The sequence below is a fragment of the Xenopus laevis genome, chromosome 7S, assembly GCF_017654675.1.
Source record: "Xenopus laevis strain J_2021 chromosome 7S, Xenopus_laevis_v10.1, whole genome shotgun sequence".
In the NCBI taxonomy this organism is placed as follows: domain Eukaryota; kingdom Metazoa; phylum Chordata; class Amphibia; order Anura; family Pipidae; genus Xenopus; species Xenopus laevis.
This window is the reverse complement of record NC_054384.1, coordinates 112,959,528-113,011,893: the sequence shown is the minus strand read 5'-3', so window position 1 is coordinate 113,011,893 and position 52,366 is coordinate 112,959,528. Positions and strand designations below refer to the sequence as shown.

The window sequence follows — 52,366 nt, the reverse complement described above, 5'->3', positions numbered from 1 at the left end:
CACACTTCACCACCTGACCTTAAATGGCCTCCTGGTGTCATTACATGTCTAAAACAATATAATTAAAGATCCACATGTATCCATATAGCTGCCTGAGATACTTATCTTTAAATGTATCCATCAAGTATCACAACACAAAGTGACTCAAAATTATTGTAGTTACAACCTGCTCCCAGGAGAGGAATAACCTATAAAAAAAATATAAGATCAATTTAAATTAAAAACTATTTTAATAAAAATGGGTTCAGATCATACTCAAGATTCAGTCGATGTGGGGACAAAGTACCTAATCTACTAATCCAGGGCTGTCCAACTGGTGGCCCGTGGCCCCCCTTTATGTGGCCCTCCATTTTAAAGTCTGCCTGTTGTGTCTGTTTACCATCTGTAAAATTTAAAAGGTATCACTACAGAGATTAACTGACCCCTGTATTGTTTAATCAAATTCAGACTAATCCCCTGTATTGTTCACAACTGAGACCCAGACTGAAACTGCCACATTGTTCTCCTGTTCACACTTTATACAAAATACTAATGGGGCCCCAGCACTGTGTCACTGTATGTAGTACATATTAGACTGAGAGCTTTCCCTGTCTCCTGCTCTCTTCTCTCTTCCCTCCCTGTGTGTCTCATACTTTGCCTGCTCTTTGCACCCTGTGTGTGCCATACTCTGTCTGACCTATGATCCCTATGGAACATAAGTCTGGTATTTGTTCTGGGGGTTTGTTTGCAATTGAAAATTATTGTTAGGGGCCCCTAAGGTGTTTATCATACACTGGGGTACTGTATTATACACAGGGGAGGAGGAGGCATATGGATTTATGTCTTAAATGACTTAACTGTTTTCTCATATGAGTGACATCCCTGCAGGACAGACACAAGGTAGTTTGGCCCCTAGACAAGAGCTTCACTCAGTGCCCCCCTGTCCTGCATTACCATTTCCCTCCTTACCATGATGGTTGTTAAATAAAGAGAGCAAGAAATGTACAACACTTTCATTTATATTACTGCCCCCTGTACCTGTACCAGCAAGCTCAGCAGCCCTCCATCATACAGCCCTCCTGCAGCCATCATATTGCCCCCAATCTTTACCTGTGTCAGCAGCAGCCAAAAATAAATCTGATCCACCGACTGAGTGACCATGATTACTGAAACAAATGATTAAATAAACGCTTGGGAAAAAAAAAAAAAAAACACCATTAAAAGTGTGCCCCTCAATGATGGTGCCCTAGACAGCCGCCTACTCTGCCTACCCCTAGTTCCAGCCCTGATCCCTGTTTCATCATTTATGCTCTCATGTTAGCTCAGTTGGTTTTCTATAGACATTTTTACACAATTATATCTTGTCTAGTACTTTACACGGCATAATCTTACCAAGATGTTATTCAGTATAATAATGAGAATTTTTTAAAACCTTCAGATAAAGAATGTTAATTATTATACTGAATAACATCTTGGTAAGATTATGCCGTGTAAAGAACTAGACAAAAGGTTAAAGTTCCTTTAACTAGCTCATCTACCCGTTTCTTTAGGAAAGGTTCATCATCCATGCTACTAATCAGGAGCATCACAATACTTAAGTATTTCGGTTACAGAGTGGTGAGTATGTATTCAACCACAAAAATCGATGGACTGGTTGTTTTCAATAGGCAATGGTGTTGTCATGTACTGTAGGTTCTACTATCCTTTTTCTACAGTAAAAGAGACCCAAAGATTACTGCAAGTACCAGCTGGTCTTATTTTAATTATGCTATTGATATTATGGTACAGTATAATTATTACTGTGGGGTGTTATAGCCATGTTAGTATCTCAGTGGTTGTATAATTTAACTTCTATAGAGAATGGTGTTGCAGGTATTTCCCTCCCTAATTTATATACTGCTTGGTTACATCCCATTAGTACCCACTGCCATGTGAAGTACAGGAAAATGGAAAATCAAATCCTACTTATCAAGGTTTTCGTTTCCTGTACTAAATCATGGCAACGGGTACAAGTTTCCCGGCCCTAGTGGTAGTAAAGTGAAATATTATCATTGAAATCAGTGATTGAGTCAGAAAAGTACTAGAGAACAAGAAATGCAATGGTGCCTGGAATCCCAGCCTCAATGACACATTTGCTCCTCAAGCTTCATTGCACATGTAACAGATTAGAGATGAGCCAGCATTGACCTTGTGTTCATATTAATTCACAATTATTTATCTCATTTTGAGTCAATTCATAAAGCAAACGTTGCTGCACTAAAGGAACAGAATTCTCCGCCACATTCTTACCTTCAATTAATAATTCCAAAGTCACATAAAAGCATGTCATGTTTCTGACATATAAGAATATAACAAACAGTTAGAAAATGTTGGATAATTTGAAGATGTACATCCGCTAGTTTCAGATGTGTAACAGGGCAAGAGCCACATACTACTGCTTACAGTCTATTAGACTATGTAGAGTGCAATTATGGGATAGGTAAGCATGAACACCTTAACAATTCTACAAATATCTACATAAATAAAACACACAGAAAACATCAATTATGTGTAGGGAGGCCACAGGCGAGTTTAATAATATATTGAATATACTGTATAGAACAATCCATTTATTTACTACATGTAACATATATCTTATAGCCAACTTACTCATAGTCGAGCTCTGTTTATTCACAGAGTTCACCATTCATGAGGCGCAAGTTCCGCCATGTACCGGCCAGAACTCCCATTAACCTTTAAACTCTACCACGTCAAGACCAGTTAACACCGTAACTTGGGACTTGGGGCTTTGCGTCCCCCATGAAATGTTCCGATTGCCAGCACAGCCTTGGGATCACCTTGGAGCAAACCGGAACTACATCCGGCATTAGTAAAGAAATCTTACATAAATCCTGTTTAACAGCCTTAATTAAATCAATTGTCTTATGGAAACCTATATCATTACCACCCAAGTGGGGTGATTTCAACATCAAAGTTAACGTCTGGATGAGTCTGTTCCATCTTATGCCCCTATTACTTCCCAAATCACTTTCTACTTCTTATCGCAGAGATACAAATTCAATTGCCAATGCCCAATGAACATAAGAGCAAATTAACTTTTACCAATGAAGGTCTGACATACAGTTTGCAATGGTTTGAATTCCACTTTTTTATAAATTGTTTGACTATTCAAGCCCCAAAATGCTGCGTGTGCTGCTGCTCCTCTGCAAAATGAATGAGAGCAATATTGTCCTTTTTCGAGGCCAAGCTTCTCCAAACATAAGCTGAGCACCCTATTGAATTGGAATTTTGACATAAACTCTGGATTTTCATGAAATAAAAGAGAGCCTTTCTTTGGAATCCTTCTCTCAAGAAAACGTAATAGTTATTAACTGGACAAAGAAATGTGTATATATATATATATATATATATATATATATATATATATATATATATATATATATTTATTCACCAATCCAAATCAAACATCCCCTGGCTTCCCTGTCTGTTTTAGAAGCCTGAAAATTGATACAGAGTTTACTATCTATGAAATGTATGTCATCCAAAAAGATCCTCCTGGGTCTCGTTTTTGTTGGGGACAATCATTCACTTAAGCGCAATGCTGCAAAATAGGTAATCGAGAATGCGGCTCTAGCAATGTTTTGTATTCATATGAACAGATCTGTGGCAACACTGTCATCAGTTTATACAATACAGTTATTGTAATGGGCCTTCTAGCATCTGGCTTGACATGTGTCCAAACCTTTAATAATTTGTTGCACTAACTGGTTTTTAATTACATTTGTTGTCAAAATCAACTTTGCCCAAAATAAAATTCCAGCTAAATTCTTTTTGATTATATTTACTGTTTGGCCTGACCGAAAGAATTTCAAAATAAATATTACTAAGAGGTCTTCATCCTCTAAATCAAAGGAATTGTGCCTTTTAAATATCTGCCATTCCATCCTTGCTGGTTTATAAATGACCCATGTTTTACAAGCCACGGAGCCTTGCACAATAGCCATTACTCTGGTTATATCAAGTCCCATAGGTAATTTGGGCAAGGGATCCCCATTGTGCTTGCTCCTCTATTTTCCAGAGAACATCGAACTGCAGACAAGATAAAGAATCAGCAGTTCAATTAGCTGTAACTGGGATATGATTTGCTAAATTATATTTCAGGGTTTTCAAAACAAATTGTTCACTACAGGGGGTGATGATGTGAAATTGTTTATTACTTGAACCACTCCTAAATTATCACAATTCAAAATGATCTTCTTGTTCTATAATGTGGGTACCCAAATATCTAATGATAATATCTAATAATTCCAGCAGAATCATATTTTTAGTGAGACCTGTTTCCTTCCAGTGATCAAGCCAAGGAAAAAGGTTTCAAAACCAGCCGAGGCCGCAGCATCCATATATATCCACAAAATCCTCCTGCCAACAATATCTGTCATTGTAATGTTCTAAAAATCCCTGCCAGATTAGTAAATCCTCCTTAACTGCTGCTGTCATATGAATATGCCAATTTAGTTTTGATACACCAGCTGTTATGAGAACAGATGTCTCAAGAAAACTCATCCTATCGGCATAATTCTTGTGGCAAATGTTGTGTCCCAAGAGACTCTGCAATTGTCTGAGTTTTAATTTTGAAGCTGACAACCCATTTATTAACAAAAGGTGCAATGCTACTTTATCTGGGGGTATTCTGAATTCCATAAGAACTGAATTTAATTATATTCCCAGAAAATGAATTACAGGAGTAGGCTCTACAGACGCAAAGATCTGATCGTACGAATCAAAGTACGATCAGACTTCCCCATCTCCCGACTTCCACTAACCATTCAGATGAAATAAAGTAGTAAAAGAAGAGATCAGCCGATGTTCTGCCCCTGACAGCAAACGTATGAAAGTTATGTCTGACAAAGCTGGTGACAGTCTCCCACTGAAGATCCTACGATCGGCAATACATGCAGAGATATTATCGGCAGCCGACAGAAATGTTTTGACCTGTCCAATCGAGCAAACGACCGATCTCTGCCGGATGAAAAATGTCGGGACTCTCCAGACACGGTCCGAAAATCGTACGAATCCTCCATTCATACGATCAGATCTTTGCGTCTATGGTCAGCTTTAAAGGTATTAAGAAGCCCTTTGCAGGTGTCAGTACCTTGAGGCCCCAGAAATAAAAAATCATTGAGATAATGAATGACAAAATGGGAATCAGACACAAATCTCAATGCCAATTCAATAAAAGTAGAACAAGCTTTGAAATAAAATCATGAAAGTGAGCAACCCATAGGCAGATACCTGTCAAAATAGAAAATACCATCAAAATGAAAGCCTAACAAATGAAAACAGTCAGGGTGTATAAGAAGAAGACAAAAAATAACTGGATGTCTCATTTGGACAATAAAACTCCTTGACCACCAATTCAAAGTAACTTTATTGCCTCATCTAGTGAAGAATAAATTTCTGTACAGAGTTCAACATCAAGACTCTCATTCACCGAGTTCCCAGCTGGAAATGACAAGTAATGTATCAAATGAAATGAATCAGGTTCCTTTTCTGGAACTACATCTAATGGTGAGACCTTGAAGTTTTCGAATGGGAACTCAGGGAAAGGGCCTATAATTCTACCTATTGATAATTCTTTGGCAATTTTGTCTCTAGCAACCTGCGGGTCTTCATAAAATGAAATGAGTTATCAGGTACTGTTACTGATGGTCTCATTCTATCTGTAGGAATCCAAAATCCAAACTGAAACCCAGACCTAATTAGGTCTGCCTTCAGTCTGTTTGGATATATGTTTAGCTAAGGCAACATTCTTTTCGTTATTGCTTTTTTGCCATTTGTTCCTTGGCATTGGGTTTAAGTCCTGTGGTGAATTTGCGGACGCAACAAAGGGTAATTCTCCGCACAGTGGGAGTTCACTGGGAGTATCTACATGAGTCCTGCCGGACCATCTCATTGTATGCCCAGCATGTATTGGGCTTTGTAGGTACAGGGTGTGTAGTGGATGGAAATGCTGACTTGGGTGCCAACATTCCCATCCACAAATCAACATCTTTTTGTCCCCATGACAAACTTGAATGTACCGATAGCTTCTGATGAAAGCGATCATCATAGGTAAACCATGATAATGCTCCATATGTGCGATAGGCCTCCAGTATAATATCTAAGTATTTAAACAATTGGGGGGATAGGTATGGCTTACTTCCACACAATACATTGGCAAATATGCAGAATGCCTGTAACCAGTTGGTGAATGTTCACGGCACCGGCCAGCTCCTGTTTTTTTCACTATCCCCTTTTTTATCAGATCTGAGAAACTCCTTGTATACAGGTAGTAATGACAGCATGTCTATATATTCCCCTTTGGTTATCTTATCTTTAACAGCTGATGATAAGTGTAAGCCTAAGGGTTCAAGCACATGTAATTACATCCTTTAAACTGCTTTCAGATATTACTTTTGACAATACCCTTTCCATTACTGTTTCCTTATCTTGTAGCTTATTAAACATTCCTGATAATGATGCCAAAACACCTTTAATTGTGTCAGATTCCCTCATTACACCTCATTGCTTGCTGATTGGGTGTTTCATGCTGTTGGTGCCATCCCAGAATCCAGGTCCCTACTCACCTTCTCATAAAAGGAAATTAGATTAGCCTGGCAAGATCTATTACATGTAAAACCATGCTGGCACAAACTCATAGTATTATGATTTGCTATGAAGTCCAGTATCTTATGCTCTATTAACCCTTTGAAAAACTTCAATTCGCCAGTCTCTTGGCAGAATGACAGACTTTAATGAATCCTGAAAAATTAAGTAAAGAGGTTTGGCAATCACAGAGCTTAACTCTCTTAAGTACCCTGGGATGAATACCATCTGTCCCCGGACCTTTGTTCTAGTCTCTTTTGAATTTCCTCATGGGTGAATCATGTATCAGTAGTTGTATTACTTGGAGTGGGACTATTGAGAAGGTAACCTTCACTTACTGGTTCCTCATTTGTGTAGAAAGACAAAAAGAATAACAGTTCAGAATCTGTGCTTTTTCTCTGTTCTCATCAACCAGCTGACCCCCTCTGATATTAAAGGTCCCACCCCTTCTTGCTCCATTTTTTTACCATTAACATATTTAAATAATAATTTTGGATTTGTTTTACTTCTTGCATCAATATCCTTTTGTATATCAATTTTAGCCTGCCTTATAAATGATTCGGCTGTCCCAGCAAACTTTAAAGCCATAAAAGCAGGTCTTTTCTTACCCACCTCAACATAGGCACAATGCTATTCATCCCGTTTCAGACCAGTAAAATCACATGACTACTTCTGACCAATCATATCTGCATACAATATTATCCAAGAAAACAGATATATATATATATATATATATATATATATATATATATATATATATATATATATATATATTTACTGTATATAGAAAGCAAGCATAGTATCATAAATTAGTATCAAATGTCTGTATAAATGATCAGTAACAGATTCTATAGATCACATCCACTTTGATTTATTTATCATTTCACTGTTAACCCTGTATAATGCAATTTATGTCCCATATTTTATTGAGTCCCCCAGGGTTCCTAGTCTCCAGTTGTCAGTGGATCACCTTGTCTAATTGGAAGTACAAAAATAGACCAATATTGCTCCCTCTATAATAGATTTTAAGTGAAATTGCTGCTATGGCCGCCCTACACCTTTCTCTCAGGCAACAGCAGCCCCAGAGACGGCCCTACATGCAGGTCCTTATTAAAGTTCCACACTGCAAAGTTCTTTTCATAAGCCTTCCCCTTTAAACAGGGTCACAGGGAACTTGATGTGGATTTACAACATTGTCAATGAGGATTGTGATCTATTAACTTGTAACCTCTTTTCTTAGGCAGCTGTAATTAGATCATATTATTTTCTATGGGGAAACATTAGTGTAGACGTCTGTCCCTGCAGCAAATCAGACAGACATACAAACACAGAGGGATTCTGGAGACTGTTTAGCAATTGTTCAGGTTACACATTCAGAACTTTATCCACATACAGGGGCATCACTATAGAGGAAAGAGACCCCCCCCGTCACATACTGTACATATACTGTATATATACTAAATAAAGAGACAATATTGTACTTAAGTCTATGGCTACAAAGGGAAACTCATCCTTTTAAATCAGGATGCACACACTTAAATGCTATAGGAATGCTTAGATATGATGTTCAGTACAGATCTGCTAAATGGTTTTTATTTATTCCTGTGAATTGACGTGTTTGAGGTCCAAAAGCCTTTCATTTACACGGGAATTTGGACTCCTATAGCAGCACATTTACATTTTACATTTATTTAGCAGGTCTCTGCTAAAACAAATAGAATTCTATCTGTATCTGATAATTCAGCAGTGTCCCTTTGGCAGTGGTCAAAAAGAAAATCATAATTTTCCATCTTGGCCGATCAACAAGCCGAGTGATATCCAAGTCTGTTGCTGAAATCGGTTGCCTCATCTCCCACCAAATATCATAGTGTTAAGGACTTACCCAGGGGACGGCAGGGACGCCTGCCGCCCTCTCGACGGGGACGCCCGTCTCTCATCTCCGCCGCCGATGCGGCTAGGCCCCAGGTGCCGGCTCCTATGGAGTGCGCTAGAATTAAAGGGACAGGTGCGCTGACGTATTTGCGCAGGCGCTGGCGCTGATTCGCCAGCGTCCAATGGCGCCAAATTCAAATGTTTAAATGGCCATCAGTCCTTTTGTGCCTTGCCCAACGTAGGTTCTGTATATTGTTCCTGGGTGCGATTTTCCTGTGATTCTTGTTGTGACCTTTGGCTTTCCTTGATTCCTGTTTGATTTCCGCCTGCCCTGACCCTTTGGCTCGTCCCTGACTACTCTTTGGATTCTGCTCTGTACTTCGACCCTGTTTGTTGCTGACCTGGCCTGTGACCTCGATTACTCTCCTGCTTTCCGATTTTGTACTGCATTCCCGATTGGTTTCGACCCGGCCCGTTCCTGGACTTTTATAACCTTTACGTTAAGTTCCCTTGCTCGCCCACAGTTCTTCCCTCAGTCTCCTCACTATTAAGTCCTAGCGGCATCCGAGTAGCGGAGGGCCCCACCCGACGTGAAAGGCGGCGGTTATAGGCCGAAGCGTGAGCCGAGCCCGGGACATTGGGGTTTACTCTGGGTTGTAGGAAATGTGGAGGCGGAGCTAAGATGGCGGAGGCGGAGCTAAGATGGCGGCTTGAATGCACGCATAGTGAAGGAGCTCCCTGCACAGTGTCCCATCCGACAGTAATCCTGTGCTTGCAAGGAAACACATTATCAATAACTTGATGCTACACTTCGGCTGCACCTCTGTGGCGATGGGAAAATATTGACCGAAGCTGCCAACTATTAAGCTGGATCGCTTCTTGCATTCCTCGCAGCAGGCGCCAGACTCGGGCCCTGACTCGGACTAGGCTGCAACTTCACCACCGGATGGCTCAGGTAAAGAACCGAGCGCAAGACGCGACCCCTCATACAAAGAGATCCTTGGGGCAATATAGGCGGCACATGCATCTACCGCCGCGCAGCTGGACACCATCACTGTCCTTATCTTCCATATACGTCAAGATTTACAGAAACTGCAGGAGCGCACAACTGAAGTGGAACTCCGTGTTTCCCGGCTGGAGGATGTCACAGCCCCATTCCCGCTGGTCTGACCCAGGCCCAAAAGCAGATCTCTGACATGGTTGACAAAGCCGACGACCTGTAGAATTGATTGCGTCGTAATAATGTGCGGCTGATTAGACTGCCGGAGGGGACAGAAGGCAAAACACCGGAGAGATTCCTAGAGGAGTGGCTGGAAACCATGGCCCTGGGCCCAGACTCCTTCTCATTGCTCCTAACTATTGAACGTGCCCACAGAGTCCCTACCAGACTGCTGCCACCTGGGGCACCCCCTAGGCCGCTTATAATGCGGTTCCTGAACTACAGGGATCGAGCTACTGCGAGAGGTAAAGATCAGCTAACCTACAACCGATCTCCATTCTCTCTCTTCCTGGATTACTCCATCGAAGTACAATGACAAAGAGCTACGTTTCTCGGAGTTAAGAGGCGCCTCTGCACAATGTCGTACTCTATGATGTTCCCAGAGAAACTCCGTGTGGTTGCAGACAGCTCTACTTATTTTTTTGTCACCCCTGCAGAGGCTGAGGCTTGATGGCAGGGTCAGAGACCCCCCCGAGACATGTCTTGACAGGGTAAGCACCATGGGCCCCCCCTGAATCTTGATTCCTGGGTCAGTATCTGTCCAGTCCAGTCTGTAGAGACACTTACTCTCCAATGTGGCAGTGGTTCTCCCATCCCTTGCAACACTAACCGATACTGCAATGGCCACTGCAAACGCTGATACAGGACTGGGACAGATTGGAGCCGTACAGGATTGGCCTCCGCACAGCATCTCACTTCAGTGGGGGCCTGTCATACCAGGTCTGGCCCAGTTTCGTCTTTACTAATTTGGCCTACCCTTAATTCCTCGGCCTTCAAAGTGGAGCAGGGGGGACTGCCTTCACGGTTGCCAGAACTATCTCAAGCCGGCACTACCTCACCCTGATAAAAGTTTAACGGTTTTGTTTTTCTTCATGTTCGGGGTCTGCCCCCACCGGTCCACTCTGGGGCGCCTCTAAGGCGTTTGCCTGGGGAGCGCTTATTAACAGCCTCTCGCTATCTAGGCGCACGGCCAAAAAGGAGGTGGAGGAGGCAGCCAAGATCTTTACCCAGGCTGAGGCTCATCATGTAGTTAACCCCACGACTGAGAGCTGTCCAGCAGAGCCAACAGGCCCTTGAACTGGCACAAATCTGCCTGACATGCAAAAAGCTACTCTACTCCTCCCAACGGGTGTTTGAGCAAATATAAATATGATGATAAAGCAGGGAAATTGCTAGCTTTTCTATTCCGGCCTACCCACCCCCCCCACGGTAATCCCCTGGCTTCTGGGCCCCATGGGAGAGATAATTACCAACCCGAGTACCATTAGAGATACTATGGGCAACTACTACTCTGCCCTTTACACCTCCCGCACTACAGCAACTCCCCAGCAGTTGGATCAGTTCCTTTCACTGATTGATTTCCCGGCAGGAAGCAACATTTTTATACAGTCCCATCACTAAATTAGAGGTGCAAGAAGCACTCACGGGGTTAACCTCTGGGAAAACCCCGGGCCCTGAAGGACTGCCCCCCGCCTGGTACAAAGCCCAAGGAAACACCCTCTTAGGCAATTTGGGTACCACCATAGTGGATGCAATGGAATTGGGTACCTTGCCCCCTTCTTTCTACTCCGCTCTAATAATACTAATACACAAGGAACATAAAGATCCCGAAAAATGGGACTCCACCCTATTTCGTTAATAAACACTGACCCCAAAATACTTGCTAAGCTCCTGGCCACCCGGCTAGCAAAGGTGATCGCTGCTATAATTCACCCTAACCACAAGTCCACTGCTATAAATCTTAGACGGCTCCATACCCACCTCCAACTTGAGCATGATAACAGAGTAGTGGTGTCCATTGACTCAGCAAAGGTGTTCGACTCGGTAGAGTGGCAATATCTATGAGCTGTAATGCTCAAATTTTGTCAAATGGGTTCAGCTGCTCTACAAGGCCCCCTCTGACCAAATTAGAGTCAATAACATAAATTCCAAGTCCTTCACTCTGTCAAGGGGTACTCGGCAGGGATGCCCACTTTCGCCCCTGCTCTTCGCTTTAGCTATAGAGCCCCTTGCCCTTAAACTGCGTCAAATGGCGATGGTACAGGGCTTCCGATTGGGCGCCCTGGAGGACAAGTTGGCCCTGTACGCTGACTAAATTGTATGTATATGTATTTACGTTTTTTTCCCCTTTTTTCCTTCTGTTCCCCCCCACACCTTTTGAGAATTCAAATAAAAAGATCCTTAAAAAAAAATATCATAGGAAATGTAATATCTGTGCTTGTATATCTGTGCTTGAATGCTCATCGTAATAGGGACTTGGGTTATGTGTATTCCCTGATCCAATGTGTGGGCATCCAGGTTATTGTCCAGAGATCCCGAGACATTTAGAAACTAGTAAGATGTCCCTATAGGGATGTCACACGGTGCTCCGAGTTATTGTGCTGTTTCATATGTATTTAATTCTGCCTCAAATCATGTATGTGACCCTATGGATGCTAAATAAACTTCTCTTTGTTTTGTTGCAAGAACCTCTGGTGCCCTCTATTAACTGGTCATTCCAGGCAGGAAGTGTTGCCCTGTTATAACTCTATTGGCTATTGATTTCTATAAGAACTTCTGAACAATTCTCTGCAGATGCCCATGTTTGCTACAGAGTAACAATTCAGCAGCAGCTGGGGGCCACCATGGCTTGGACATCCGTGTTTATAGGGAACCTCTGGTGTCTCAGGACAAGCTGTGACATTTCAGTCCCCATGAGGAGCTTGACTGTGTTTATACAGCAGTGTATCATACATGTCTTAGAATAGCTTGTGCATCAGGACAGGAGCCCAACCACAAATTCAATACTCTTCTAAGTTTTCGGGGGCAGCCTCTTGCCATTTAGATTCATTTCATTAGTTGTGTCAGTTGTACAGATATTGAAGCAGGGCCAGAACTAGGGGTAAGCAAAGTAGGCACACGTCTAGGGCTCAAAGCTGGGGGTACACTAGGCACATACCGTCTCTGCCTCCTACCCCCAAACCATTGCCCTCTTTGCGCTTTGTCCAGAGTCTATTGGCGCATGCGCGTCCATTCGGGAATTTGCGTACGTTGCATTGTGGTCAGGCTCCCTAGGTAACTTGGCCGGTCGCAGCACTCAATAGACACTTGCATCTTTACTTGCACCCACACATGTTTATAGAAGAAGCTGCTCATTGATATTTAGCATGTTCCCATTACGTTTGGTGAAAACCCCGACTTTGAGGTTATTTTTAGTTTTTTGTTAGGAAACCATGGAATTCTATAAAGAACTGCACTGGCAGCCTAAATTGCTGAATGGCTGTACTTTCACGAAATATAAAGTTTGTGTGGTATTTCCCTGGTAAATGGGTGATAAGATGGGAAAAACTCTAACTCCCATATGTAATATAAGACACTGAGTTTACCCAGGAGCAGTAACCAATAAGATGTTTACATTTAAACAGGTGATCAGTAAATGCTACTTGCTGATTGGTTGCTATAGGTTACTTCTCCTGGGCAAATTTAGTGCCTTTTATTACATAACCCCATTAAAGTTTAGATGTGATTGGCCGTATTCATTGTTGCAGATTTGCGGGGGTTGGCATCTTTATGTGCACCTATATATGTGGGGTAATAATAATAATTTTATTCAGGGCACTTGGTCTATCCGATCTGGCTTGCTAAATACTTGATCAGAAATATTGACATTTAATGATATTAAACATGCTGCATTGTATATTGTACAAATGGTAAATCAATGTTAACAGATGTAAACTCTTCCACCGTGACCTTTGCAAACTGAAAGAACAATAAAGAGAAGTTATTACTGAGTCCAATAATAAATGTTTCACAGGAAAGTAAACGTTACATTCATAACAAAAGAATGTGTCCGTGGTGCTGCCATACTGCAATATTTCATGGCATGGGTGTTTCAGGTCTTCAGTGTATCTTGACTGATCAGACATCAGTTTTTATAAATTACCAATTGTTTTCATCTTTCGTATGTCTCAAATGTACATAACCCTTTAGGGTAGAGCCCCCAGTCCTATTTTTTACCCATTTCTTAAATTATTGTGAAAACCCATGTTTGTTATATATCAATGCAAAGCTCTGTGTAACTTCTGACTTTATATAAATAAATGAGGATGAAACTGTAATCATCTTGCTTTTCAGTCTCCATCCATTTCCATCTTTTCCTAATGTCTCCATTTTGTCCTACTGTCTCTAGCTTGTCCTACTGTCTCTCCATATTATCCTACTGTCTCTTTCTTGATATACTGTCTCCATTTCATCCTGCTATCTCAATCATTTCCTAATATCTCAATCTTTTGCTAATGTCTCCATCTTTTCCTAATGTCTCCATCTTGTACCTACTGTCTCTATCTTGTCCTACTGTCACCATTTTGTCTTACTGTCTCCATCTTCTAAATTCTCCATCTTGCCCTACTGTCTCCTTATTGCCCTAATGTCTCCATCTTGTCCTACTGTCTCTATCTTGTTCTACTGTCTTCATCTTGTCCTGCTGTTTCCATCTTATCCTACTGTCTCCATCTTGCCCTACTGTCTCCATCTTGTCCTACTGTCTCCATCATTTCCTGATATCTCAATATTTTCCTAATGTCTCCATCTTGTCCTACTGTCTTTATCTTGTCCTACTGTCTTTATCTTGTCCTACTGTTTCCATCTTTTCCTAATGTGTTTCCATCTTGTACCTACTCTCTCTTTCTTGTCCTGCTGTTTCCATCTTTTCTAATGTCTCCATCTTGTACCTACTGTCTCTATCTTGTCCTACGGTCTCCATTTTGTGTTCCTGTCTCCATCTTCTCCTAAATTCTCCATCTTGCCCTACTGTTTCCATCTTTTTCTACTGTCTCCATCTTGCCCTACTGTATCAATCTTGTCCTACTGTCTCAAACTGTCTCCATCTTGTCCTACAATCTTCATCTTGTCCTACAGTCTCCATCTTGTCCTACAGTCTCCATCTTGTCCTACTGTCTCCATCTTGCCCTATTGTCTCCATCAATTTCCATGTTTTCCTAATGTCTCCATCTTGTCCTACAGTCTCCATCTTGTCCTACAGTCTCCATCTTGTCCTACTGTCTCCATCTTGTCCTACTGTCTCCATCTTGCCCTATTGTCTCCATCAATTTCCATGTTTTCCTAATGTCTCCATCTTGCCCTACTGTCTCCATCTTGTCCTACTGTTTCCATCTTGCCCTATTGTCTTCATCCATTTCCATGTTTTCATAATGTCTCTCTCTTGCCATCTTGTCCTAACACTCATATTTAGGGCCCTTAACAATGAAGCCCTCCATTTATCTCTGATCTCTATCTCAGCTCTTGTACTCTGATTCTGACCTTCTCTCTCTAATCACTACATCCTATTCCAGACTTCTCTGGGGCTTCTCTTCCTTGCCCTATAAGACTCTCCCCTTCCTTCCAAACTCTACCTTAAAGCTTATTCACTGCATCTTGACTGATCAGACATCATTTTATCATAAATCACCAATTGTTTTCATATTCCTTATATTTCAAATATACCCATGCCTTTGAATTGTCAGCTCTTGGAAGCAAAGCTCTCTGATCCCATTTTTACTCTGTAACACTTTGCTATATAAATAATTACAAGGTTTAACTATGGGTTAAAAAAAATATTTTTTTATATTTTTTTAAAGTGTGGATATTTTATTTTTATAATAATCTTGCAGTGGCCTGGGCTCATTCATGTTTTATTATTTATTTATTTTGGCAGCAACATCAGTCAGTCAGCAGCTACAAGGGCATAATGGGTTTTGAGCTGTATTTAGGAACAGAAATTTGCAGTGGAAGAGGGTCATTCTTCCACTTTACAGAGCACTGGTAATGCTCCATCTAAAATAGGCCGGCGGTTTTGGACCCAGCTCAAACGGGATGATAATGAAATAGAGAAAGTACAGAGAAGAGCAACTAAGCTGATAAAGGGAATGGAAGGGATCAGTTATGGGGAAAGACAAGTTGGGATTGGTTACACTGGAGAAGAGACAGTTAAGGGGGATATGATCACTATATATAAATATATAAGGAGATATGATCACTATATATAAATATATAAGGGGATGTGATCACTATATATAAATATATAAGGGGATGTGATCACTATATATAAATATATAAGGGATATGATCACTATATATAAATATATAAGGGGATATGATCACTATATATAAATATATAAGGGGATATAATCACTATATATAAATATATAAGGGGATATGATCACTATATATAAATATATAAGGGGGGATATGATCACTATATATAAATATATAAGGGGGGATATGATCACTATATATAAATATATAAGGGGATATGATCACTATATATATGACTTCCTGAAGACGGCGCCAGTAGAGGAGCCGAAACGTTGAAATAAAAGTTTTTTGATTTTTTCCACAAGAAATTCCTTGGAGTGCGGTTTGTTACCACTATACATAAATATATAAGGGGATATGATCACTATATATAACTATATAAGGGGGATATGATCACTTTATATAAATATATAAGGGGATATGATCACTATATATAAATATATAAGGGGGGATATGATCACTATATATAAATATATAAGGGGGGATATGATCACTATATATAAATATATAAGGGGGATATGATCACTATATATAAATATATAAGGGGATATGATCACTATATATAAATATATAAGGGGATATGATCACTATATATAAATATATAAGGGGATATGATCACTATATATAAATATATAAGGGGGATATGATCACTATATATAAATATATAAGGGGGATATGATCACTATATATAAATATATAAGGGGGGATATGATCACTATATATAAATATATAAGGGGGATATGATCACTATATATAAATATATAAGGGGATATGATCACTATATATAAATATATAAGGGGGATATGATCACTATATATAAATATATAAAGGGATATGATCCCTATTTATGAATATACTGAATAAGGGAATTTTATAATATATTTACCAGTATCTCCTTCCATCACAGGAGGTAGCCAATGAGATTAGAAGAAGGGAGATTCCATGTTAAGGAGGGAAGGGGTGTTACAGTGAGAGCTGTGAAGATGTGGAATTCTCTCCCTGAATCAGTGGTACAGGCTGATACATTGACAGATATAGATAGATACAGTAGATAGATAGATAGATAGATAGATAGATAGATAGATTCCTCTTGATCCACTGACACTCAGGTAGGTTTCTCTTAGACATAAAAGGCAGAACTTGATGGACGTGTGTTATTTTTCAATCTAACTTACTAAGTTATCATTTTCCTCCATGTATCATTAATGAAGCGCATGTGGATAATGAGGGAAAATGAACTTGCTTTGTAATTGGTCAGCCTGAGGGGAATCACTACCTGCGGGGGGTGCTGTGATATTTCCCTTATATTGTTCTGACCTCATATTAGAATTTGAGACTTTTCCCTTCTAACCTGCAGAACTCAACTCAAATATTTTGTGACCCGGCTTGAATTCCATTACTTGCCTATAGACACTGTCAGTTGTACCCGTGCCAATGAAGGGCATGTCCATGTGTCATTTCCACTATATATTGGCGACACCTTAGCAATGCTTGTGAGATATTGTGAGTCTTTGTTTAGAAGAAATGTATTGAGTGAAAGAAATACCTAGAAGGCTGCTCCAGAATGAGGTGAAGGTGGCACTGCCCGTGACAGAAGATGGCATGGCAGGATTTTGTCTCTTTGTTTTAACACTGAACACTTGGCCTGTTTTCTCTATGGTTGATCCGGTGACCTCGATGTCCACAAAATGCCAATCTGGAATGCTGCAACCAACCCTCATATTAATTCTGCTTTTAGTCACAAACAGGAACAACTCACAACTTTGTTATACAATTGTATACACTGAGACCATTACAAAGGCAACGTGTTTCCCTCCAACATGGCAGTTATGTCACTAGTCATAAGAGCTGAGCCAAGCCCACGGCACCCTATGTAACTCTGCTGGGCACCTCGTGGGAGGGAGGTAAGTGTCTCGCAGTGGTTGGCAGGGGTGCTCCACCAATGAGGCGAGTTGAGCTACTCGCCTCAGGCAGCAGCACCCCCCTGGTTGCCAGGGGAGGCAAAAATGGCACTTCTGGTAACTAAGAGCCGAATTTCCGGTTTTCAACCCGGAAATTCAGCTCTTCTAGTGCAGAGAGCGCAATTACACTCTCTGCACTAAGCAACATGGACCGCTCCTGCCCTCTCCAGCGCTCTAAAAGTGAGTGCATGGGGAGGGGTGGGGCAACATAATGGCTAGAATCGCCCCTGGTGGTTGGGGTAAAAGATTCAGTATGAGGGCAGAAAGAAGAGATCGTGCTTAACACCCCACCCCCATCATTGCACCCAAGTCTTGTGTCTATTCCACCTGCCACTACTTCCAGCCCAGATGGTCACATGCTCACACAGCTCTGACTACAGAGCTGACTCTCTATAATAATAACTACTGTACTGGCACAAAGTTCCCTGCCAGGGGTCCGTGGGCATCTGTAGGAAATTTTCCAGGGGAGGCAAAATCATCAACTAAAAGCAACGGGATTTTGTAAGTGAAGTCTGTATAGAGGGATAAGGTAGTCTCAGATTTGTAGAAAATTAATTTATTGGCAAAGCCCAAAAAGTCCCTGGCATAATTTTGGGGCGCTGTTTGAGTAGAGAGTATGATGCAGGTCGTGTTGAACTTTATATATACATATATCATTTATTATATCATTTGGAAAGAAAAACTACACCGTGGTTTTCCTTTCCTGGCCATCCTCTGTGCATGGGTAAGCTCCGCCCCTTTGATCCCAAACAGAAGCCCCTCCCCTACCCCACTCCCTTACCCAGGTGTCTGTGAGAAAAATAACTGGCAGGGATTGGTTTGAACATATTCACATTAAACAACTCTTTTTGGGTTTCAGTTGTGACTGTGCCATTAGGTTTGACTCAATGAACTGCAGTAATTAATAACTTAATTAATAACTTGGGCAACTGGTGTCAGACTTAATTATGAGGGTTGGAAGAAAACTGAATGTGGAGAGGCTCCAGGGAAAGGTGGGATTTTATAGGGTCAATATAAGAAGGATTCCAGTACTTGGCCATGGACCCTTGTGTTCAGACATTTGTATTAGGTTTAGGGTTAGAGGTTGTATCCTATATGTGAGTGTTTCTTACCTTGGATCAGACACCAGAACTCCAATCACACCATCGAACCCGAGTGTATGAGCAGCCATGCAAGCGGCGGCCATTGTATTGACATTATTGGGAGCCAAGGAGCACAGTGTGCGCACCGGACCCTCGTACAGAACTGTCCGTTTACTCATCGCTTCTCGGTTCCTCTCAGCTAAAGGCTCTTCTAGACGGAAACTCTTTGGGTGCTTTGTCATAGTAATTTTAAGACCCTACAAATATAGAGGGACTTATCACAAAACGTTTCCATCAATAAATATATACCAGGCAAACCCCGATGTTACGTTTTACAAGGGGGTCAAAAAAATAAAAAATTCGGGAAAATGTAAAACGGGGTTCATAAAATCAGGGTTTGACTGTATTAGATCTGATTATTTTCTCTTGGGGAGATTGGGTGTTACTGCCCCTGCAGCAGAATTAATTTGCTCACATCCAGGAATAAACTGGTCAATACAAATGTCAACTACCTCACTACCTTTTTATCCACCCTCGGGAGGAATTTCTGGGGATTTCTGGGGTACAGTACAACTGAGTTGCTTGTGCTTCTCACAAAGCTGTGGGGCGATTTAGGTCACAGATTCTGCATTAATATTGGACGGACCCTTGGAATAAAGCTTGTTGGGGGGCACTTGATAGACTTCATGTAGTAAAGTAAGTTTGGGGGTACACCATGGAAAGTGAAATGCTGAATTTGTGATGGAACTAAATGGAGGAGACTAATAAAGAGCAGCTGTATCTGTGGTGCATAGGCTATATATATATATATATATATATATATATATATATATATATATATATATATATATATATATATGTATATGTATATGTATATGTATATACACACACACACACACAGACAAGGTTTATTTAATGTCATTGAGGATATAATGACACACACATATCAGCTCATCCCTCACAGTAACAAGCCCGTCACCCAAACCAGTAATTTCCAATAAACACTGCTAGTTGGAATGGAATGGATTGGGGGTGGTTTGGGGCACCCGGACCACATTACAAATGACTAATCACAAACATATCGCAGTATAAACCAGATGGGGCACAAAAGGAACAATATGGGACGGCTGGATCTCTGTGTGGTCACATCTTTGCTCTACGTGAGATTTTAGGATTCAGTTTGGGCGGGTGCAGAAGTTGTGGGAGGAGTTTATGGGGCAGAGTAACATCCCGGTGGGGGTTGAACAACAGGAGACATTTACCAATGACAAGTGCTTTGGTTTTGGTTTGTTACCCCACAATGCAGTGTTTTCACATAATATTTGAATAGAAGCTGATTGTGGCTCTTACTTTCAGACTACCTCTTTGTGCCATTTTAAAGATGTCTTCTGCCCCCCACAATGCACCGCAAGGGACATACAGAGTGTACCCCGAGAGCCTGGCGCATTCTCTCAGCTTCACTTCAGTGGCTTCATCTGCGAGTGCAGTGGGAGATCCAACCTACAGACAGATATTATAGTTTATATGTTCCATTATATGCCGGGGAACTAGAACAACCCCAAACACATCCATGATCTCAAACTGGGACCTCCTCATAGTATTCCAGTCATCTCCTCCCAAACACAATCCTATCCCAATCACATGTATTTGCTACAACATTTTATGTGTATGCCAGTGATATGGGGATAAGATTTATTTAGAGATCACATGTCAATAGTTTCAGTGAATAAATAGTAAATAATGTCAGTAACATTAACATTTTGCTCCTTAAATATCCCCCCCCCCGGCAGCAGCAGCAGCTGTAGGTACAATGTCTTTTAGGGGCCACAGGGGATCCTGGTTCCATTCTCACTTTCATTCTACAGTTTGGGAATGTGAATCCTGCACCCATTGCTGCTGAATCAATAGAGTGCAAGCCCTGGGTTACTATAGAATGACAAACATTCTGCTTTACCCTCTGCCCCCAACTGGCAGAAAAAGAAAAGGGCAGTTTTATGTCAGAGCTGGATCACCAGAGGGACCTCAATCTTCAATATGAATTAATACAATGTGTTAATGGTACATATTCTGCCCGAAGACTCAGCACACAGGGTTTTGGGCGTGAAAATGTGACTCCTGAAACCCAATGACCCAAAGGCATTAGAGTTTAGGGTTAGTGGAAATAATTACCAGAAAATGTGCTGTAGAAAGAAATTTGTCCCCATATTCCAGCGTTACGCAGGGGTGGGCCACCTCCACAATCAGATCCGCTTTCCTGAAACCATAAACATTGGGTGAATTCTCCAAAAAGGAAATGCAAAATCATATTACTTCTAAATATTTCATTCCACTTCTCCAAATCAGGGGCAGTTCTTGGGTTGGTTCCATAAACGGCACATGATTAGGACTGCCCATAGTCTGAGGCTCATGTTAGTTTAGGGTTACACACCAACACACAACTGTATCACAATAAACACTCACACCACAGATAATCCCATCAAATGAACCCAAATACACTGGCACCAGAACAGAAAGTCAGAAAATCCATTCAAATAATGGTTCAAATAGTTCAAATAGTTAAAGAGTTTGATGCATTGTTTTATTTTCACTAGAAACATAGTTATTGTGATTGTGGATAAAACTATATCGTCCAGTCGGTTAGGTAAACCCTTAGTGGACGTAGGAGATAATGTACTCTCTATATATAATAATAATAATAATAATAATAATTGTAATAAATACTCTAGCCATTGCCATTAGAGTTTGATATCCATTTCCTATGAAGGGATTCAATGCTCTGATCTAGTGCTTTTAATATATATATATATATATTCAAGCTTGACTTTCAAATTAATATAGATCATTATTTAACAATTCATTCAGGCTAGAAATGTTAAACATGATGTTTTGTGCTTCTGTACCAGCCCAAGGCAACCACAGCCCTTTAGCAGTAAAGATCTGTGTCTCCAAAGATGCCCCAGTAGCTCCGCATCTTCTTTTCTGCTGATTCACTGATTCACATGCTCTGTGCTGCTGTCACTTACTGAGCTTAGGGAGCCACTCACAATATACAGTACACATAGAATAGAAATGTCACAATATAAGGCTGATTAGTAATTAATACACATAATTACTACATGGCAGCACAGAAACCAGTGCAATTAGCATCAGAATTGAATAATCAGCAAACCTGTAGCATCAGCTTATATTACAGCCAGGGAAGCTCATTTTCTGCTGGATAATTAGTGACGAGCCCTAAGCTTAGCTTCTCAACAGCCAATCAGAGCCCACTGAGCATGTGAGTGTCACAGACACTTTCCAAGATGGTGACCCCCTGTGACAAGTTTGAAGTCCTGGATCATTGCTGCTATTGACAAGCTCAAACTTTAGCCTCGTGCAATAAGTTCACTATAGAGAATAGGACATTTTTAGGGTTTAGTTCTCCTTTAAGGAAAGAACCAGCAAGCAGTTACAAGATAAAGGTGATACATTGCTTGAAACAACTTAAAAAGAAGGAAGCCATCAATCGAGCTTTGTATCATCACCTGTACCCCAGAGAAGCCACCCCAAGCTTATACAGACTCTCCAAGATACACAAGGAATTAACCCCCACTCAGGCCAATTGTCAGCAGCATCAACTCAGTGACTTAGACGGGGGGTAACTTGAAAACAGAAGTATACAGAAAACCCACTCATAGGGATCAATATCTGTTATTCGATTCACATCTCCATTCATGTAAATCTCACAAGTAACTCCTAGTCTCTTTGAAATTTCCCTTTCTTAATCTTTGCTCAAAAATCCCTGAACTCACTCTTTAAGGTCTTTTCCTTCTACTATTCATTTTTATTGTTTTATTTTATTCGTTTTGAAAATTGCATGAAAACATTTTTATTAAGAATTGTTCTCTCTTACTCTCTATACGCAAATTGATTGAAATATCATGTTTTCTTTTTAAAAAGAAAACATGATATTAGTGATTCAAAATAAAGCTAAAAATATCTATCTATCTATCTATCTATCTATCTATCTATATATATATATATATATATATATATATATATATATATATATATGAAAATTCTTAAAGGGGACCTGTCCCCCACATGTAAAAAGCTGTGCAATAAAAGTAGTTTAAGTAGTAATTATGCATGAAACCCAAATTATTATTGTTTTTTTTTAACATCAATAAAAGTTTTTAAAAATCTGAGTTGTCAAATGATACATTGCCTGTCCCACCTGTTTGCCTTAGTCATAGAGACAGTGCAGTCACTTATTGTCACTTTCTATATATCATTCCCCCCCTCACTGTATAATTGTGTAAATAAAGTTTATTTTGCTCAACTAACATGAAAGAAAATGATTTGCAGTTATTTCTTAGGGTGACAGGTCCCATTTAAGGTACAAATATGTGCTGTGGATAAAGTGAGTATGTCTAGAACTGATTATACACATATATATTTACCATTGATGAAAGTCCGAGAGATCATGAAGTTGCAGATGGGGCTCCACCTTCCCTTCTAGGTTTTCCTTCCTCCTGTTCCAGACAAATGCAAGTTCCATGGAATGATTTGCACCTTCTCTTAATATTTTGTCTACCAAATACTTTCCTGTCAAATACATTGCAAAGCAGGTTAGAAAGACGTTATTTTACCCCTCAGAATCAAACTGTCAACTCCCTACTTCTCTACTTTTCTGTATCCTACGTCCTTAAAGAACAGGCCAGTTGGCAGGTAGGGAGCTCTGTTTGTAAGAGGAAGGTTAACCTCAAAAATTAGGAAGAGGAAAAGACTGGAAAGACAGGAAAATCAGGATCAGGAAAGTTCTTGCTATTTTCCAATTGGGAAAATACAGAGTGAAATATTTTGTTATTTATAGAAGTCGATTGGCCAAATTCTATGTTGTCCCCATGCATGTACAGATTTCCCCTCACATGGCTAATGCATTTAAGAAACAGTAACTATAGTAGTACTTATCTGTTATCTACTGTGTATCCTGTGCTTGAATGGCTGCCCCCATGGCTACACAGCAGCTTGTTTATATAAACTATAGTAGTACTTATCTGTTATCTACTGTGTATCCTGTACTTGTGAATTATGAACAACTTGGGTGAAGCTCTAAGTAATTATGGGCCTTATAGAAAATACAGGATGATAATAATGAACATGAAATCTATATTTACAATAGAGAGGTGCAGGTGCAGAGTCAGCAGTTTTTTCGTTCTTAATGTGGGTCAGTGATGCCGGTGATCACAAGGAATGAATTAACTTGATAGAGACTAATAATAACAGAAATGCTGTGATATTAATCCATCAGTATTGATGGAATGATAGAGATTTACTTGAACACAACACCTTTTAATGTTGCCAAATGCTGTGACTTCCATATTTACATAGTTACATTGCTTTGTCCAGCAACTCAACCCTGTTCTAATTATCCTCAGCACATATATATATATATATATATATATATATATATATATATATATATATATATATATATATATATATATATATTCCTTTAGTTTAGTTGCACTTAGTCTCTGCACTCTCTCCAGCTCATTTATATCCCTCTTAAGGACTGGAGTCCAAAACTGCCCCCATACTCCAGATGAGGCCTCACCAGGGACCTATAAAGAGACACAATTATGTTTCATCCCTTGAGTTAATGCCCTTTTTTATACAAGAACTTTATTTGCTTTAGTAGCCACAGAATGACACTGCCCAGAATTAGACAACGTGTTATCTACAAAGACCCCAAGATCCTTCTCATTTAAGGAAACTCCCAACACACTGCCATTTAGTGTATAACTTGCATTTATATTATTTTTGCCAAAGTGCATAACCTGCATTTATCAACATTGAACCTCATTTTCCAGTTTGCTGCCCAGTTTCCAGTTTAGACAAATCACTGTGCAAAGTGGCAGCATCCTGCATGGAACCTATAGTTCTGCACAATTTAGTCTCATCTGCACAAATAGAAACAGTACTTTCAATGGCCACCTCCAGGTCATTAATAAACAAGTTGAAAAGCAAGGGACCTAGTACAGAGCCCTGCGGTACTCCACTAACAACACTGGTCCAATTAGAAAATGTTCCATTTACCACCACTCTTTGTAGTCTATCTTTTAGCCAGTTCTCTATCCAGGTACAAATACCTTGGGGCAAATTCATTAAAGGACGAAGCGGCTAACGCTAGCGTGAATGCGCCAGCGTAGCGCATTTTCGTTAATTTGCCGATTCACTAACGGACGCTGGTGTAAATTCGCTAGTGTTACTTTGCACCCTTACGCCTGGCAAATTTGCGCAATGGACGTAACTACGCAAATTCACTGACGCGCAAATTATTCTGAACGCTACCTTATACGCCAGACTTCCTTCGCCACCTCAGAGCAGGCGAAGTGCAATAGAGTAGATAGGAATTGCTTCAAAAAAAGTAAAAAAAAATTCTAAGTCCCAAAAAGCGCTGGCGTTTTTTCATTTTTTATGGGTGATAGGCTGAAAAAGATCGAAAATTTTTTTGGGGCTCCCCTCCTTCCCCCCTACATTTCCTAACTCATGGCACCTTAACCTTTTAAATGCCACAGATCGTAGAATCTACGTTCTGTGGCAAAGGTACTTGAAATGCCACAGAACGTAGATTCTACGTTCTGCAGCATTTCCTGGTTCAGGAGCGGAGGAGCGGCTGTTAGAGCCGTTCGCTCCGTTCCTGCTCGATCCCCTGCCCCTAGGCAACGAGCAGAGCAGGGGATCGAGTGGCCCCTGGGGCGCGATCGCCCAGGGGCCCAAAAACAGCAGCAGGCACGTGTTACTTACGTGTCCTGCTGCTGCAGCCTGCACCGGATCGACGATCTCCGCCCCCACAGCACACAGACAGGAACCACGAGGCAGATATCTTCCAGAGGCTCTTCCTGATCGCCTGCAACAGTCTCCAGCGACTTTTTCAGGTTAGTGCAACAATTACACACACAAACACACCAACACACACTTATTACAGTAATACACACTTAGATTCACACTTACACACACTTACACATACATTTTTGGGGATTGGGGGGGTCACTTACACTCACTGCACTTACACACATGTGCACACGCACACACGCGCACATAACATGTAATTTACCATTTGTACACACGCACACGCACATACATGGCATTGTGGCTGTTTTTTTTTTTTTTCTTATCGCATCGTTTCTTTTTTTGGCTGAAAAAAATGTTTTATTGCCATTACGCATAGCGTATTCGCTAACCGTACTGTGCAATACCTTTTGTATGTTATTTCGGTGATTATATTGCAATTTTGGGTATTTTGGTGCATTTTTAGCCATTTTATTGAATTTTTAGCCATTTTATTGCATTTTCAGCTCTGCATATGTTGTGTTCACTTGTTTCTAGCCGTAGAACCTGTTTGGCCCATCTAAAATATTCAAACTGTGATTCTGACGGCCGATAACACTAGTCTGGAAAAAAAACATTGATTTTTGTGGTTTTATTGGATTTTTTTGCATTTCACCCTTTACTGCCTTATTTTGTTTTGCCTTGTAAATTTTATCTACTATATATCCATTTGGGGGTCTCTGTGCGCCACATAGTTTGGTATATCTATGCATATTGGGCATCAAAGTGTTCAGTAGACCTCTGGCGTTCATATTTAGGATGTTTTATGCTGATACGTTACGAAATGTGGGGCATATAATGGGGTAAAATTCAAGCTTTCTGACAATTTTCAGAAATTTGATAAAAACCGTTATGTTCAGCATTGCTTTGCAGTTTGGCAGTTTGCAGTAGAAACACTTATTTACCCATATTGGATTCGTCAGAATGTGTACTTTCTGAAAATATATGGTTTTCTGGGGTCTCTGTACTGTTAGGGGGGTCTAATGTCGCATAATACACACACCAGGTGCTTATATTGCAGCAGCCAGCGCGTCAGCTGTGAAAATGTATATACACTATTGTCATTTGGGGGTCTCTGTGCGCCACATAGTTTGGTATATCTATGCATATTGGGCATCAAAGTGTTCAGTAGACCTCTGGCGTTCATATTTAGGATGTTTTATGCTGATACGTTACGAAATGTGGGGCATATAATGGGGTAAAATTCAATCTTTCTGACAATTTTCAGAAATTTGATAAAAACCGTTATGTTCAGCATTGCTTTGCAGTTTGGCAGTTTGCAGTAGAAACACATATTTACCCATATTGGATTCGTCAGAATGTGTACTTTCATGAAAATATATGGCTTTCTGGGGTCTCTGTACTGTTAGGTGGTCTAATGTCGCATATTACACACACCAGGTGCTTATATTGCAGCAGCCAGCGCGTCAGCCGTGAAAATGTATATACACTATTGTCATTTGGTGGTCTCTGTGCGCCGCATAGTTTGGTATATCTATGCATATTGGGCATCAAAGTGTTCAGTAGACCCCTGGCGTTCATATTTAGGATGTTTTATGCTGAAACGTTACGAAATGTGGGGCATATAATGGGGTAAAATTCAATCTTTCTGACGATTTTCAAAAATTTGATAAAAACCGTTATGTTCAGCATTGCTTTGCAGTTTGGCAGTTTGCAGTAGAAACACACATTTACCCATATTGGATTCGTCAGAATGTGTACTTTCTGAAAATATATGGTTTTCTGGGGTCTCTGTACTGTTAGGGGGGTCTAATGTCGCATAATACACACACCAGGTGCTTATATTGCAGCAGCCAGCGCGTCAGCCGTGAAAATGTATATACACTATTGTCATTTGGGGGTCTCTGTGCGCCACATAGTTTGGTATATCTATGCATATTGGGCATCAAAGTGTTCAGTAGACCCCTGGCGTTCATATTTAGGATGTTTTATGCTGATAAGTTACGAAATGTGGGGCATATAATGGGGTAAAATTCAAGCTTTGTGACGATTTTCAGAAATTTGATAAAAACGGTTACGTTCAGCATTGATTTGCAGTCTGGCAGTTTGCAGTAGAAACACTTATTTAACCATATTGGATTCGTCAGAATGTGTACTTTCTGAAAATATATGGTTTTCTGGGGTCTCTGTACTTTTAGGGGGGTCTAATGTCGCATAATACACACACCAGGTGCTTATATTGCAGCAGCCAGCGCGTCAGCCGTGAAAATGTATATACACTATTGTCATTTGGGGGTCTCTGTGCGCCACATAGTTTAGTATATCTATGCATATTGGGCATCAAAGTGTTCAGTAGACCCCTGGCGTTCATATTTAGGATGTTTTATGCTGATACGTTACGAAATGTGTGGCATATAATGGAGTAAAATTCAAGCTTTCTGACAATTTTCAGAAATTTGATAAAAACCGTTATGTTCAGCATTGCTTTGCAGTTTGGCAGTTTGCAGTAGAAACACTTATTTACCCATATTGGATTCGTCAGAATGTGTACTTTCTGAAAATATATGGTTTTCTGGGGTCTCTGTACTGTTAGGGGGGTCTAATGTTGCATAATACACACACCAGGTGCTTATATTGCAGCTGCCAGTGCGTCAGCCGTGAAAATGTATATACACTATTGTCATTTGGGGGTCTCTGTGCGCCACATAGTTTGGTATATCTATGCATATTGGGCATCAAAGTGTTTAGTAGACCCCTGGCGTTCATATTTAGGATGTTTTATGCTGATAAGTTACGAAATGTGGGGCATATAATGGGGTAAAATTCAAGCTTTGTGACGATTTTCAGAAATTTGATAAAAACCGTTATGTTCAGCATTGCTTTGCAGTTTGGCAGTTTGCAGTAGAAACACATATTTACCCATATTGGATTCGTCAGAATGTGTACTTTCTGAAAATATATGGTTTTCTGGGGTCTCTGTACTGTTAGGGGGGTCTAATGTCGCATATTACACACACCAGGTGCTCATATTGCAGCAGCCAGCGCGCGTCAGCCGTGAAAATGTATATACACTATTGTCATTTGGGGGTCTCTGTGCGCCACATAGTTTGGTTTATCTATGCATATTGGGCATCAAAGTGTTTAGTAGACCCCTGGCGTTCATATTTAGGATGTTTTATGCTGATAAGTTAGGAAATGTGGGGCATATAATGGGGTAAAATTCAAGCTTTGTGACAATTTTCAGAAATTTGATAAAAACCGTTATGTTCAGCATTGCTTTGCAGTTTGGCAGTTTGCAGTAGAAACACTTATTTACCCATATTGGATTCGTCAGAATGTGTACTTTCTGAAAATATATGGTTTTCTGGGGTCTCTGTACTGTTAGGTGGTCTAATGTCGCATAATACACACACCGAGTGGTTATATTGCAGCAGCCAGCGCGTCAGCCGTGAAAATGTCTATACACTATTGTCATTTGGGGGTCTCTGTGCGCCACATAGTTTGGTATATCTATGCATATTGGGCATCAAAGTGTTTAGTAGACCCCTGGCGTTCATATTTAGGATGTTTTATGCTGATAAGTTACGAAATGTGGGGCATATAATGGGGTAAAATTCAAGCTTTGTGACGATTTTCAGAAATTTGATAAAAACCGTTATGTTCAGCATTGCTTTGCAGTTTGGCAGTTTGCAGTAGAAACACATATTTACCCATATTGGATTCGTCAGAATGTGTACTTTCTGAAAATATATGGTTTTCTGGGGTCTCTGTACTGTTAGGGGGGTCTAATGTCGCATATTACACACACCAGGTGCTCATATTGCAGCAGCCAGCGCGCGTCAGCCGTGAAAATGTATATACTCTATTGTCATTTGGGGGTCTCTGTGCGCCACATAGTTTGGTTTATCTATGCATATTGGGCATCAAAGTGTTTAGTAGACCCCTGGCGTTCATATTTAGGATGTTTTATGCTGATAAGTTACGAAATGTGGGGCATATAATGGGGTAAAATTCAAGCTTTGTGACAATTTTCAGAAATTTGATAAAAACCGTTATGTTCAGCATTGCTTTGCAGTTTGGCAGTTTGCAGTAGAAACACTTATTTACCCATATTGGATTCGTCAGAATGTGTACTTTCTGAAAATATATGGTTTTCTGGGGTCTCTGTACTGTTAGGTGGTCTAATGTCGCATAATACACACACTGAGTGGTTATATTGCAGCAGCCAGCGCGTCAGCCGTGAAAATGTCTATACATATTGTCATTTGGGGGTCTCTGTGCGCCACATAGTTTGGTATATCTATGCATATTGGGCATCAAACTGTTTAGTAGACCCCTATGTTTATATTTAGGATGCTTTATGCTGGTAATGATACATGGACAATACGATGCTGGAAAGTTGAAGCTTTGAGGCAATTTCCAGATATTTCACCAAAACCGCCAAATTTGGCAAAGCCTTGCGACTCTGTAGTTTGGAGCAGAAAGGCATGGGTACCCATTTTAGATTCCGTAGAATGTGTACTTTCCAAAAATATATGGGTTTGGGGGGTAAACATATATTTCTGTGTTTTTACCCCGCAAAAATGCAGTCAATGTGTTGATCTTTCATTAGCTGAAGTTACCCACGGGACTGTTTGTATGCGCTAACTTCATTTTGGGGCCTCTAAATGCCAGATACTTTGGTAAACTTATGAACAATGGCCACCAAAATGTTCAGAGGAACCCTGGCAATCATATTTAGGGTGCTTTTTCTTAGTACGTAATGACACATGGGTGATATGGTGCTGGGAAGTTGAAGCTTTGAGGCAATTTTCAGATATTTCACCAAAACCGGCAACTTTGGGAAAGCCTTGCGACTCGGTAGTTTGGAGCAATAAGGCATGGGTACCCATTTTAGATTCTGTAGAATGTGTACTTTCCAAAAATGTATGGGTTTGGGGGGTAAACATATATTTCTGTGTTTTTACCCCACAAAAATGCAGTCAATGTGTTGATCTTTCATTAGCTGAAGTTACCCACAGGACTATTTGTATGCGCTAACTTCATTTTGGGGCCTCTAAATGCCAGATACTTTGGTAAACCTATGAACAATGGCCACCAAACTGTTCGGAGGAACCCTGGCAATCATATTTAGGGTGCTTTTTCTTGGTGCATAACGATACATGGGTGATATGGTGCTGAGAAGTTGAAGCTTTGAGGCAATTTTCAGATATTTCACCAAAACCGACAATTGTGGGAAAGCCTTGCGACTCAGTAGTTTGGAGCAGAAAGGCATGGGTACCCATTTTAGATTCTGTAGAATGTGTACTTTCCAAAAATATATGGGTTTTGGGGGGTAAACATATATTTCTGTGTTTTTACCCCACAAAAATGCAGTCAATGTGTTGATCTTTCATTAGCTGAAGTTACCCACGGGACTGTTTGTATGCGCTAACTTCATTTTGGGGCCTCTAAATGCCAGATACTTTGGTAAACTTATGAACAATGACCACCAAAATGTTCAGAGGAACCCTGGCAATCATATTTAGGGTGCTTTTTCTTAGTACGTAATGATACATAGGCGATATGGTGCTGGGAAGTTGAAGGTTTGAGGCAATTTTCAGATATTTCACCAAAACCGACAATTTTGGGAAAGCCTTGCGACTCAGTAGTTTGGAGCAGAAAGGCATGGGTACCCATTTTCGATTCAGTAGAATGTGTACTTTCCAAAAATATATGGGTTTGGGGGGTAAACATATATTTCTGTGTTTTTACCCCACAAAAAATGCAGTCAATGTGTTGATTTCTCAGTAGCTGAAGTAAAGTCCTGATCAATTTGGATGTGCTAACTTCATATTGGTGTCTCTAAATGCCAGATACTTTGGTAAACCTATGCATAATGGGTATCAAACTGTTCAGTGGACCCCTGGCAATCATATTTCAGGTGCTTTTTCTTGGTACCTAATATAGTTTGGGATATGCGGAGCAGCAAAATAAAACCTTTGAAATGATTTTTCAGAATTTTGAATTTTTTTTTGAAAAACCGCTATTTTCAGACAAGCTTTTATGTTTGGTAGTTGGGAGTAGAGAGACATAGTTACCCATTTTGTAATCGGCAGAATGTGTACTTTTCAAAAATGTATGGTTTTCTGGGGTAAACCTACGGTTTCAGGATTTTTTGCCTTGGAATCTAAAGCATGCTGTTTTCTGCCTTAGTGCTTTCAAAATTCGGTAATATACTGCCGGGAGTTTTTGCTGTACAGAAATCCTAAATCTCCCTAAAACTATACATATCTGGTATTGGCACGTTCGAGAGACATAAGGCTTTCCAAATCAGTTGGATTTTCATCCCTAAAATGAAATATTTTTCTGGTATAAATTGATATACGATGAAAAATGGTAATTTTTCATTTTTTTTTGGTATTTAGCACTATAAATTTTTTTGCACAGGTGGAAATACATGAAAACTCAGGCAGATTTAGAAAGCTCAGTTTCTACCGAAAAAAACAATGTATAGTTTTCCTAGGTAAACTATAGGTTTCCCCTCAGAAAATGCCCCTAAAGTGAGAGAGCACAAAATGTTTCAAAAACGGCTGGCATTTCGCGTAACCAAAATGTGAAATTCTGCTGGCACTTAAAGGGTTAACTATACAGTGGGCACATGTGTAGGGCAAAATAAAAATGTTATTTGCTGATTCCCAGGCTTGTGTAGTGATACTACATATACCTCCATTGTAACTTCAATTTGGCGCCGTATGCAAATTAACCATCGCTAGCGTAACTTTGCTTGGCGAATTAACGCTAGCGCAACTTCGCAACCTTACGCTTCCCCTGAGCGCAACTTCGGATTTTAGTGAATTTGCGTAGCGCTGGCAAAAATACGCCTGACGAAGTGCGGAGAAGCGGACGCTGGCGCAACAACGAATCTTAGTGAATGTCCCACCATGTTCCAGGCCAACATTCCTTCATTTAACCAGTAACCTTCTGTGTAGCACATCCCACTCAACTCCCTGTTACACAGACCCACCAATACAAGGTGCTGCCTCCTCTATCATTTCTGAGGACTTTGCTAGTTAAATCCGAGACAACAATTAAAAAATCCTCAAGGAAATAAGGCTGAAGCCACAGGACCCTTGTCTTCTAATTCTCTAATATCCTTTCCCACTGTCTCTTTGTCTAAATCTGATTTTACCTTCTGCTATTTTAATCCTATTCCTTCTCATCTCGTTCCTTTACTTTACTCCTGTTGACCTCACTTCTCTCTTTAAGCCATGGGCAGGGTTGTATTTAGGTCTGATGCTGCCCTAGGCGCATGACGTCACTTCTGCATGATTATTTGGACCCCCCTACCCCTCGCCCCCCCAGTTCCGTCACTGGATTTCCTATGGAAATCTGTGGTGGAGGGTGGGGGAATTAAAAAAAAAATACGGAAAAAATAGGTGCCTTAATATAAATACTATATAAATACTAATAATATAAATGGATCCTACATTGCCAATCTCTCTCCTTTTTCTCTCCTCAAACTACTAGAACAGTATACAATGAGATCTCTGACCATCTCACACTGACCATCTCACATCTCCTACTGACCATCTCACATCCCACACTGACCATCTCACACTGACCATCTCACACTGACCATCTCACATCTCACACTGACCATCTCACACTGACCATCTCACACTGACCATCTCACACTGACCATCTCACATCTCCTACTGACCATCTCACATCTCCTACTGACCATCTCACATCCCACACTGACCATCTCACACTGACCATCTCACACTGACCATCTCACACTGACCGTCTCACACTGACCATCTCACACTGACCAACTCACATCTCACACTGACCATCTCACACTGACCATCTCACACTGACCATCTCACATCCCACACTGACCATCTCACATCTCCTACTGACCATCTCACATCCCACACTGACCATCTCACACTGACCATCTCACACTGACCAACTCACATCTCACACTGACCATCTCACACTGACCATCTCATACTGACCATCTCACATCCCACACTGACCATCTCACATCTCCTACTGACCATCTCACATCCCACACTGACCATCTCACACTGACCAACTCACATCTCACACTGACAACTCACATCTCACACTGACCATCTCACACTGACCATCTCACACTGACCAACTCACATCTCACACTGACCATCTCACACTGACCATCTCACATCGACCATCTCACACTGACCATCTCACACTGACCATCTCACACTGATCATCTCACATCTCACACTGACCATCTCACATCTCACACTGGCCATCTCACATCCCACACTGGCCATCTCACATCCCACACTGGCCATCTCACATCCCACAATGACCATCTCACACTGACCATCTCACATCTCACACTGGCCATCTCACATCCCACACTGGCCAACTCACATCCCACAATGACCATCTCACACTGACCATCTCACACTGACCATCTCACACTGACCAACTCACATCTCACACTGACCATCTCACACTGACCATCTCACATCCCACAATGACCATCTCACACTGATCATCTCACATCTCACACTGACCATCTCACATCCCACACTGGCCATCTCACATCCCACAATGACCATCTCACACTGGTCATCTCACATCTCACATCTCACACTGACCATCTCACCCTTTCACACAAACATCCTTTGGAAAAGTAACAAGGTTTTATTTACTGTTACTGCTAAACCAAATTCACTTCTCTTTCTCTGAATTCTGCCCAACCTGCAGCCTTTGGTTCTATCGGTCATTCTCTCTCTTTCATTCAAGAAATTGCACTGTATCCAATCTCTTCCTATAGTACTGATTGTTATTTGTCCCACATAGCCTCCACGACCTCAGATTGTCCCACACAACCTCCTCAAACACGGATTGACCCACACAGCCTCCACAACCAGTGACAGAGAGAACATGTAGTAATGAAGCATAATATAGGTAAGCAGTGCCCTCTAATGGTACATAACACTTACCAAGTGCTCACTAGTGCCGCAGCACTCTATACATAAAAACACCCTAATTACCAAGAGCCCATTAGATAAAACATTGTGGCACCACTATACACCCCCTCTCTAATTACCAAGTACCCCCTTTGTTCTACACATGACCTTCTTCTCTCCTCCTCACCCATTACTCCCCCATCCAGAATGTTTCACATACTGCCCCCCTAAAGGAGGTGAAATATATATTTTATTTAAATGTAAATAGTTGGACTATATTCAGTTCAGCCAGCAGGTGGCACCAACAATAAAGGGTGGTCTGTAGATGCCCATATAAGAAAGTGAACAAGTCTGCCCTGATTCACTGATTTCCTGATTTCCTGAATCATCTGATGAGATCTCTGTTTTATACAGTAAACATCTTCGTTCTGTGTAACACCCCCATCTTGTGCATCACTTAAACACCCACCTTTTCATTCAAGCCTCTAAGGGACCCCTCCGCACTTGCCCACCCACCTATCTTCCCCTTTACTCCTCACTCACCTCCTCACTCACTCACCACCTCACTCACTCACCTCCTCACTCACTCACCCCCTCACTCACCTCCTCACTCACTAACCTCCTCACTCACTCACCTCCTCACTCTCCATCTTAGAATGTAAGCTGTTGTGATCAGCCCGCTGCCTCCTAACTAATATCTAATTGTAACTGTGAATCAATTTAAAGTTGCCTTTAGTTATAATAAAAGGAATCTCTGTTAGTCCCTTCATTACTCATTATATCTCTGTATAACTTAATTTAATAGGAACCACTTACCTATATGTCCATATCCCACAACTCCAACCCTCATTCTTCTTTCTTCTGACATTTAAGCTACAGATGACAGATTGTTGAAAAGGAGCCTGTAAATCATAATTCGTTATTAATTGGGTTTAATTACTAACTAGTTTCCATCATTCTTCACTGAATCAACCCATCATTAACCACCCCAATAGTGTACGGCTGCTCTGTACCCCCATTTCTCAGATACAATGTAGCTCTTTATCAGATACATTTAGATTCAAGTTGCAGTGCCCACTGGCAAATACTGATAATAATAAGTGCACCCACAGGCGTAGTTCCCTTTTAAATGAATTGTGCTATGATCGGGGCACTAATATTCTGAACTTGTTCTTTGCTTTTATTTTTGTGTTTTTTAATTTAGCTTTTTGTTAGGGTTAATATACAGCAGCATTTCATTTTTGAATCTCAGCAGCTCTTTGGTTGCTAGGGTCCAATTTACCTCATGCAAAATCCAAAAAAATGTCTCTATAGTCCTGCTATATAAAAAATATATATTTATTGAAACATCTTTAAAAAAAACATTACCCCACATGGAGCCTAACGCATTTCATGCTTCTCAGCACTTAGCCATTGACCATCTCAGAGGGCAAACACATGCCCCTCCTCACATCTACCATTTCAAATAAACCCTCCCATAAATAAAACCAATCAGATTAGGGTCAGGTCATTATTGTTAAAATGCCTCGTTAGCAATCGCTACACCCGCCCACTCAGTAATAAGAACATTCAATTTGACAAATATCCAAAAAAGTTTCCATGTCATGGGGTACACATACAATTTTAATATGCAGTAAAAATAATCTCAGTATATATAGAAAATGTACATCACACATAACAACAGGTTACGTCCAATATAAAATTCAATCCTAATGGTACAGTAGCTGTGTCTGTAAATAGAATATCAAGTCTACCTCTCTCTTATGTAGTAAAGTTAAAATGTCTCCTCCTCTTATGAAAGTTTTACTTGCTCTATTCCTTGTACAGAAAAGTATCTTGTTGTTGCATAAAGTGTCTTGTAACATTGGTTTTGTTAATGTAGATTAAATTATTGATCTGACCAATATGTTCTCTGATCCTTTCTTTTCACTTAGTGCATCCCACATACTGTTTGTTACACTTTTTACAGGTTATTAAAGTGGACCTGTCACCCAGACACACAAATCTGTATAATAAAAGTCCTTTTCAAATTAAACATGAAATCCAATTTCTATTTTTTATTAAAGCATTCATAGCTGTTGAAAGCTCATTTAAAAATCTCAGCTGTCAATCAAATATTGTCTGCCACTCCTCTATGCCCGTGGCATAGAGGCGGGGCAGACAATTACTTTCACTTTCCATTCAGCACTTCCTACATGTCACTGCTCTCCCCACATTCCCCCGTTCTCTTTACCATTTAATTGTGTAGCCAGGGCAAGGGATGGACATCAGGTCCGCCATTCTGGTGCACAAACAAGATTCTTAGATGATACAAGGTTTGTCTTAATAACAGTGTCCACAAAATGGCTGCTGCCTGCTTGCTATAATTTTAAAATCCCAGACTGAAGGAAACAAGATTCAAATAATTTATATAGTGTAATTAAAGTTCATTTTGCTTGACTAATGTGATAAAATAGGATTTTGAATAATTTTTTTGGGTAACGGGTCCCCTTTAAATAGATTACACCTGTACTATTGCAATGTATGTATTGTTTGATCCTGTATATTTTATTAGTCTCTGTGGATTTGAATTTGCATAAATTTGCATATAATACAGCATTTAGTGCCGCATTTATAGCATCCCTTATATTTCAAAAATGTAATTTGTCCTGCAGTTTTGTCCCTATAGTGACTTGGTGAAAGTAACTCGCCTGTGGGCTCGCCTAGCTACACTGCCTACCCCTTGCTCCAAGGTTTTAAAAATATCTGCATCTGTGTATATTGCATCAGATTGTAAAACAAATTCTTCCCATACTATACACAGATGCAGATTTTTTTTTTTTTTACAATTTTTTTTAAAAATTTTTTTATTTTGAAACTTGATAATTACAATGGAGGATAGAAAGAAAAATCCTTAACAGGATAAAAAGGTAAGTAATACATGAAACATAGATTTTGAATATTATAAAACTTTGAATAACCATGTAATACAATGGATTTAGGCTATAAAAAGGAAGAAGAAAAACATGGAGAAAACAAAACAAAATATATGAGTTCAAACTAGATTTGGCTAAGATCGTTTGTCTTTGGAACTAAGAAGAGAATCTTTTCCAGCTGCTCTTTATCAGTCTGAGAAAGTGTAGATATAAAAAGTTTCCATATAAACCAGAATTTTGAACGATTTTTAATGTTGTCTAAGTTAAAGACAATTGCTTCATTAAAGCAAAGGGCATTCAATTCAGAGGACATATCCTTTACAGTTGCCGGTTTGAAATCAATCGATTTTTTGAAGATAGCCCTTCTATCTGCTGATAAAATTAGTTTTTAAAGTTTATGTCCAAATATAGGATGTAATAGAATTGATATCTTATCCAGATCCTCTTTGTTATTTAATAGAGCTAATTTCGGAATCAATTTGATTTGGGAAGACAACTTAGAGTTCAAGACATTTTCAAATTCCATACAAAAATATTTAAGAGAGGAACATTCCGATACTAGATGAAAGAAATTGAATATCACATTTAGGGCATTTGTTTAGGAGGTTTTTGTTTTTCCAGACAAAATTAAAACATTTATATGCCAAATGGACAAATCTATCATTTTGCTCTCTCCAAATTTCTGTAAGAATGAGCTTATCAAATCGATTTATACAATCCACCTTGTTTTCTGGGGAAATTTCAGATTGTAGATAATTAAACCATTTTTTGCAGTAGCCTCCATAGGATGTTGTTTGAAGTTTGTTGTATTCCATAAAAAAGATTGAATCATCCTGATTTTGTTGAGATATGGTGAAGCAATTAACTTTTTTAGCGAAAAACTAAGTTGGGAATTAAACTTTGATGTTGAATCATTCCATTTTAAACTTTTGAACCTGTAAATAGAATAACTTTTCCTTCTCTGGAATTTTAAATTTTTCACTGAAATCCTTCCAATTGATAATATTTCCTGAACTTGAAGAAAAGCGGTCTTCTAAATAACGTATTCCTTTTCGTTTCCAGGAAGTAGTAAATGGTGAGAAGAAAGAGCTTTGGAAACTAGAGTTCTTTACAATAGGTAAGTAAGGAGTCAAACCATAACTCAATTTATTTGACTTGAACAATAGTTTCCAGACTGCCATTGTATCTCTGTATAATGGGTTTTCTTTAACTTCCGTTGACTGGAATTTGAAAGATTTATGTATTGAATCCACTACATTTTCATCAGAGTTTGTTGATCTCTCTAGTTGTAAATTGGAGTATTTTTCTTACTTGGAAATATAACGTGAGATATGCCTCTTTTTGTTTATTGCTTAATTCTAATATATTGTGTAGCGCTATAGTAAACGGCTTTGTCTTTAGCAGTTTTAGCTACTTTCCTTTGTGGGCTGAGACCACAGATGAGCTCTCTTTCTCAGGGGTAAGTGCTCGCAACACGGTGGAGGCAGGGTGTAGTGTAACTGTAACTAGGTGCGATAGCACAATGATGGGCGCCAGTAGTTCTTTAACGGTTGAACATAGAATATTTAGCACATAATAGCACATAGATCATTCAGCACATTGATCCACAATGGAGTATAGAACATACACAGCAGCATAAAGGAAGCAGATACTCACAGCACGTATAGGCTGAATCCCCACAGGCTAGGGAATATACAGCAGAGAGTAAGTTGGCAGCGTGTGAGGGGGTATTGCCCAGTTTTCAGGATATCTTCCAGTGGCAGACTAGGGGAATTCCTATCATCCCTATCTCAATACTTTAGTCCTTACTCCGGGTCAGTAATACCCTGGGATCTTAATCCCTCTAATCTCCTCGGCGGAGCCTTGAGCTGCTCAACTAAATAACCTCTCTATCACTCCTAGAGTGATCTATAATTGAGTATAGCTGTCTAATTACTAGGGCCAAGGCACCTAGGGTCAACACTACCCATTCCCTTCCAGCCTGCTTGGTTGGGCTTAAGCAATGGACATATCCCAGAGCACATGGTTCCTAAACCTACTGAGGTGTCCATATTACTAGAGATGTGCCTGTCTGTAAAGTGTAAGGGTCTAAGATGTCTAAGATTTTCACATCCCTACAATTGGAATTTAGTTTTTTAATAAAATGTGATTTGAATGAAGTAATTTCCCCTCTGATATAAGCTTTCCATGAATCCCACAGAAGGGTTGGATTATTAGCATGGACTGAATTATCAGATATAAAGGTATTCCATTTATCCTTAAGCATTTTCTGAAAGTCCTGTCTATCAACCAAAAAAGTAGGAAAATTCCAAGGAATATATGATTTAGGAATAAATTTAGTAGTAATTGAAATACTTATGGGAGAATGGTCAGAGTAAGAAAAGTTTCCTATAGTAGCATCGGTTATCTGTTTTACTAAATTAATGGAAGTAAGTATATAATCAATTCTAGTACCAGTATCATGTGAATGGGAATAAAAGGTAAATTCATTACTAGATGGTGTAAGAAATAAGCCTCACAAGGAAGATTTTATATGTATATAATATTTTATGTGTGAATATAATGTCAAATGTTAATGCCAAAGAGACAGGTAAAAGGACACATGCTGGGACAGGGAGTTGCCAAAACAGTTATCTGATAACACTGCAGTCTCTAGGATCAAAAGAATAGTCATAGACAAAGACAGACCCAGGAAAGAGCCGGAGGTGTCAGGGTATTCAAGATAAACAGTTGGCCCTGAGGTGGTGATATGTGACTTAACAGTTTGTCATAATGTGTAAATGAAGGCTAACTACAAGTTCTCGTAATAGTATGCAAAGAGCCTGTTGTAAAAACATGTTGTGAGATCAAGCGATTACAGGATCTCAAAGGCCTTCCTTTACATATGGTGCGGGAACGTTATGTCATCTAACAAGAAACAAGAGTCCATCTGAGCTTCTGTTTAGCCAGTTGTCTTGTGGGGGGTGAGGCTCTAAAAACAGTATAAAAAATGTGTCCAAAGTACAGTCTGGAGTTCTGTTTTGGGGAACAGACCTCTGTGTACAGCGGTCCACCTCTGAACAGAAACTCTGCAGGCCCAGAGACTGACGTGCTGTCCAAGGACTGGTAACTATCTCAGTGTCTCTTTGTCATTGACAGTTATTACTTATGTGTGTGTGGTTATAGGTGTAAGAGGGTTTAGAGCATATTGTTTGAATTAGTTGTTGTAACCTTTTTCTCGTTGTTTTACATACTGTAGATATTGATTATTGTTTGTTAGAGTTGTTTTTATATGCATTGCAAATATCATTCTGAATTATAGATTATTGGTTTTTCCTTGTACCTTTCCTTATGTGCATATTATGGCTTATTATTTTCTGTAATTGTGTTAGTGTGTTTTGATTTATACATAAATCTTCTTTTCAGTAATACAGTTGGTTGAATGTCATTTCTTTGCCAAACCTCCCCGTTAGAACCTACAGTTATTGTATTATTATGGACTAATATTAATATTTCATATTAATGTTGATATTGTCCATAAGAATATCTTACAATGGGTTTAAAATCCTCTAAACATCATTTAGCCTTGTTTGGTATAATAGGTAAGAAAAATAGTTTGGATTTAGCCTGAGAATATTTGATATTTGGACAACATTTGTCAATAGACCAAATATGTGACTCATTGAAATCACCTCCTACTATTAAATTAGTAGAATCTAAAGAATTTAATCTATGCATAAGATCTTGATAGAATTTATTACTATTAGGGGCATAAACAGAACATATATTCCATGACTGATTTTGGAATAAAATGTCAACTTGTATAAACCTTCCTATTTTCTCCTTAGATATTTCAACTAATTGATAGTTTAAAGTTTTATTGATTAATATTGAGACACCTCCTTTCTTGTTTGTAACAGGAGAACAAAAATTCTCAAGGAATCCATATCAGCGTAATTTCCTATTCTTCTCTTCATTGAGGTGCGTCTCCTGGAGGAGGACAATATCTGCCTTAGATTGTTTTAATTCCTGCAAGATTCTTTTTCGTTTAATTGGGGAGTTTATACCATTAACTTTCCAGGAAATTAATTTAATATTATCCATTTAAATAAAGATAAATCATGTATAGTCTGAAAATTAACAGAATAGCAGATCTTATATAATGTTTTGTAAAAGTCAGCACTTGTGAGAGAATGAAATGTAAATAATATTGTGACACTTAAAATAAACATATAATTGAACATAATCAATCAAATCAATACAATTAGCAAATTGTAAAAACAAATTAATGACTTCACTTTTTTCCTAAAGTGGATGCAACACTAAATAAATTCTCTATAAGAATTTAACCAGACAAATCATATATCTCCTATTTAATGTTAGGTCAGCTTTTACTTTTCCAATAGAATATGATCTTCACTAATAAGTGATTAAGTCTCCATTCCTAACTGATCCAAGGGGGAGTTATTCTTCGAATGAGGAGATCTAGATCTTTGCTCAAGATTTTAATATTTGTTTTCCCTTTTTTTTATGAGGACTGACTTTTCTTGAGATGTGAGGGTTACTATCTACAGCTTTCGAAGAGTGATTTGATTCTTTATAGGGGGTTTCTTCTCTTAATTTTCCATATGAAGCTCTGGTGTGATCTGAAGCTTCATTGGGAGATTTCTCCCTAGAATTCCCATGGGAAGATGAAGTTTGAGAATTTTGAATCCCTGGTTGTGAAAATAATTGAAAAGTGAATCTTTCAGCCCCCTTAAGATCTTCAAAAGTATGAGTGCCTGTTGGCAAGAAAATGGCTGGATAAATCATGGCAAATTTTACCTAATGTTGAAACAGAGTTTGGCAGACTTTAGAGAAAGATTGCCTCCTCTTGGAAAGAGCTGCCAAAAAGTCCTGAAAAACAAGGATTTTATCCTTTTCTAGATGGAGGTTTCTGTCTTTTTTTTTAAGTTTGGTAAATTAAGAGTTTATCAGTGTAATCCAAGAATTTCACCAAAACTGTACAAGGTCTTCGATTAGAGGAGTCATTCGGTGGACCTACTCTATGGGCTCTTTCTATTTTTAGTTTAGGAATATCATTTTGTAATCCAAGAGCCTTAGGGAGCCAATGTGAGAATAGATTAATGAGAGACTCCTGATTATGATGTTCAGGAATGCCAATGAAACGTAAATTGTTTCTTCTGGGTCTCAGTTTTATTTTCCAGCTCTAAAACCTTTTTTTCCAGAAACCTTACTTTGGTGTTAATTGTAGAAGAATTATCCTCAATAGAGGAAACCCTTTCCTCTAACTCTGCCAGAGAATCACTGTGTGAGGTAATTTGAACTGCGATCTTGTTAATATCAGCTTGCAGATTCAATTGACTTTTCTATAGTAGGGTTTATCAATTTAGCAATGATCAAAGCCATTTGTTTGTAATTTATGTCTTGCAATTTTAAATCAGAGGGATTTTTGTGTACTTGGAGATGCCTCATGAACAATGCTCTGTTTTGTCTCCCTCGGGACTCGACAGAACATAGCCCTTGGCCTTTTTATTTTGTTTGGGAGACTGTGTCGACATGGGAAGAAGATAACCGGGTAAGTTATAATCAGCTTTCCCCGGTCACTATGGCAGCCCCCACACTAAGGGTGTTCCTACCCCCCTCAAGCCGATAGGACAGGTCTAACCAAATACACTCCCTGAACACTCCTATATACTCCCCTTCTTCCCTCCTGCCCTTGTCTTTTTTCCTGTCCTCACAGGCTGAGGAATAGTAGACAGGTCCGTTTTTTGTGGCTCACCTGTTCAACGGTCCAGAGAGAAGGGACTCGCGCTCCAGAGCACTCCAGAGGTACTTCAGGGGGCTGCTCATAGAGGAGTCAGACGGAAGTTAGGGTACCCCGTTTTCGGCAGCCCGGGGAAGATGAGGTGCGTACTAGATTCAATCTAGTAACAGTCACAAAATTATGCCTGCGTGTTACACCAGGCGCAGGAGCGGCACCTGGGGAAGTTTTCTCCTTTTGTTTTGGTTGCTAGGCAGAGTGGAAGCTAGTCGCGCCATGTTGTTTAAGGAGCGCACATAGGAAGCTTCCGCATTGGACGCGACTTCCGGTGCGTTTGAGCTGGCGTGCAGAGAGGAGAGAGAGAGAGGGGATCAAAAAACATTAAGATTCTAGCGTCTAGGTAATTAATTTAGCGATTGTGTTATTTCTTCTTTATTAAGCTGGTTTGGTTAAGTAGAATGTTAATGGGGAGTTGGTTACTATTGTTTCCTTTATGTGCAATTTTGTTTTTAGACGGTCTTATGGAGCCTTAGGTGCCTAGTAGCCCAGACAATGCTGCCCATAATAGTAGGAGGTGAGCCACGCTAATGAAATGTTTTTGTTGGTTTTTTCTTTTGGGTTTTAAATATTAAAAGTATTTTTTTGGTTAACAGTGTGTCTCCACCCAGGAAAAGGTCAAGTAAAGAGAAAAATAAAGTTTGTGTGGCATGTGACAACCCAGCCCAAAAGCATTCCAGACTCTGTGAGAGATGTTCTAGAAAACTAGCAGGCGACGCAGCCGCAGACACTTCGGACATTATGAGGTGGATAAAAGAAGCTGTGGCTGAAGGAGTAAAAGCAGCTTCTAAGAGACCGGCAAGGGATATGGATCCAGAACCAGTTCTGGATAGGAGAGTGGAACAGGACAAAGAAGATTGGATGTCGGATATTTCGGATGAAGAAGATTTTAGAGAGGATGAAATAAACGCATCTTTTGATTTAACTATGATACAGCCATTAGTAAAAGCAGTGAGAGCTCAGCTCAATTTACCAGAAGAGGTAGAAGCCCAAACTTCCTCTTATAACCCATTTAAATCTCTCAAGAGAGAGAGGGTTACATTTCCAATTCATGAAGTCATAAAAGAATGCATTGTGAAAGAATGGGAAAAAACAGGGAAAATATCCTATACCCACGAGGGTACATATTATGTATCCATTCCCAGTAAAGGAGGAACAAGTTTTGGATAAACCACCAAAGGTAGATGCGGCAGTGGCGCGTCTATCAAAAAAGACAACACTACCAGTGGATGATGTGGTGTCCTTCCTGGATCCCATGGATAGGAAGATGGAGGCATCACTTAAAAAGTCGCATATGGCTTTAGGAGCAACTATAAAGCCAGCGTTAGCTTTAACCTCCGTATCAAGAGCATTACAAGGATGGATACACAATGTTGAAACTGCGATAAGAGAAGGAGTCGAGAGAAAAAAGATACTAGATGCTTTTGCAGAAATAAGGTTGGCAACAGATTTCATAGCAGAATCTTTGGTAGATTTGGTAAAATCCTCATCCAGAGCTATGGCTATTTCAGTGGCAGCTCGTAGAGCTCTGTGGCTGCGATCCTGGGATGCAGACAAGGCTTCAAAGATGCGCCTCTGTAATCTACCCTTCGAAGGGACTATGCTTTTTGGAGAAAAATTAGAAGAGATTATTAAGAAGGTAACCGGAGGGAAGAGTGTTTTTCTTCCACAGGATCGTACACCAGGTAGAAGATTCGAGGTGAGAACTGGAAAATCAGGATTTCAAGAGAGAAGATTTAATAAAGATACCCGTCAGTTTAGAGAAACGAGACAGACTGGAAGGGGTGGCCGCTGGAGAGGGGGGCAAGGTACGTTGTCAAGATCACACAGAGGCAGAGGAGACTTCAAGCAGTCTAAGAAGTTATTCTGAACAGACGGCAGTCCAGTCCTCACGTATACCCAGAAGACTGGAGAAGTTTTTAGAGGTCTGGATGAAGTCGACAAGAGACCAATGGGTAATGAACACATTGAAAAAGGGTTATTATTTGGAATTCGAGAAAACACCAGAGCACAATCTTTTCAGGTTGTCGGAGATTCCAGATCAACAAGAAAAGAAACAAATCTTAGTGAAGTATATTCACCAGTTGCTTATGGACGGAGCAATAGTTCCAGTTCCGGTAGAATACAGAAAACGTGGAATATATTCAAAATTATTTTTACTAAAGAAAAAAACAGGAGATTATCGACCAGTATTGGATTTAAGACCAATAAACTCGTTCTTAAGAGTAAAAAGATTCAAGATGGAGTCGATACAATCGATTATTACACAGGTGGAGCAGGGCGATTGGATGCTGTCCCTAGATTTGAAGGACGCCTATTGGCATGTACCAATAGCACAGGCTCATCAGAAATATCTAAGATTTGCGATACAAGAAGATCTACACTATCAGTTCACATGCCTACCATTTGGCTTAGCAACCTCACCGCGAGTATTTACGAAAGTGTTACAGGTTTTGATTGCAGAAATAAGGAAATACGGAATCCAAATTTATCATTATCTGGACGGTATATTGCTGAAAGCAAGGGATCCGGAGATTTTGGAGAAACATCGAAATTTTGTGAGTGGTTTTCTTCAGGAGCATGGTTGGGAAATAAATTTAGAAAAGAGTCAGTTGATCCCTACTCAAGATCTAATATATCTAGGAGCCAGATTTCTAACGGGGCAGGCATTAGTGATGCTGCCGGAACAAAAGAAGACAAAAATAAAGATGGTACTGAATCATTTCAGTCGAAGGTCGGTGATGTCAGCAAGAGAAATCAGCAGTGTTTTAGGCCTCCTAAATTCGACAATTCCGATGTTGACGTGGGCCAGATGGCATATAAGGCCATTACAACAACTTCTTCTACAGCAATGGGACAAATTGCAAAAAAACTGGGAACAGAATATTACAATCACACAGGCAGTGAAACAGAATATGAAGTGGTGGTTGGAAGACAACAATCTTGGAAGAGGAGTCTCACTAAACCAGATGCAGTGGAAGATTTTGACGACGGACTCCAGTCCATGGGGGTGGGGAGCCCATCTGGGTCAAACAATGGTTCAGGGTACATGGGAACCAGAAGAAAGGTTCCTCCAAGCCAATATTCTGGAGCTCAGAGCAGTAGGAAAAGCAATTCGGAAGTTGGAGCAAGTGCTGGAAGAGTCTGCTCTGTTAGTAAGATCAGACAACTTGGCAACAGTAATATACATAAGAAAACGGGGAGGAACACGCAGTGTGAGTCTGTTACAAGAACTCCATCCAATTATGGTATGGGCAGAATGTCATCTTCAAGATCTGACAGCTCGACATATTCCAGGGAAATCCAACCAGGTGGCAGATTTCCTGAGTCGCAACCTAATAGACAAACACGAGTGGGGACTAAACGCAGAGGTGTTTGCCCAAATAACCCAGAAGTGGGGTCAGATGAAGACAGATTTAATGGCAGCAGAGAGGAATTGGAAGGTGAACCGCTTCTACTCCTGTTTTCAATGTCCTCGAGCAGAAGCGACAGATGCTCTGGCTCAGAGTTGGAGTCAGGGACTATTATACATTTTTCCTCCGTTTCCTCTGATACAGCGGGTCCTAAAGAAAATCAGGACGGAGGGGGGCTGATGTGGTGGCAATAATACCAGACTGGCCCAAGAGGATATGGTACCCGTTGTTGAGGTCAATGATAAAGGACAAGCCTTTAACCTTGCCAAACAGGCCAGATTTGTTGGTTCAAGGTCCAGTCAATCATCCGTGCCCCGGGACATTGTCTCTAAAGGCCTGGTGGTTGAAAGGGGCAGGTTAGTGGAAGAAGGATTTTCTGCTTCAGTAATAGACACTATAATGGCATCCAGAAAATCCACCACAAATAAGACCTATGAAAGAGTGTGGAAGACATTCTTAACATGGTTACTTAAGAGAGGAGTCACTCCTGAACAAGTAACTGTTTATCATGTTTTAGATTTTCTTCAAGCAGGTTTGGAAGGTAATCTAAGTGTGAAACTGCAAACTTCTGCCATTTCAGCGATAACAGGAATACAGTGGGCTAAGAACCCCAGAGTGGTAAAATTCTTTGCAGGAGCGCTTCATTTAAGACCTCAGACAAGATCTCTGTCAGCGGTTTGGAGTTTACCACTAGTACTTCAGAAGTTAACTGAGGAACCATTTGAACCTTTAGAAAGGGTTTTGGATATGACACTAACTTTAAAAACGTTTTTTTTGGTGGCAGTAACCTCATCATGCAGAGAAAGTCATCTGCAGGCACTGTCCTCAAAGGAACCATACACAATTGTTCAGGATCACAAGGCGGTGTTACGTACAGTGCCTGGATTTTTGCCTAAAGTGGTGACAGAGCAGCATTTAAACAGAGAAGTTGTCTTGCCTTCATTTTTTCATAATCCAAAAACGGAACAAGAAAGAGTATGGCACAATGTAGATGCAGTCAGATGTCTGTCTTTATACTTAAATAGGACACAGTCCTGGAGAAAGTCAGATAAATTGTTCATTGTTCCTTCAGGTAATAGAAGGGAACAAGCTGCTGCTACATCCACAATCAGTAGATGGATCGTAAATTGCATCAGGATGGCTTATCAGGGTAGTGGAATTCATTTTCCAAAAGGGGTAAAGGCACACTCCACAAGGGCAATCAGCACTTCTTGGGCATTTCAAGCAAAGGTGCCAATGGAAGAAGTATGCAGAGCAGCAGCATGGAAGTCGGCAAAGACATTCCTTAAGCACTATCATTTAGATGTGCAATCGACTAAACAGCCAAATTTAGGCTTGAAAGTCTTGGAAGTAGTATGCAATGCAAAATAAAGTGTGTGTTTTCAGCAAAAAATTGTTGTTTAATCCCTCCCGTACGAACAGCTCAAGTAAATCACCCTTAGTGTGGGGGCTGCCATAGTGACCGGGGAAAAGAGAAAATTTAACTTCATACTTACCGAAATTTTCTTTTCCTGGTTACTATGGGCAGCCTTCCCACTAAGCCCTCCCAACAACAATGCTCGGACAGAAAAAGACAAGGGCAGGAGGGAAGAAGGGAAGTATATAGGAGTGTTCAGGGAGTGGATTTGGTTAGACCTGTCCTATCGGCTTGAGGGGGGTAGGAACACCCTTAGTGTGAAGGCTGCCCATAGTAACCAGGAAAAGAAATTTTCGGTAAGTATGAAGTTAAATTTTCTCTTTTTTGTGACAAGTCAGATGATAACAAGAGAGCGCACGGAGCTGATTTACTGGGCGTCCGTCCCCTAGTCGAAGTGGAAGTCGATGCAGAATTTTCTAAAACCTTGGACCAAGGGGTAGGCACTGTAGCTAGGCGAGCCCAGACGAGGTGCTTTAACAATAATGACCTGACCCTAATCTGATTGCTTTTAGTTTGTGGGAGGGTTTATTTGAAATCGTATATGTGAGGAGGGGCATGTGCCTATGACTAAGTGCTGAGAAGCATGAAACACGTTAGGCTCCATGTGGGGTCATGTTGTTTTTTTAAAGATGTTTCAATAAATATATATTTTTTATATAACAGGACTATAGAGACATTTTTTGGATTTTGCATGTATTACCTCTGTTTGGTCACAAGATGTCTCTGTCATGCTTAGTTCAAGTATGTAAAGTAAAAATAACATTGGAGCCTGACAGAATTTTGACTGCCGGGTCAGTGACCCCCACCTGTATGAAAGCTGGAAAAATGCAAAAGAAGAAGACAAATAATGTGAAAACAATTCTACAAACTTTAGTCCAACTGAAAAGTTGCTAAGAACAGGCCATGCTATAGTATACTAGCAGTGAATTTAACAGGAATAAGTCTGATAATGGCAATTTAACCTCATCCTCTGGTGCCATTTCTTGGGTATTGACTCATTGTGGTGTCACAAATGTGCGTCATTACATATAAATACATGTGAAGTGCTCTCAGCCAATGAAACGCACCGAATTGGATGGGAAATTTTACATTTCTAACGTATCACTGCCTGTAATTGTCTATGAAGACAAATGGAGGGAAATGATGGGGCATTATTATAGGGAATAACGGGGCATTATTATGGGGAATGACGGGACATTATTATAGGGAATAACGGGGCATTATTATGGGGAATGACGGGGCATTATTATGGGGAATGACGGGACATTATTATGGGGAATGACGGTGCATTATTATGGGGAATGACGGGGCATTATTATGGGGAATGACGGGGCATTATTATGGGGAATGACGGGGCATTATTATGGGGAATGATGGGACATTATTATGGGGCATTACACAGCAATGTACATACCTCTTCTTTTCACTCCTCTCGTGGATTTGGATTAGAGTCCCTACCTGGCAGTTTCAGGAGAAATTATCTTTGTACTTTGACCTCCAGTTTCACTGACTTCGGCAGATTCGGGGGGAGTCTCTCCCTCTAGTTTGTTAATGATTATTCACGTTTCTTTGTTTATAATTGACTTTCTGTCAGTCACAATGTGTCCTTTGCAGAGGAATATAGATACACCCCTAATGCACTTTTGTATTCCCAGAATCATCCCAAATCGGCAGGAAACACATTGTCCAAGATTTCATTATTGTCGCCTTTGTGTTATTTCACTTTCCTCCGCTCCACTATCCAGACATATCCCTGACACACATAAATCTGCCCTGAGAACTCATGTGAAAAGTCCCAAATAATAAGTAACAGAACCTCCTCATTATTGTGTCTCACTCTGGAACTAAATGTACACGGGAGCTTACACTTTATTCTATAAACTTCATTTCTTCCTGTTCAATGACAACTGAATGAATTTTTTTTCACTTTGATGTTGATTCTGGATTTGGAGTGAGGATTCCATTGTGTTGCTAGGCCCAAGCTCAGCGGAGAGGTGCCAGACAGTAACAGGGGTGCACAAACAGGAAATGCTACTGCTCCCCAAATTCTCTTATACACAGGACTGACGTTCTTTTATATTATTATTCTGAAATGATCCATCTAGAGGGGCAGTTTATAGGAATTATGTTACAAGTATAAAGCACAGAGCAACCAATCAGATCTCTGCTTTCTTGTTTTTGTGATCAAGCAAAGCAACTATAACTATGTAACTGTGTAACCATAACTATGTAGCTGTGTAACTGTGTAACTGTGTAACTATGTAACTGTGTTTTTTTGGGGGCACTTTTTTGGGGGGGCACTTACAGCTGGAAAGAGAGGGGGAGTTGGGGACACACCAGTAAAACCTTTTCTAATCTTTCTCATCTATAACTGTGTAACTGTGTAATTATTTAACTATGTAACTGTGTAACTGTATAACTGTGTAACTGTGTAACTAACTGTGTAACTGTGTAACTGTGTAACTATATAAATATGTAACTGTAACTGTGTAACTATAACTATGTAACTATGTAACTAACTGTGTAACTGTGTAACTATGTATTTGTGTAACTATGTAACTGTGTAACTATGTATTTGTGTAACTGTATAACTAACTGTGTAACTGTGTAACTATGTATTTGTGTAACTGTGTATTTGTGTAACTATATAACTATGTAACTGTGTAACTAACTGTTTAACTGTTTAACTAACTATGTAACTGTGTAACTGTGTAACTATGTAACTAACTGTGTAACTATGTAACTGTGTTTTTTGGGGGGCACTTTTTTGGGGGGGCACTTACAGCTGGAAAGAGAGGGGGAGTTGGGGACACCCCAGCAAAACCTTTTCTAATCTTTCTCATCTATATCTTCACATAATTAGCCTAGTAATCCACTGGGAAAGCTACTGTGTACCTAATTATCGAATTGAAGAACTATAACTCACACCACACATTTTCTTCCAAGTTGGAGAACTAAAGAACTATAACTCACAGTTTTTCACAATATTATAAAATTGGGAAAACCACCTACTACAACCTAGGAGTAAAAATTGTATTATTAAGATTTCAAATACGTGAATACCCATCTGAAGTAATTTGATATTTAGATTTTATGTATTTATATTGTTATTTATTGTGTTTCTGGCCAGCCAGATTTTAAATAGAAGATTGTTAATATGAAATAAAATTGTAAACTTTTTGAAGAACTTGGTCTTAAAATACACCTTTAATTTATTATTTTACTTTTGCATTATACTCAAAAGGACCCTAGGGATTTAAGGAGTGTTTTAGACCAGTGAAAAGTTTTTTCCTTAATGCCAGATTAATTGAAGTAATCCTAGTTCATTACATTAACCTTTCTTGACCCTCTGTATTGCTACAGTTTCTCTAACACATTCTGGGAGATACAGAACCATATGGGGACATAACCCAAGAGAACTCATTTTGGGAGATGTAGAAACACATTAGGACATGATCCAAGAGAATTCATTCTGGGAGATAAGGAACCACATGGTGGGACATGACCCAAGAGAACTCATTCTGGGAGATATGGAACCACATTAGGACACGACCCAAGAGAACTCATTCTGGGAGATAAGGAACCACATGGGGACACAACCTAAAATAACTCATTCTGAGAGATAAGGAAACACATGGTTGAACCTGACCCAAGAGAACTCATTCTGGGATATACGGAAATACATGGGGGGACCCAACCCAAGAGAACTCATTCTGAGAGATAAGGAAACACATGGTGGGACCCGACCCAAGAGAACTCACTCTGGGAGATACAGAACCACATGGAGACATGACCCAAGAGAACCCTATGGGAGATATGAAAGTACATGGGGACCTGACCCAAGAAAAAACCCCTCCATAAACAAATTGCCAACATCTGGAAGAGCTATTTCAGGGATCTGCACAAAGAAATCCCCCAGCCAAGCAAACCCCAGAACAAATGCAGATACAGACAAAGCTCAGGAAGTTAAAATCCTGGATTTCCAAACCCCACTAGACACACCAATAGCACCCTAAAATAGCAGAGAAAATACTTACAAAGTAATAAAGCTGAGGGTAGATATGGTTAAATTCAGATCCTTAGTGTAGGCCTCTTCCCTCAGATATTGAACAATGGGCTCATCACACTCATGAACAAAAGTGGGGAGAGGTGTCACCCAGCCAATTACAAAGGGATGTGTGAGGACAGCACAATGAGCAAA

The 52,366-nt window shown here is 40.0% G+C and overlaps 1 protein-coding gene across 3 annotated transcripts; it reads right to left on the bottom strand.

Moving 5' to 3' along the window:
* Positions 1 to 13,340: 13,340 nt before the first annotated feature.
* Positions 13,341 to 49,636, bottom strand: aspdh.S (aspartate dehydrogenase domain containing S homeolog). Of its 3 annotated transcripts, XM_041571837.1 has the most exons (9): positions 49,580 to 49,626; positions 48,866 to 48,982; positions 35,437 to 35,522; positions 23,272 to 23,416; positions 20,999 to 21,083; positions 20,180 to 20,329; positions 18,860 to 19,086; positions 17,333 to 17,490; positions 13,341 to 13,453 (listed from the first exon to the last, which is right to left on the bottom strand). In XM_041571837.1, exons 3-9 carry the CDS (start codon positions 35,486 to 35,488, stop codon positions 13,416 to 13,418), a joined length of 855 nt encoding a protein of 284 aa, XP_041427771.1. In that variant the 5' UTR covers positions 35,489 to 35,522; positions 48,866 to 48,982; positions 49,580 to 49,626; the 3' UTR covers positions 13,341 to 13,415. The 3 variants fall into 3 exon arrangements, with proteins under 3 accessions (XP_041427771.1, XP_018082666.1, XP_041427772.1); XM_018227177.2 differs by lacking the exon at positions 48,866 to 48,982 and having other exon boundaries at positions 49,580 to 49,636; XM_041571838.1 differs by lacking the exons at positions 48,866 to 48,982; positions 49,580 to 49,626 and adding an exon at positions 43,297 to 43,384.
* Positions 49,637 to 52,366: the final 2,730 nt, after the last annotated feature.

Bases quoted from the DNA above. Each gene is read 5' to 3' on its own strand.
- aspdh.S (XM_018227177.2), bottom strand. From the start codon at position 35,488: ATGTCAGAAGAAAGAAGAATGAGGGTTGGAGTTGTGGGATATGGACAT. The intron at 20,330-20,998 runs GTAATTATTTCC...ATCTGTCTGTAG, and splicing joins TTTCTACAGCACATTTTCTG to GTTGGATCTCCCACTGCACT. The intron at 17,491-18,859 runs GTAAGAAACACT...GGTTGGTTGCAG, and splicing joins GTTCTGGTGTCTGATCCAAG to CATTCCAGATTGGCATTTTG.